Here is a 66,194-nt window from a genome sequence, read left to right on the forward strand (position 1 = left end):
AGAATATAACCGCCAGACGCCAATCTATAAGTTGAAATCTTAACCATACTTTATTTTATTTTGTGAGAAATAAATAAAATTGTTAAATTATATTTCTCTAACCTTGAATTTTTATATTATTATATTCAAAGTCTTATCCTAGAGAGAGAGAAAAAGAGTAGGAAATTGTAGGACGAACTGAGCATATGGACAAAGATTGGATTTGTGTGCAAATTAAGTTGAAATTCTTAACCATACTTTATTTTATTTGGTGAGAAATAAATAAAATCGTTAAATTATATTTCTTTAACTTTGAATTTTTATATTATTATATTCAAAGTCTTATCCTAGAGTAGAGAGAGAGAAAAAGAGTCGGAAATTGTAGGACGAACTGAGGATATGGACAAAGATTGGATTTGTGTGCAAATTAAGCATGAACAATGAAAGAGAATGAAAGATACATTGACAGGGACATAAAGAAAATCATAACGTTGTGTTTTGTTGGAAACGGGATAAGAGTTTAAAATTTAAAAACCCATTTCCCACTTTAACAATTTCTTCATCTATATTGTTAATTTAACTAATAAAATTTTTTATAATTAAATAAGATATTTAAAGTTTAATTTTTATTTACATAAAAAATCAATTAATATCTTTGATTTGATGGAAAAGAATATAACCACCAGACGCCAATCTATAAGTTGAAATTCTTAACCATATTTTATTTTATTTTGTGAGAAATAAATAAAATTGTTAAATTATATTTCTCTAACCTTGAATTTTTATATTATTATATTCAAAGTCTTATCCTAGAGAGAGAGAAAAAGAGTAGGAAATTGTAGGACGAACTGAGCATATGGACAAAGATTGGATTTGTGTGCAAATTAAGTTGAAATTCTTATCCATACTTTATTTTATTTGGTGAGAAATAAATAAAATCGTTAAATTATATTTCTTTAACTTTGAATTTTTATATTATTATATTCAAAGTCTTATCCTAGAGTAGAGAGAGAGAAAAAGAGTCGGAAATTGTAGGACGAACTGAGGATATGGACAAAGATTGGATTTGTGTGCAAATTAAGCATGAACAATGAAAGAGAATGAAAGATACATTGACAGGGACATAAAGAAAATCATAACGTTGTGTTTTGTTGGAAACGGGATAAGAGTTTAAAATTTAAAAACCCATTTCCCACTTTAACAATTTCTTCATCTATTTTTTTTTTTAAAAGGAATTTCTTCATATATTTCTTACTTATTTCGAGTGAGCATTAAATTGATCCACTAACTATTTTTGATAGAACCAACCCATAAAGTAACCTTCACGTGATTTTAAGTTACAACTTGTTCCCATAATCCATTTTTGTCTTTATTAATATACGTAGGATTCTCTGTCAAAAATCTAAAAAAAAAAAAAAAACTTATATATAGAATATTACTAATATTAATAATGTGTGCCATTAGGCAAATCAATTTTGAAAAAAGTTTGTCGAAATTGAAAAAATTTTGATAAATTTTTTAATTCTCAATAATTTTTTTTTTAAAAATAAATTTGTTAATGTGTGCCATAAGAGCACATATTAACTGGACCCATATGTGTATACTTGCAAGACTAGTTGAATTCTTATCTTTGAATTCTTATCTTTACATGACTTGAGCAATAAGCCAGTAAGTTAGTCTTTGATAAGTGATAACTAAATTAATTGTAAAAAATGAGACATTAAGATTTTTTTTTTTTTTTTTTTTTATCTACTATGATGTTCGTTTTTAAAAATTGTGCTTTTTATCATCAAATTAACATATCAATCGATTTTTGTGTAAGGAGTAATTAAAATCCTCAAGATCTCTTATTCAACCATCAGTTTATCTACTATGATGTTCGTTTTTAAAAATTGTGCTTTTTATCATCAGATTAAGATATCAATCGATTTTTGTATAAGGAGTAATTAAAATCCTCAAGATCTCTTATTCAACCATCAGAGGATGTTTGGTAGAAGTGTTTAACAGTTTTCAGTGTTTAAACATTGAAACACGTATTTTCACAATACTTTTTAACTCACATGTATTTTCACAACATTTAAACAACGATACTATAAATCTCTAACCAAACAGCCCTAGATATTTTAGCTAACTAAAACCCAATTGAGACATAGATTAATCCTTCTTTAATTTCATCTAGAAGGGTATAAATAGAACACAAATACTTTGAAATTATATGAACCACACACTTACGCACCAAGTATTTTTCGAAGAAGAAGCCAAAAAATTTGTTGGTTCTTGCTGATGGGTGAAAGCAATTGTGTTGGGAAACTTCAATGAAGTTTCTCTTTTATTTAAGGTCGATTTCTATACTAAGGTCGACCCATCATCACAGATTCACATGCATTACATAACATAGAGAAAGAAAATTCGAGCATTCGAGGCAGAAGCACCCATATATGTAGATAAGTTCTAGGACAGAAAGGAACAAATAGTATGTGACCCCATCAAATATTTTATGCAAATCATTAGGTATAAGTAAGTAAAAAACTTAGATTATGATTTTTTAAATCGGGTTTGTTAGATTTAATTTTACAAAATCACCAAGGTAAAGTAGAATATCAACCACATATTATATATTTAATTGAATATTATGAAAATTTCGTATTTCAACTAAATTCTATGTTTATTATAATGCACTAGTTACTTTCAGTCATTATCTCTAACTACTTTTTTCCACATTTAACTCAATAAAAGTGACATGCATGACAGTCTAGTAATAAAATTTGACTTTAATTCAATTAATAATTTGATGATTAATTTGTGAAAGAAACTAAGGAATAAGAAACGCAATCTAAAAAGCTTTATTTAAATTACGTTTCTTAATATTTTCGGCGCCGTTGCCTTATCTAAAATATTTGGTTGTGCTTGATTGAGTTTACTTCGTTTAAAAAAAAAAATTTTGAGAAACCGTTTAAAAAAATTAAGGTAGATATTGATTACAAAGAGTATGGATGTGGTTAAAAGAATAGGGACCCAAAATTTCAGAATATTATTTTGCAATTATTGATACGGTACGTTATGATTGAAATAAGTCAAATAACGTTTACCTTTAATATAATCTTACCATCAATATTATTTATATTAGCACTGATTACAAATATAACACCTCAACAATTTTAAAAAGATTGCAAAATTTTTGAGCAACATGACATATTTTATTATACTAGTCTTTCAAATTTACAGTTATCAATTACAAAAAAAAAAAAAAATATTTATTATTTTATTTATTATGTTGTTGATGTAACATTAATCTCATTTATTTTTATATTAATTATAAGATTTTTTTAATAATAAAATTATGAAAGTAGCACATTCTCATCTCATATGAATAATAAACCTTACCGTATCTTTTTTTTTTTTTTTTTTTTTGTCTTTTGAGAATGAACCTTACCGTATCTATATAAAGGGAAATTCTTAGTTTATATTGTGCTAATATTGTAAAATTTACATTATAAACTAAACAAATATGTACTATATTGTTTGCAAAAAATATGTACAATATTATACACTTTTTACAAATATATAAAGTATTGTACACGCTTTTATTTAGTGGGCATAACTTCTGTCCAGTGTTTCTAGTGCACTGGACTTGTTGCGATCATGACGCGTGTTTGAAAATGAACACGTATCATGATCGCAATGAATAATTATATATGGACAATTATATATAAGTTTAGTTAATTTTATATATGGGTAATTATTGGTTTAGATAGTAGACTAAATAAGGGTATGGCTTTTGTAACACTGAACCTATTACGTTCTTGACGTGCGTCCGTTTTCATGATCGCAACAGGTACAGTATCACAAAAGCCATACCCTTATTTAGTCTACTATCTAAACCAATAATTACCCATATATAAAATTAACTAAACTTATTACTTGAGAGGATAGAATTGGTGGAAACTTAAACATTAAAAAAAAAAAAAATTATTGTATCCTCAATCTTACTATTTTTAAAAAATAATAATAAAAAAAAGAAAAAAAAAGAAAAGGAAATTGAATGGTCAATTACAAAAGAGTGAGGCTATCTTGGATTATGGACTCAGTTTGGCATGTGTGTTGGATTCTCACGTCACTAGTACCTGACAAGCTGACACTTGCTCTGCTGCTTTCAGTGCTTGGTGACTTGTATAAGTGCATCACACTGTGCATTTTGAGGACACCTGTAGAACTTTTTTCCTTTTCTTTTTTTTTTTTTGTTAAAAAGAAAAAAATGGGTAGAGTGAGCCGCATGACTTCTCTGCCAGAAATTATAAAATTCACGATGTAAATAAATGATGTGATTCACTGTTATATTAAAAGAAATTTATTTGTTTGAAATTATTAGTTAGAATTTTTTTTAAACATAAATTAATTATTGATTCAGTAATTTTAAACAAATAAAAGTTTTTAGTAGAATAATATAAGTGACGTAATCCACTAGAAGGCTTTATAATTTTTCCTAAACATGATCATAGCAACATTTTATTCGCTCCTGGACGTGATTCCGTATTTTCGATATGTGAAAAACTCACTTTTTAAATTTTTTTTTTTTTTATTATTTGCAATAGAAATGAGATATAAGAAAGACTAACACATAATTAATTGTTAAAACTCAAACTCAAGTCTTGAGACTTGTTGGTTCGGTATCGACCAACTAGGCCACCTGACGTTAGTCTCTCTGTAGTAACTACAGGATATTCAATTGAATTGAATTGGGAAACTATTGAATCCTTTTTATAACCCTTATTTAATCTAGAAGAACATAGGAGAGGGAGCGCTAATTCTTGCAAGTCACACCAGAATATATTTATTTGTTGTTCCAACTGCCCTTTTGATACACAGTCTTTGAAAGACCCGGTCGGCTCTTAAATGAGATTACACGAAAGTAACTTCTGGATTATTGGCCCACCCCACACCAAATAAAGAGATTAGTGTCTCCCAAGTCCCACCGCATTTACTGATAACAAGCGTGTCAATTTAAAATGGGTACATCACAAGCTAATGCAGAGAAAAGTATATCTTGCTTCTTTTTGATGATATGCAGAATAGTCTTTCATATTTCATTTCTTTGTGTTTGGATAAGTGAGTTCTGTTTCAAGCCAGGGTGAAGAAAAATTCAAATCAATAACCTCCCCCATTGGATAAGGATTGCAACAAGGGAGAGCAGGTCCACGATCATGGGTGCCTCATCGGCACTCCATAATTTAGTGTCCTTGTCCCGAGTCCCGACCTCGTCGACACTTGTTATGATAATTTAATTCGTATTTGAAGTTGTGATTAAATTGATCACATTAACTCAAACTAGTTTTTTCAAGAACTCAATAATATAATCTACAGTATTTAACAAAACAATATCACAATAAAAACAAGAGATGTTAATATGCAATCATTTAAATATTTAGTAATACAATAACCTCTAAGGTATTTTATGAATTTTAAATAATTCAAGGCAATTTTTGTAAATATATGCAAGACGAGGCAGGACAGCCTAAATTCTCCTTACCTTGTCACATTCCCACTCCACTATCTTTGCGAGGCGATAAACATCTACATGAGACAGGTCAAGGTGGGTTGGAGTAAGGCACCATCCTTGCCCATTGGTGATTTTAATAAATCAAGTGTGAGGAAGTTACTAAACTAAATGAACACTCTATACATCATATCACAATAAAAACAAGAGATGTTAATATGCAATCATTTAAATATTTAGTAATACAATAACCTCTAAGGTATTTTATGAATTTTAAATAATTCAAGGCAATTTTTGTAAATATATGCAAGACGAGGCAGGACAGCCTAAATTCTCCTTACCTTGTCACATTCCCACTCCACTATCTTTGCGAGGCGATAAACATCTACATGAGACAGGTCAAGGTGGGTTGGAGTAAGGCACCATCCTTGCCCATTGGTGATTTTAATAAATCAAGTGTGAGGAAGTTACTAAACTAAATGAACACTCTATACATCATTCATGTATATTTAGGGGTTTTTCAAGCCTAATATAATTAACGAAGTTTTGTGTATAAGTCTTTTGGTCAATACTTTAAAATCAATTTCAAAGGATTGTTTTTGGAAATTATCTAATGTGTGTAAAACGAGAAAACTATACTCATTCTTCATGAATTAATCAAGCCTTTTAAGAGCTTTAGGACCTGTTTGGTACATATATTTAAAAATTAAAAATTATTGTTTAAAAATATTTGTGAAAATATGTGTGGATAAAAAAGTGAGTTGAAATGCATAAAAATATGTAAAATATTGTTTAAAAACTAAAAATAGTTATTTAAAAACACAAATCAAACACCCACTTAAAATCCATATTATAGAAAGAAAAAAAAAATCACTATAAGATAAAGCTTTTTTATTTTATTTTTAATAATCAAGATAAGATTTTTCGTATAGGAAATGTTAATAATTTCATATACACGTCATGTCAGTGTGCATGTTACCCGTTCCTACTCCCAAGCCACCTGTTAACAATAGATAGAAGCATTTCTTATCTACGGAAGCACTATCACACCTGTGATACAAAAAAGGTGTACGGAGAGTCGTCATAATAGAAGCAGAATTAGATTTCCCTTGCCATTTTATTCTTTAACTTTTTCTTCTCTTTACTTTTCTCCTAATAAGTTCTTATTATATAGAAGAAGCTTCATTCAATTTTGTATAACATAATCTTTTTTTTTTTTGAAAGGTTGTATAAAATAATCTTGAATATAAACAATCCATAAATTAAATCAGGTATTTAAAGAAAATAAGACATTTATCATTAATTTCATGAGTGTTACAATCTTCTTTGGTAATAGTACTTTATCATATTGGATGATGTCAAAGGTTGTAAGTTAAACTTTTCATCCAAGTTTGATAGAAAATTAAATGTGATTTGAAAAGAATAGAAAGCATACAAACTACTGTTATTGGGGTGGTACTAGTCAAAAACCCTTCGATAGTTAATATGAATTAAAAGTAATACAGATTGTATACACTTCTATGTTCATGGAATTCGTCAAATATAGTGTGGGTTTGGATAGAAGGTTTAGTTGCGGTGCGTTTTCCTCTTGTGCGTTTTCCTCTTGTGCGTTTTCTCTTTTTTTTTTTTTTTTTGCCGCACTTGTTGACTTTGGGGGATAAAATTCACTGTGCGTGTATTGTGCGTACACTGTTTACGCACTGTTCATGCAATATTTAATATTAAAAATGGGTCTCACAATACTATTCACACATTTAAAAATTATTTTCCTACAGTGTTTTCAACAACAATCAGTTTTTATCAACTTTCAGCAACAATAAGTGTTATCCAAACGGATCCATAGCCTTTTTGTTTGTAGTCGTTGGGCCCTCATTAAAAGAAATTATAACGCTCTTGTTGACTTGGTGATCATTTATGGTTTTATCAACTATCATTTTGCATGTTGTTTCCATCGGTTACAATAAAAGTAATTAATGACTACTTAATTCCATAACGACCGCTTGATATTACAGACAACTATTTTTCTTGTATTCATCAGTACACATATATGTTTTGGTTTCATAACTGTTACAATCTTCTTACCCAGTTCATTAGCTGATTGGCATACTAGCTGATTTGCTTCTCCAAGAGTTCAAGTAAGTGATGGATGTCAATCCACCAAAGATTATCCAGATATAACTTTTGTTTAGAGAGTTTCAATGTATGGTGTCCACTCTCGATAATAGCTCTTTATCATTAGGTCAAGACACTAATTAGTTTTTGGTGTATGCGGAGATTGAATCTCAGATCTCTTATTTAACTATCATAGACTTTACTAGTTGAGCTAATTGGAACCCACTATCCAGATATAACTTTGATAAGAATGAATTAGGAACTCACATTTTGTAATCAATACATAAAAAATCCAGTAATTAATTAATCATGCAAATAATTCATGGGGCTAATGGCTGATTTAGACAAGAAGCTATGCCTCATAAATGAAAATAAATTTTTTTTTTTTTTTTTAGTAATTAATTAGTCATGCAAATAATTCAGGGGGCTAATGGCTGATTTAGACAAGAAACTATTCCTCATAAATGAAAATAATATATATATATATATATATATTGGTGAAGATTCAACCTTTGCTTGTGATCATGGTTAATCCCAAATTTATTGGCTCGAAAATAATAAATAATACCAGAATGTTTGTCCCTTGTAGACCATGGATAGTGACAATGTTTCCTTTGCTCGCATCTGATAATAATTTTAATATTATCACATACTGATTTTATATGATATAAATGTATGCCAGCAATGTTGTAGTGGCAAGTTGAGGTCAAAAGGTTTGATTAATTTGTGGGTGTTTCTTTCGGCGGCAGATGGAAAGGAAATTGATAGCACTAAGTAACACGCAAACAATTACCTAAAAAAAGATTATTCAACATGCAACTAATAATATAATGGCCATTGTTTACACATTATTTATGGAGGAAATGATTATATGAATGACCAGATTTGTGTTTCTTTGGGCGACTCTTGAAGCAGATTGAAGAATACATATAGTTTATATATAATTTATACTATATTTTTCTGATGCTTTTATGTTTATATTATATAAATGAACTTATTGTATTTGTGAATTATATGTAAATGAAATTTTCAGAAAGGTGGTGCATATATTGTTTTTTTCTTTGGGGAATAAACATAATTTTATTGAAGGGGAAACTAAAAAAATGAGAGGATTTTTCTCATCTTTTACGTCCTAATAAAACGTATAAATTTGCCCAAAGTGGTGAGCTAATGAATTGAAAATTTTGAGTACATGGGATATAGACCAAAAAAGTGGAAGCAAAAATAATGTTTATCGATCATTGATGTCATCGAGACTCGAGAGTGGATGAATTTAGAAGTTTATTGTATATGACCCCCAAATGATGCGAGAGATGAATGTACATGATAGCATGCAGTCAAATCATGTTGCATTTAAAAAATATATATATGAATATGGGCTAATCTTTTGATGTAAACTGCAATTTTAGTCAAATTCGTTGTAGATATCATATAAGTATAATAATTGAGCTTTTGTGGCTTTGAATTATGACTCATAGCGCACCCAGTGATATGATCATGCATGTGTTACAGGCCCTTCACATTAAAATTTACAAACACAAACTATACAAATTACAAAGTGTTTAAAATGAATTGTCAAAGCAAGAACAGTGTCATGATTTTTGTAGAATCGAGTTCTCACACATGTATGCAGGTAAGGCAAAAGACTTGTCCATTAGTGAGCAAAATATGTTTTAGGTATTGATTATTTTTCTGATTGGATTGAAGAGAATTTTTTTTAAAGAAAAAGCTCTTCATTCTCTATATTATAATCTCTTTTTCTCCATTCGAATAAAATTCTTAGTTACTCTTCCTATTAAAAAAACAAAAAGCATGAGTAGATGGTATGAGGAGTAACATGTTGCATCTCGTATTTTTACTAGTTTTTTATTTTTTATTTTTTTTTCATTTAACTTTTTATCTCACCTTTAAAAATAAATAAATAAACTAATATCTGTTTTTTTCTTGAAAAAGTAATTTAACTTATATACTTAAAGTTAATTTTTATCTCACTTTTTAACTAATAAGCTAAGAGAATTCCTATTCATTTATGTCAAATTCATTTATTTTGTATTACCAAAAATTTACTTTTTCTATATTACATGACAACTTAAATAATACACCTTACATCTCATTTTTCATTTTACAATACATCATATTATAATAATAATAATAAATAAGAAAGAAGAGAGAACGTGAGAGAGAATAGAGAATTACACGAGAGAAAAAGAGAGGAGGAATCAAATTATAAATACACAAAAGTAGGTTACACAATGCTATAGTGTTTATGAATAAATATTTACAATAAGCACTATAGCAATTGTAAAACTTTTTACAAAATATTTTTTGTGAATAGTATCATCTATTTTGCATATTTGGATAAAGATGTTTAACAGAGAAACCTGATCATGAGCAAAAGAATTAATCCAAACACAAAACACAAAACAAAATCCAATTCTTAAAATAAAATTGAATCAGAACAAACAAATATTAAAAAAAAAAAAAAAAAAAGCAGATCTGACCCAAGCCAATCGGGGGGGAGGACGACGTGCGGTGGCTAGAGCGGCGATGGAGATGCTGTCGTGACGGCTGGAGCGGCGGTGAAGTGCTGGAGCGGCAATGCATGCAGTGGAGGCCTAAGCTCTCTCTCTCTCTCTCTCTCTCTCTCTCTCTCTCTCTCTCTCTCTCTCTNAAGCACTATAGCAATTGTAAAACTTTTTACAAAATATTTTTTGTGAATAGTATCATCTATTTTGCATATTTGGATAAAGATGTTTTAACAAAAATTGTGGGGTGCAAAATCCATGACATTCAGTTTGAACCAATTGCTTTTTAGTGGCTATTTCTTTTTCAAAGATCTTATGCTTTGTTCAATTTTTGAAACTGCCAAGAAAAAAGGAAATGAAATTAGATTGTTTTATATAGTATGTACTATGTAGTAATAATTTTCAAAAAGAAAAAAGAAAAAAGGTTCGATTTTTTTTTTTTTTTTTTTGGTTCTTTCTAATGAGAATAACTTGGATTTAAATTCCACTTTCCGTGATTTATAAGCCATTGAACTCGACTTGATTTTCATGTCCCTATTCAGAAGTCATAACCATTGAACTCAACTTGATTATCAGAAAATCAGTATCACACAAGTCACAGAATTCATCTGGACAAGTCTGATCGATCAACAGCTTGCAGCATGCGTAGAGATACACGGAAGTGTTTATGATAGAAAGAGATTGAGCTATGTGACACATCGGTCTATATTATTTAAGGTTACCTAGGTACACATGTCGTGTAGCATTTTTGTTTTGTGGTTTTCCTTAGAATAAGATAACATTGTTATGATTCTCAAAAAAAAAAGATAACGTTGTTATTATTTTAGGGGACATTTAGATATCGACTTTCAACAAATACTATCATTATAGGAATTTAACTGATATATAAATATAATTGATATGATCTTGACACTTAATAATACATGATTGAAGCTAGAGAATGATTTCAAGGGAAAACCCAAAAAAGCTTGTGTAGAAGTTTAATTTGGGACCAATCTAAATTGAACAGAATGTAAGCCTAAGGATGGTGACTATTAACTATTTTCATGATTTTTTTTTTTTTTTGAAGATAAGCAGAAAAATTTATTCAAAGAAAGAAACTATATGACATGAGCTTAGCAAAAGATTGTTACAAAGGCGGCTTCTCCGACAAAAATCAACTAAAACAATGTCTCATCATAAGAATTGTCTACAAAAGTCATCAAGAGAGGCTCCCATAACTAACTTCTAAATACTCTAAAGCACGGGCAACAGCAAATCGAGCTAGCTAGGGAAAGAGGATTAGGACGTAGAGTATCGTGGTAGGCTAGCTTCCATTATGCTTGGAATTCAAATCATCCAGCTGGTTGTGAAGAATCTTTTAATTATTGTTCTATGTATAGTCGTTTTTAAATAAAATATTTAACTAATCATTTATAATTTTTTCTATATTATTGTCAAGCAATAAATACAATTTTAATTTAATGTAGCCCATGTCGAGTTGGAGAGGGTACCTTCACCTTGGATTGTTAGTACTAACATATATCATTATGTTTGTGGGATTAACAAAGATAGCCTAATTTGAAACAAATTCTTCTCTCTCTCTCTCTCTCTCTCTCTCTCTCTCTCTCTCTCTCTCTCTCTCTTTCTCTCTCTCTCTGATGTGATGAAGCTCTGATGTGATGAAGGGCTGGAATGTTCTTGTGAGGTGAAAAAGAAAATAAAAAGAAGGGGTCTGTGTGTCTTGTGTGGAGGAGAAAAACAAGAAAAAGAAAAAAAGAAAAAAAAAACGTGGATGAAAATGAAAGGAAAGGTAGAAAAATAATATAAAAAATAAAAAAATCCTAATTAAGAAATTCTACTACAATATTTTTACAATATTTTCACAGTAAATTTTAAGTAACAAATTTTTATTAGTTAATATTTGTGAGAAAAAAAATAATTTCAATAGTGAGTTCAAATTAGAACTAGTAACAAATTTTCACATAAATTTTGTTGTGAAAGTGTTGTGAAAAATGTTGTAAATATAACACTTTTCATTAAAAAATATAATTGTTGGGAATAAATATAGGAAGAATAAATGATGATAAAGAATGAATGAAGAAATAATTAAATGAGATAGAGAATGCGATAGAGAATCTGTTGGAAGTGTATTAGAAAAAATGGGTAAGTAAAAGCTAAATGTCATTGTTCATTAGCCAAACAGTGCAAAAATTTGGCTATTCTACTGGAGATGCTCTAAGGCACTACTAAGTACTAACCAACAACTAATAAATAAGTTGACTAAGACCTCCTATTAAAGTCATTGAGATGAAGTTTATATTTCTCATTCAACTTCATTAAATTTATTCGTTTTTTTTAAAGAGTTTCAATTTATGGTGTTCGCTTTTGATGATAACTCTTTATCATCAGACCAAGATATTAATTGGTTTCAGGTGTAGGCGAGGATTAAACTCCAAATCTCTTATTCAACCATCAGAGATTTTACTAGTTTAACTAACTAGAACCTATTATTAAATTTATACATTATATCATCCGTTTACCATTCACCAAACAACTAATAACTAAGGTCATTAATTAAAATATCCCTTTTAGAGTAGGTTTGGATTGGCCTTTATAATTCTCTTTCACTCGTCCTAATTATTCATTATCAATTGCTAAAAATAAAAATAAAAAAATTCTTTAAAAAAGTTGCTAAAAAAATAATGATAAAGTACTTTTATTCTAGTATATCATCAACCAAAAAAAAAAAAAATCTAATTTGTAGTCTTCTTTGTCCATGCCAGTTTGCCAAGAAAAAAAAATGTAATATATTTGTAGATTTTTTAAATAATTTTTTTAATTCAAAAATTGGGATAGGGAATATTTGAACTATATATATTTAATTTATAAAAGCTACTAACTTTTTGACGACTTTGTTATGTTTTGTTCGCAACCCTTTTTCTTTTAAAACCAAATAATAGGGAAAAAAGGATTTGAACCTTAAACATTTAGGTTGGAAACATCATAAGGTGTCAGTTTAACTACATATAACACCAAGTCCTTTATGACTTTGTTTTTACTATTGGAAAATGCTAACGAATGCTCTTAAGGTATTGGTTAATAATTTATTTAAAAAAAGTTTTAATGGGAAAAGAAAAGAAAAATTAATGTTTTAACAGTTTTTTTCATTTCCCATAAAAGTGTTGTCAAAATTTTCCTAAAATGAATTATTAATTGATACTCTAAGGGCACTTATTAGCATGGCCCTTCACTATTTAGTGAGATGATAAATTGTGATTAGTAGACTTTTTATTATTATTATTATTATATTAACTCATAATTCATCAATGGTACTACTTTTACTTTTCATCACTAACAACCAGACTGGGAATGACAAAAATGATCCACCCTTGCCCCCTTTCGTCATGCACAGATTTTTCTCATCACATAGACGTGACGAGATCAGAATAAGTTTTACTTGCCCCCTGAATGTATATATAGTTATATACATATATTATGTAATATTTGTAACTTATTTATACATTTAATATAATACTTTCTATACGTACCGTGATTATATATGTGTGTGTGTGTGTGTTAGGCCCAGCAATATATATATATATATATCTCTCTCTCTCTTTATGTTCATATTGGGCCAGAGGCCTAATCCGAGGATATGAAGTAGTCTAAGGAGAGGCAAACATAATCAGAAGAGTCCGTGTTAGTAAGTGAAGAAATTAGTTTTGATCATAAGGGTCTATGAGGGTGGCTCGAGGATGAATCCATCCTCGGCTGAGCAAAGTCAAGGTCCGAGGGGGTGATCTACCATCCAGGGCAACATTCTAGGAGATTCTATTGATATGGATAAGCATCATGAAAGCATAGGATAGGAGGAAGTCCTAAAATATCTAAAGAGAAAACTGTTACCACTGCATTAAATGCTTTGCACCTAACCAACTGGTTGCATTAATGTGGAGGTAATACCTGAACAGTAATTTTCAGCCTTACACCCACTACTAGAGATTTTAGGAAGGTGCTGATGGGACAAGAATCAATACCAGCAATCTACCCTACATGTGGAGGGTAAAGAGGAAAGAAGGAAGATAGTATAAAATAGAAAGATGACCCTAATGACAAGGAATAGAGAAATTGAGAGAAAAACACTATAACAATTAAGTGTTGAACTTGTAATCAAACTTGAGCAGAAATATATAAGAACTGATTTTCTCGGATTGTGCCGAGGATGATTTTCTTTATATTAAATCAGTTTATCTTCATTTTCTTACCATCTAGATCCACTTTACTTGTTGCTTGATTCATTAAAGCCCTGTTTTCTAACCCACTCTCTACAAATTCATTGTATTGAGTTCTTTGAGCCTAAATTCATCCATCATTTAGGCTTGGGAATCAAATTGTGAACTTACAATTGGTGCCGTCTGTGGGGAACTTCTAGTGTTGTGGTAAGTTTAACGTTTAAATATGGTGGGTTTGGGTCCACACCAGGAAGAATTTATGGGGTCTCGATGTCAAGATCATTTCCTTCGTCTTGAACGAAGAAGGGACCGGGAGGGAAGTGTGCATACCACCCATACTAGTGGAAGTCAATCTCGATCTGGAAGTCACACCTCTCATGAGGAAAACGCTAGGAACATGTAGCTGTAGATTGATTATTTGAAAAGGAAGTTGCGCCACGAACAGCGATGGGGAACTCCCTCCATTTCTGACTTCTCTTACTCCCTCCATTTCTGACTTCTCTTCTGACGATGAAGAGGATGGTAGTTATAGACCCACATCATAGACTCCTCCTAGTGAGTCTTTCTCATATGATAAGGCCTACCACCGTGAGCGCAGAAGTAGGAACTCATCTTCCAAAGGCTTGGGAAATGATGTGATGAGTAGAGCGCTCAACCAAATTTTCAGATCACCTTTCACACACAGAATTGAGGGAGAGAGACTTCCTCGGTAGTTCACTTAGCCTACATTCACCATGTATAATGGTTGAACAGACCTTGTGGAGCATGTAAGCCACTTCAACTAGAGAATGATTGTGCACTCCAAGAATGAGGCCTTGATGCGTAAGGCATTCTCATCTAGTTTGGGACCTATGGCGATGAGGTGATCTGATGGCCTAGGTGCAGGTTCCATTGAACTCAACTTGATTTTTAGAAAATCAGTACCACACAAGTCACAGAGTTCATCTTGACAAGTCTGATCGATCAACTAATTGCAGCATGCATAGAGATACACGGAAGTGTTTATGATAGAAAGAGATTGAGCTATGTGACACATCGATCTATATTATTTACGGTTACCTAGGTACACATGTGTAGCATTTTTGTTTTGTGGTTTTCCTTAGAATAATATTAACGTTATTATTTTAGGGGACATCATGATATCGACTTTCAACAAACACTATCATTATAGGAATCTAACTGATATAAATATAGTTGATATGATCTTGACACTTATTAATAATACATAATTGAAGCTAGAAAATGATTTCAAGGGAAAACCCAAAAAAGCTTGTGTGGTAAGTTTAATTTGGGACCAATCAAAATTGAACAATATGTAAGCCTAAGGATGGTGACTATTAACTATTTTCATGATTTTTTTTTTTTTGAAGATAAGCAGAAAATTTTATTCAAAGAAAGAAACTATACAACATGAGCTTAGCAAAAGATTGTTACAAAGGTGGCTTCTCCGACAAAAATCAACTAAAACGACGTCTCATCATAAGAATTGCCTACAGAAGTCATCAAGAAAGGCTCCCATAACTAACTTCTAAATTCTCTAAAGCATGGGCAACATCAAACTGAGCTAGCTAGGGAAGGAGGATTAGGACGTAGAGTACCGTGGTAGGCTAGCTTCCATTATGCTTGGAATTCAAATCATCCAGCTGGTTGTGAAGAATCTTTAATTATTGTTCTATGTATAGTTAGTTTTTAAATAAAAAATTTGAGTAATCATTGATAATTTTTCTATATTATTTTCAAGCAATAAATACCATTTTAATTTCACTCAAATGTAGCCCATGTCGAGTTGGAGAGGGTACCTTCACCTTGGATTGTTAGTACGAACACATATCATTATGTTTGTGGGATTAACAAAGATAGCCTAATTTGAAAGAAACTCTAGGGGTGTGATTTTTATATCTTCAAATTGACTAGTTCAACGTTATCCCATTGTCGGGGACGTTTTTGCGACAAGGGCTGAAAATGCGCGAACGGCCCAAATCTCCCATTGGGTTCTTTAGAAGTGTTTATTGTGGAGAATCAAGTCCAAAATTTCAAATGTATAATGAACAAAAGGCTAATGGTGCTTTGACAAAAAAGAATCAAAATGCTAATAACAAAAGTGCAAAAAAGTATAAAAACATAATAGGTCTGAAACTTCGATCCACAGTCACCGAAAAGAGGAAATTGAGAGAGGTTGTGAGGAAGAGAGGGAAGGTTCCCCTGTACCCATATTTCCACCCTTAAGTTTTAGAATTGTGAGAATGTTTCCCGGCTTAGTGGGTTTTTGCTCTAAAGTTTCAGCTCGATGGGAAAAACGTGGTTCAACAGGTCTGAAACTTTGACCCACAATCACCGAGAAGAGGAAATTGAGAGAGGTTGTGAGGAAGAAAGGGAAGGTTCCCTTGTACTCATATTTCCACTCCCAAACTTCGAAATTGTGAGATTGTTGACTGGCTAAATGAGCTTTTACTCTGAAGTTTCAGGTATGTGGGTAGAACGTGGTTAGTCCCTTTTTTGTGCTGAAGAGAGAGTTTTATATAGAGTTTGGGGTATTGCTAATGACTAGTTTTTGAGTAGTAGAAGAGGCTTTTATCCCCCATGACACTAATTTGGTGTTTTGGCTTGGGTTACTTTTGTTTAGGGAAGAGTCTAGCATGCTTTTGGCATGATTTTGGAAATAAAGTAGCTGACTCTATTAGCTATTGTTTCCTTGTCATTGTAGGCTTTTGTTCGCTGCATTTGGTGGCTATAATAGGCTAGTTAATTAGTTTGGGGTTAGCTGTGTTTTGATGTAAAATGGAGCTGGGCTGAAAATTAGGGGCACATTCACCTAGAGCATAAAAGCACTTTTGAGGTAGAAATTTTGGATACAAGACCTCCTCCATGAGTCTGAGGTGCTACCAGTGTCCCTTGCTCACTTGGTAGCACGCATGGGTTGGGCTCATGCAAAAGGTTCGAAAAGAAGCAACTCATACCCTCCAAGCCACACTTCCTTAATTTCCTCCATATATTGCATGAGCTTGGGCCATGCTTAAAAGAATAAAAAATAATATAATACATGAATTGGGCCCATAATGAGGTCGGCCTTGATTGAGTTGGGCTTATAGAGAATGTGTTGCGAAAATGGGTATAAACATTAGTCCCCTAAGCATGAATGACACTTGCGGCATGTGTGTGAGTAGTTGATATTTCCCATTACTTGTAGATCTTGTGGGTTTGGGAATTAGTTGATCCAATTGCTTCATTTTTTGTTGAGAAGATACAGGTTGATGAAGCCTAGATATATTGTGGCTCGTGAAGACCACTTGTAGAAAAAATCTCGAGCCAAACAAACCCGCTTGTAAAAATTTTGTGGTCACAAACATAGGCACTTGACAGTATTAGTTCCACTAAAGAACATCAATTGGCCAATGCATGTAGCACCATATGCATAATATGATCCAAAGCACCTTTTATGCTCATGCAAGTAACCTTAGCTTTCCTCCATTTAAATTGTACATGGCTCTAAATCCACCATTTCACTTTAGTCTTGCAATATATAATGCCTTTCTCCCTTGTACATATAAGGTCTTTGACTTTTCAATTTTTTTCACTCCCTTCATGCTTTAGCTGGGGCTTTTGTTTTTGGACATGGATTTCCTCCAAACATGTTTGCAGCAACTGCTGCAAACTGAGACAAATGTCAAGCACATAAAGAAACACATAAGCATGGATCATGTGCAACCCATATGACCTATTTTAAGTTGAGTGCTGTTAACCCTAACATTAACAGCGTTAGCAAGAAGGAAGTCTTCTCCTCAAACACGTCTCTCACTACTCTCTCTCATCTCCTCCACAAAGCTTCCTCTCTCTCAACCTCCGGCCACCTCTATTTTTCTTCAGCAACCTCAGACCGACAAAGGCATCTACTCTCGCAATCTAACCCAGATGGCACACAGCCAAGCCAAGCCCCTCTCATCCTCCTCCACCTCTGTTTTTCTCAGAACCCCAGACCAGCCAGAAAGGAGCGGCCACATGCAGCGGCCACCGATCTCATAACATAACCATCATAAGAAAAAACTGTAAAACATCCTTATTCTAGCCTGACTGAGCATGACCAAAAATCAACGAAGTCCAACAACATAACACAACCTTATCAAGCATTTCATCAAATAGCTTACGCGCAGACACCAAATCTTTAAGACTCTTACAATAAGCTACAAAAAAACCATTACACACAAACGAATAACCAAGAAAACCCATTTTCACAACATAGGTATGAATTTGTTTGACATGATAGGCGTTATTGGACCTAAAACATGTGATGTACGACACAATTTACTATTTAATTATTGTAATTTATTATTTTTGGTATTTTTATGTAAAAAATGTTATTTTAGGTTTAGGTGATTTATTTCTTTATTTTTAGGTGCATTTAATGCTTTTTAGGTGAAATTTGATTCCTGATATGGTTAGGTATCAATTAGGAGTTATTTTAGAATATATTTTCTTGTTTTGTCAAGTTTTATGGAGCCCTTAATTTGGCCCATAATTTTGTAAACGTTTTTCAGAGATTATTGAATAAAAATCATAAAAGGTGAGTCTTTGCTCTTCTTTTGGTTCTTTAAGAACTATGAACTTATCAGGGATTCTTTCTTGTGGCGTTCAAACTTTATACCTTTGGTTCGTGATTCAATCATAATCATTGGGTCAAGGTCTGTTACTTATACCTTTGGTTTGTGTTTCGATTATAAATGTTGGGTCAATGTTCTATCAAAAATCTAAATTTAAGCTTTCTTGGGCAAGTATTCCAATATTTTTGTTGGGTCTCAAAGTGTGTTGATTGAGATTCGCATCAACACGCCTTTAAGAGAAAACAAAAGGAAAAGTTATTAGGTGAAAGTGACATCTTTTTCAAGGTTTTGAAGATGAAAAAGGGATGGGAAAAGAGACCTTTTTCAACTAAGACTCTGATAAAGGCATTGAAAGGGAAGGTGTTTGGGTTTTGAAATTAATGAAAGGTGGTGAAATACAAATCATTCTCTTATTATGTGGTCAGGCGAGTTCGATGGCCATTATATGTGGCCACCCCTTTCTGGCCGATTTGGGGTTCTGAGAAAAACAGAGGTGGAGGAGGATGAGAGGGGCTTGGCTTGGCTGTATGCCGTCTGGGTTAGATTGAAAGAGTAGATGCCTTTGCTGGTTTGAGGGTGCTGAAGAAAAATAGAGGTGGTCGAAGGTGGAAAGAGAGGAAGCTCTATGGAGGAGATGGGAGAGAGAGCAATGAGAGGCGTGTTTGAGGAGAAGACCTCCTTCTTGCTAACGCTGTTAACGTTAGGGTTAACAACACTCAACATAAAATGGGTCATGTGTGTTACACATGATCCTTGCTTATGTGTTTCTTTATGTACTTGACATCTATCCCTGTTTACAACAATTGCTGCAAACATGTTTGGAGGAAATTTGTGTCCTTTGTTTTTTTTCATCCATGAGCAGACACACCACTTTTTTTTTTTCTTCAGTGGCCTTCTCGCCACTTTCTTTAGGCTTTTATTTTCCTCCTCTCTTCTTGTAGGATACTAGGAGTGTAGGAGGAAATCCTCCTAATATCAACTGTGGAAAGTCTTTAGAGAAAAAAAAAAGGTTTTTTTTTTCTCCTTAAATGGCATTCAACCACTTTGTCTTCTTAGCAATACATCTTTCATATTTTCTTCTATTCTTTGCTATTCGCTTCAAGAGCTGTGAATATTTGCTTTGATCCACATTTGCTTTGATCCACATTTGCTAATACCTAAGGACGGTGAAATGATGACAACGAAATGGAGGGCTAGAGGTGATCTTTGTTGGTGGAGAGCATAAATTTGAAGAGCTCAGCACCATCCACTATTTCAAAATGTGGATTTAGGTGGGACGAAGTGCCTTCGCTAAAGGAAAAGGAAACCCATCGACAAAGAGTAGAGTTGTTCCATTGATGATGTTAGTGGGGGTTTGCGATAGATTGTTGCCCATGGCTGCTAAACCATCTATACCAATTTTGGCTAAGCAAAGTGTTGGCAAAGAGGAAGGAAACTTCGTCACTAAGGAGCGAGGATTTTGTTGTAAGAGATTGATGCCAAATGCGGTGACAAGATGTTGAATTCTTTCTTTGAGCAAACTTAATAAATGCAAATGCATGATGCCCACCTTGGTGAGCTGATTTTTTTTTTTTTTTGGTTGTTCGCTATCTCTTGGTTGTGCTTGTTGATATGTTGAACGTGATGTTCAATTCAATTTGTAGGGTAGCTTGTCCTTTGAAAAATGATAGTCTCGTTGCGTCGATTCATGAGGTTGAGCCATTATTCTCATTGAAGTCGAAGCTCATGTCGACGCTGATTCCCATTGATTTTGATAGTCATGGAAATTAGTTTGCAATGCGGCGATGCTTGACTTCGTGTTGGAATTAAATTGTCCCCATTGTTTGTTGTAAATTTGAATGAGCGAATTAGGTCCATATAAGGAGATGACGATGAAACGACACATTGAGGATGATTCAATTTTTTAGTAGCTTTATTGTTGGCCAATTTGGTTAGATTATGTTTGCCAAGATTAATTTCGATGAAGTCGTAGCAATGAGCGATATTTCTGGCTGTCTTGGGACAGCTTTTTTGAGATAGAATGGAGCGGAGATATCACTTTGTGATGTAGTATAGGGGTGTGACATAACTACTACATTGGTTGGCAACCCCCTGTATCGTATTCTTGCAATCAACGTAAGTAAGAGTGATAGTCATCGAGTGGTAGTCACTTCTCGATTTAGTAAGCTTGAAATGAAAGTGTAGGAATGAAATTTGAATTTCTAGTGCAGGGGCGCATAATGGTTGAGTAAGCCTTTAGCCCCCAGCGATGCCATTGAGAGTAAGCCATATGTTACATAGCTTGATTATTAGCATGAATTGGTGGAGTCGAAGTTAGTGATTCCATGTTGCATCCACTATTCCTTCAATGTAATTGTCAACAGCCTCGACACTTTGCACAGACAGCAGATCTGTTTTGAAAATAAAGCTGAAATTTCTCTGGCAAGTTAAAATTTGTTGTGGCAAGTCAATACTTGTTGTCAACCTTGTTTCATTCCAATAGGGATTGTTGAGTGTGCCGCATTTCCATCTTGCATAGAATAAGTGTACTTTGGGAAATATGTCATTATTGAGCGGGAACTTTGGCTTAGAAAATTGTGATGTCGTTGTTGGGACTTTCATTCCCAAGGACCCTCCCATTTCCAATGCATCATTTTCTAAGGTTTAAGCCGCTGCAAATGGCAACATGGAGCCGCAATAGATGGTACCATGGTTGCCGCTAGTAACTTTGAATCCTTTTAGTCCGTCTCTCTCTTGCGGCTTTATAGTAAAGAATAGAGTGATTGCAAGCCAAGGCCCCGAAGATGGTGATGTTGGAAGGGGACTATGACATCACTACAAATTTTCCTTTACCTCTTTTCTTGCTTTTTTTTTTTTTTTTTTTTTTAGTTTTTTTTTTATCTGATGGTCTGTGTGTGTGTGTGTGTGTGTGTGTTAGGCCAGCAATATATATATATATTATATCTCTCTCTCTCTTTATGTTCATATTGGGCTAGAGGCCTAATCCGAGGATATGAAGTAGTCTAAGGAGAGGCAAACATAATCAGAAGAGTCCGTGTTAGTAAGTGAAGAAATTAGTTTTGATCATAAGGGTCTATGAGGGTGGCTCGAGGATGAATCCATCCTCGGCTGAGCAAAGTCAAGGTCCGAGGGGGTGATCTACCATCCAGGGCAACATTCTAGGAGATTCTATTGATATGGATAAGCATCATGAAAGCATAGGATAGGAGGAAGTCCTAAAATATCTAAAGAGAAAACTGTTACCACTGCATTAAATGCTTTGCACCTAACCAACTGGTTGCATTAATGTGGAGGTAATACCTGAACAGTAATTTTCAGCCTTACACCCACTACTAGAGATTTTAGGAAGGTGCTGATGGGACAAGAATCAATACCAGCAATCTACCCTACATGTGGAGGGTAAAGAGGAAAGAAGGAAGATAGTATAAAATAGAAAGATGACCCTAATGACAAGGAATAGAGAAATTGAGAGAAAAACACTATAACAATTAAGTGTTGAACTTGTAATCAAACTTGAGCAGAAATATATAAGAACTGATTTTCTCGGATTGTGCCGAGGATGATTTTCTTTATATTAAATCAGTTTATCTTCATTTTCTTACCATCTAGATCCACTTTACTTGTTGCTTGATTCATTAAAGCCCTGTTTTCTAACCCACTCTCTACAAATTCATTGTATTGAGTTCTTTGAGCCTAAATTCATCCATCATTTAGGCTTGGGAATCAAATTGTGAACTTACAATTGGTGCCGTCTGTGGGGAACTTCTAGTGTTGTGGTAAGTTTAACGTTTAAATATGGTGGGTTTGGGTCCACACCAGGAAGAATTTATGGGGTCTCGATGTCAAGATCATTTCCTTCGTCTTGAACGAAGAAGGGACCGGGAGGGAAGTGTGCATACCACCCATACTAGTGGAAGTCAATCTCGATCTGGAAGTCACACCTCTCATGAGGAAAACGCTAGGAACATGTAGCTGTAGATTGATTATTTGAAAAGGAAGTTGCGCCACGAACAGCGATGGGGAACTCCCTCCATTTCTGACTTCTCTTACTCCCTCCATTTCTGACTTCTCTTCTGACGATGAAGAGGATGGTAGTTATAGACCCACATCATAGACTCCTCCTAGTGAGTCTTTCTCATATGATAAGGCCTACCACCGTGAGCGCAGAAGTAGGAACTCATCTTCCAAAGGCTTGGGAAATGATGTGATGAGTAGAGCGCTCAACCAAATTTTCAGATCACCTTTCACACACAGAATTGAGGGAGAGAGACTTCCTCGGTAGTTCACTTAGCCTACATTCACCATGTATAATGGTTGAACAGACCTTGTGGAGCATGTAAGCCACTTCAACTAGAGAATGATTGTGCACTCCAAGAATGAGGCCTTGATGCGTAAGGCATTCTCATCTAGTTTGGGACCTATGGCGATGAGGTGATCTGATGGCCTAGGTGCAGGTTCCATTGAACTCAACTTGATTTTTAGAAAATCAGTACCACACAAGTCACAGAGTTCATCTTGACAAGTCTGATCGATCAACTAATTGCAGCATGCATAGAGATACACGGAAGTGTTTATGATAGAAAGAGATTGAGCTATGTGACACATCGATCTATATTATTTACGGTTACCTAGGTACACATGTGTAGCATTTTTGTTTTGTGGTTTTCCTTAGAATAATATTAACGTTATTATTTTAGGGGACATCATGATATCGACTTTCAACAAACACTATCATTATAGGAATCTAACTGATATAAATATAGTTGATATGATCTTGACACTTATTAATAATACATAATTGAAGCTAGAAAATGATTTCAAGGGAAAACCCAAAAAAGCTTGTGTGGTAAGTTTAATTTGGGACCAATCAAAATTGAACAATATGTAAGCCTAAGGATGGTGACTATTAACTATTTTCATGATTTTTTTTTTTTTGAAGATAAGCAGAAAATTTTATTCAAAGAAAGAAACTATACAACATGAGCTTAGCAAAAGATTGTTACAAAGGTGGCTTCTCCGACAAAAATCAACTAAAACGACGTCTCATCATAAGAATTGCCTACAGAAGTCATCAAGAAAGGCTCCATAACTAACTTCTAAATTCTCTAAAGCATGGGCAACATCAAACTGAGCTAGCTAGGGAAGGAGGATTAGGACGTAGAGTACCGTGGTAGGCTAGCTTCCATTATGCTTGGAATTCAAATCATCCAGCTGGTTGTGAAGAATCTTTAATTATTGTTCTATGTATAGTTAGTTTTTAAATAAAAAATTTGAGTAATCATTGATAATTTTTCTATATTATTTTCAAGCAATAAATACCATTTTAATTTCACTCAAATGTAGCCCATGTCGAGTTGGAGAGGGTACCTTCACCTTGGATTGTTAGTACGAACACATATCATTATGTTTGTGGGATTAACAAAGATAGCCTAATTTGAAAGAAACTCTAGGGGTGTGATTTTTATATCTTCAAATTGACTAGTTCAACGTTATCCCATTGTCGGGACGTTTTTGCGACAAGGGCTGAAAATGCGCGAACGGCCCAAATCTCCCATTGGGTTCTTTAGAAGTGTTTATTGTGGAGAATCAAGTCCAAAATTTCAAATGTATAATGAACAAAAGGCTAATGGTGCTTTGACAAAAAAGAATCAAAATGCTAATAACAAAAGTGCAAAAAAGTATAAAAACATAATAGGTCTGAAACTTCGATCCACAGTCACCGAAAAGAGGAAATTGAGAGAGGTTGTGAGGAAGAGAGGGAAGGTTCCCCTGTACCCATATTTCCACCCTTAAGTTTTAGAATTGTGAGAATGTTTCCCGGCTTAGTGGGTTTTTGCTCTAAAGTTTCAGCTCGATGGGAAAAACGTGGTTCAACAGGTCTGAAACTTTGACCCACAGTCACCGAGAAGAGGAAATTGAGAGAGGTTGTGAGGAAGAAAGGGAAGGTTCCCTTGTACTCATATTTCCACTCCCAAACTTCGAAATTGTGAGATTGTTGACTGGCTAAATGAGCTTTTACTCTGAAGTTTCAGGTATGTGGGTAGAACGTGGTTAGTCCCTTTTTTGTGCTGAAGAGAGAGTTTTATATAGAGTTTGGGGTATTGCTAATGACTAGTTTTTGAGTAGTAGAAGAGGCTTTTATCCCCCATGACACTAATTTGGTGTTTTGGCTTGGGTTACTTTTGTTTAGGGAAGAGTCTAGCATGCTTTTGGCATGATTTTGGAAATAAAGTAGCTGACTCTATTAGCTATTGTTTCCTTGTCATTGTAGGCTTTTGTTCGCTGCATTTGGTGGCTATAATAGGCTAGTTAATTAGTTTGGGGTTAGCTGTGTTTTGATGTAAAATGGAGCTGGGCTGAAAATTAGGGGCACATTCACCTAGAGCATAAAAGCACTTTTGAGGTAGAAATTTTGGATACAAGACCTCCTCCATGAGTCTGAGGTGCTACCAGTGTCCCTTGCTCACTTGGTAGCACGCATGGGTTGGGCTCATGCAAAAGGTTCGAAAAGAAGCAACTCATACCCTCCAAGCCACACTTCCTTAATTTCCTCCATATATTGCATGAGCTTGGGCCATGCTTAAAAGAATAAAAAATAATATAATACATGAATTGGGCCCATAATGAGGTCGGCCTTGATTGAGTTGGGCTTATAGAGAATGTGTTGCGAAAATGGGTATAAACATTAGTCCCCTAAGCATGAATGACACTTGCGGCATGTGTGTGAGTAGTTGATATTTCCCATTACTTGTAGATCTTGTGGGTTTGGGAATTAGTTGATCCAATTGCTTCATTTTTTGTTGAGAAGATACAGGTTGATGAAGCCTAGATATATTGTGGCTCGTGAAGACCACTTGTAGAAAAAATCTCGAGCCAAACAAACCCGCTTGTAAAAATTTTGTGGTCACAAACATAGGCACTTGACAGTATTAGTTCCACTAAAGAACATCAATTGGCCAATGCATGTAGCACCATATGCATAATATGATCCAAAGCACCTTTTATGCTCATGCAAGTAACCTTAGCTTTCCTCCATTTAAATTGTACATGGCTCTAAATCCACCATTTCACTTTAGTCTTGCAATATATAATGCCTTTCTCCCTTGTACATATAAGGTCTTTGACTTTTCAATTTTTTTCACTCCCTTCATGCTTTAGCTGGGGCTTTTGTTTTTGGACATGGATTTCCTCCAAACATGTTTGCAGCAACTGCTGCAAACTGAGACAAATGTCAAGCACATAAAGAAACACATAAGCATGGATCATGTGCAACCCATATGACCTATTTTAAGTTGAGTGCTGTTAACCCTAACATTAACAGCGTTAGCAAGAAGGAAGTCTTCTCCTCAAACACGTCTCTCACTACTCTCTCTCATCTCCTCCACAAAGCTTCCTCTCTCTCAACCTCCGGCCACCTCTATTTTTCTTCAGCAACCTCAGACCGACAAAGGCATCTACTCTCGCAATCTAACCCAGATGGCACACAGCCAAGCCAAGCCCCTCTCATCCTCCTCCACCTCTGTTTTTCTCAGAACCCCAGACCAGCCAGAAAGGAGCGGCCACATGCAGCGGCCACCGATCTCATAACATAACCATCATAAGAAAAAACTGTAAAACATCCTTATTCTAGCCTGACTGAGCATGACCAAAAATCAACGAAGTCCAACAACATAACACAACCTTATCAAGCATTTCATCAAATAGCTTACGCGCAGACACCAAATCTTTAAGACTCTTACAATAAGCTACAAAAAAACCATTACACACAAACGAATAACCAAGAAAACCCATTTTCACAACATAGGTATGAATTTGTTTGACATGATAGGCGTTATTGGACCTAAAACATGTGATGTACGACACAATTTACTATTTAATTATTGTAATTTATTATTTTTGGTATTTTTATGTAAAAAATGTTATTTTAGGTTTAGGTGATTTATTTCTTTATTTTTAGGTGCATTTAATGCTTTTTAGGTGAAATTTGATTCCTGATATGGTTAGGTATCAATTAGGAGTTATTTTAGAATATATTTTCTTGTTTTGTCAAGTTTTATGGAGCCCTTAATTTGGCCCATAATTTTGTAAACGTTTTTCAGAGATTATTGAATAAAAATCATAAAAGGTGAGTCTTTGCTCTTCTTTTGGTTCTTTAAGAACTATGAACTTATCAGGGATTCTTTCTTGTGGCGTTCAAACTTTATACCTTTGGTTCGTGATTCAATCATAATCATTGGGTCAAGGTCTGTTATTTATACCTTTGGTTTGTGTTTCGATTATAAATGTTGGGTCAATGTTCTATCAAAAATCTAAATTTAAGCTTTCTTGGGCAAGTATTCCAATATTTTTGTTGGGTCTCAAAGTGTGTTGATTGAGATTCGCATCAACACGCCTTTAAGAGAAAACAAAAGGAAAAGTTATTAGGTGAAAGTGACATCTTTTTCAAGGTTTTGAAGATGAAAAAGGGATGGGAAAAGAGACCTTTTTCAACTAAGACTCTGATAAAGGCATTGAAAGGGAAGGTGTTTGGGTTTTGAAATTAATGAAAGGTGAAAAAAAAAAAAATCTAATTTGTAGTCTTCTTTATTTATGCCAGTTTGTCAAGAAAAAAAAAATAATGTAATATATTTGTAGATTTTTTTAATAATTTTTTTTAATTCAATAATTGGGATAGGGAATATTTGAACTATATATATTTAATTTATAAAAGCTACTAACTTTTTGACGACTCTATTATGTTTTTTTCACAACCTTTTTTCTTTTAAAACCAAATAATAGGGAAAAAAGATTTGAACCTTAAACATTTAGGTTGGAAACATCATAAAGTGTCAGTTGAACTACATGTAACACAAGGTCCTTTATAAATTTGTTTTTACTATTGGAAAATGCTAACGAATGCCTTTAGGGCATTGGTTAACAATTTATTTAAAGAAAGTTTTAATGAGAAAAGAAAAAAAAAATAATGTTTTAACAGCTTTTTTCATTTCCCATAAAAGTGTTGTCAAAACTCTCCTAAAATAGATTATTAACCAATACCCTAAGGGTACTAATTAGCATGACCCTTTACTATTTAGTGAGATGAGAAATTGTGATTAGTAGACAAAATTTTCTTTTATTTATATATTAACTCATAATTCATCATTGGTACTACTTTTACTTTTCATCACTAGCAACCAGACTAGGAATGACAAAAATGACCCACCCTTGCCCCACTTTGTCATGCACAGACTTTTCTCATCACAAAGAGGTGACGGAATCAGAATAAGTTTTACTCGCCCCCTGAATGTATATATAGTTATATACATATATTACGTAATATATTTTTAACTTATTTATACATTTAATATAATATTTTCTATACATACATTGATTTTATATATACATATATATATATATATTCACTATCTTCAAAAATATCTGTGTCTACTGCTTTCTTAAATCTTAATACTCTCACGATCACCCTTTCCTATCATATTTCATTTTTATTTCATCAATGTCAAAGCAATCTTATTCATATTAGTAAGATATTTTCAATTCGTCTTGAATCCAACCTGCCTCACTATTGCCTAGCAAAGGTTTTCCCCATCCTGAAGAGGAGACAAGGTGGAGATGGGCACTCATGATCCCACGTTGCCCCTGTCTCATGACAATCCCTAAATAAGTGGTGTGATTAGATTTAGTGTGAGTTTCGCACTCAATTTTCAATCTAACTTTTAGCTTAATTTATGCATTGTTTATGGGTCCCACATAAGTCTCGATTTCAACTGCTTTATTATTATTATTTTTATAAGGTCAGTTAGCTTATTCCTCAAATATATGTAGGTTCCACCTAAAATTTTTTAAATAAAAAAGTCAACTATATTGTACAATTTATGGGTCCCATTGGAGTGGTTTTTCTCAAAATGTCATTGTAAAGTTAACTTTTTGCCAATCCTATCAATCTTTTTTACCTACTTTCAGCAAAAAATAAATAAATAAATAATCAACTTATTTTATTTAATTTTGAGAAAAATGCTCATACACCCCTTGAACTTTCAACTATTGGCTAAAACACCCCTTGAATTTTTTTTATTAGACAATTTACTCCCTAAACTATGCACAGTTGCCAAATCAATACCTTGGTGTTGAAAAACTAATTAATTCACATGAGAGACACATGAGATTTAAAAATTAGCAAACTCATACAAGAAGTCCTTTTTGTAAACCCTAACCTTGTTCTTCTCATTCTACATTCTACTTGTACCTATACATGTTCTCAAACAAACAGTCTTGAAGGTTATCAAACAAAAAAACAAATAGTCTTCAAACTTAGCTACAAACCCCTTATAGTCCTCGTTGTCATTGATAAAGAACTTCATTGCCCAAACACCATTAGCCACAAAATCAACACAACACTAGTCACAAAAGGTGTTCAATTGACCTTGACTCTAATCTTGGACCCAACTTTCAAAACCCACCAAGAATCTCTTGAGACCTTGAGAGGAAAGTCTTTCTTTGTGAGAGAGAGTGAGATTGAGAATCAGAGATGAGTCTTGAGAGTGAGAGTGAGAGCTTGTGTTCTTAAATAGTGGAAGGTTAGGTGGGAGCCTAAGATTGAGAATTTTTTAGGGTAAAACAATTGTTTGTTTGGCGGGATTAGGGTATGGAAAAGAAATTATGTGGCTGAGTGCAAAAGAGAAGAGAAAAATGGTTGGTGGGAGCCTGCAAATTTGAGATTGAGAGGGAAACACTACTAATTGTTTGGTGGGATTAGGGTTTGGAAGAAACATTATGTGGCTGAGAGCAAAAGAGAAGAGAAAAATGGTTAGGTGAGAGCATGAGATTCTAAGATTGAGAGGGAAACACAAATGTTTGTTCTGCAGGATTAGGGTTTGGAAGAAAAATGAAGGTGGCTGATGACTAATGAGTGACTAAGTTCTGAGTCTAAGAGGTGAGAGGAGCAGAAATCTAAAGAGGAAAAATGAGAGTAGCTGAGTAGGAGACAACTTAAGAGAAAAGATGTGTGTGGCTGAGATCAAAAGAGAAAAAAAAAATATATATATATATATATCTTGCACAGTGACAGCAGTGACTCCATCAATAAGCTTCTCAAACAGTGACTCCAACAGTGACAACAATAAGCTTCTCAAACAGTGATAACTGACAATACGGCATGAAAAAAAAAAAAAAAACTCAAAAAATACAAGTGGCAAGACAATAGAGTTACTAGACAAGACCACTCAATGATGAGACTATTCCTCCTAACACACATTTTTTGACTGAGAAAGGTAGTCTCACATGAGTTATTTTTTTTAATTCAAATTTTATTTTTTGATAAGAACGTTATAGGCTTGTTCATGCTTCATGGATAAGAACATTAGGCATGTTCTTACTTCTTAGAATGTTATGATATATATATATACACACACACACACATATATAAAACATGCTTGGGTCGGTTCAGTCTTCGTTGGAGTACACATCTCAGTGCTGATGGCCACACTGGTCTGACGTCGGTACTGAAGATCTATTGTCGACCACCATGCCGGAAGCCTTCAGTAGAAACCTGAGTGGGGCTGGGTGGTGTGGTTAGACCGGTTCTGTCAATGCCAGTATATCCATGAGTAGGCCTACTCAAATATATGAAGGTTCCACCTAAAATTTTTTAAATAAAAAAGTCAACTATATTGTACAATTTACAGGTCCCATTGGAGTGTTTTTTCTCAAAATGTCTTTGTGAAGTTAACTTTTTGCAGATCCTATCAATTTTTTTTACCTACTTTTGAGAAAAAAAAAATCAACTTATTTTATTTAACTTTGGGAAAAATGCTCATACATCCTTTAAACTTTCAATTATCGAGCAAAACACCCCCTGAATTTTTTTTTATTAGCCAATTTACTCCCTAAACTATGCATAGCTACCAAATCAATACCTTGATGTTAAAAAACTAACGGTTAACTCACGTGAGTGACGCATGAGATTTAAAAATTAGCAAACTCGTACAAGAAGTCCTTTTCCGTAAACCCTAACATTGTTCTTCTCATTCTACATTCTACTCGTCCCTATACGTGTTCTCAAACAAACAGTCTTGAAGGTTATCAAACAATAAAACAAACAGTCTTGAAACTTAGCTACAAACCCCTTATAGTCCTCGTTGTTGTTGATAAAGAACTTCATTGCCCAAACACCATTAGCCACAAAATCAACACAACGCTGGTCACAAAAAGTGTTCAATTGACCTTGACTCTAATGTTGGACCCAACTTTCAAAACCCACCAAGAATCTTCACCTTCTTGTTCTTCTTCATCATTATCATTTTTGCCCTGTTCTTTAATCTGATAGGACTTTGATGAAAGAGTAAGAAGTGAGTTTATTGGAGAGGACCAATTTGGCTATTGGGGTGTTTCTAGCAATATGGAGGTAGAGCTTGACTGGGTTTTTGAGATTTGGTGTTTAGGTTGAAGATGAGTATTTGAGCTTTGAGTTAATTTTTAAATCTCACGTGTAACTATTAGTTTTTTAACACCAAACTAACAGAGGTATTGATTTGTCAGAAGTGTGTAGTTTATGGAGTAAATTAGCCGATAAAAAAGTTTAGGAGGTGTTTTGGCCAGTAATTGAAAGTTTAAGAGATGTATGAGCATTTTTCTCTTTTCCCTTTAACTTTTAACTTGTACTAATTTGTATATAAATTTTTTTTAGCATAAAATTAGGGATTCAGATCCTTTAGATTTTTTAGAGTACTCCATCAATAAATTTCTTTAAATCATAATCACTCTTTTATAATTTAAATATCTAAATTTTGACATGTTAGCATTCTATTAACAGTAATCTAAAAATAATAAAATAATATTGCAAACAAAACAATAAAGATTATTGTTAGTAAAATGCTAAAATATCAAAATTTAGATCATTAAATTATCAAAAAATAATTAAAATTTAAGAAAATTTATTTAGTAGATTGCTTTAAAAAATTTAGAGCGCCTGAATCCTATAAATTAGGTAAAGTTATCTTTGAATCAAAATCATAAACGGATATAAAGTGAGCCTTTTTGTATGTCCAAATCAAAACTCTGCCTCACACAAAATGCAACCACGTGTCACCTCTTATCTTTTTGCAAGATAAGAGGCCTATGGTTGCTCCAATAAAATTAAAAGATAAACCCATCCTCTCTCTCCACCGTCAATCATGTAAAACTCTTCACAAATCCCATCCACCCATTGCCACCGAAAAAGGCCACACCACCAATTCTCTCCCATCACCCTGCCAAAAAAACAACAATGGCCTCTCTCCAACACACCCCAATCTTCCTCCAATCCACCAAATCCTCACCGTCCATTCCATCTCGATCGAACCTCATCCACAACCTCTCCTTCTCCGCCACCTTCCCATCTCTCAAACTCAAAGCCGCCGTCTTCGCTTCCTCCGCCGGTGTCGCCACCGGCGGAGCATCATCAGCAAAAATGGCCGCGTCGGTAGCCGCCAGCTACGCCTCGGCTTTAGCCGACGTGGCGAAGTCGAACAACACCCTCGACGCGACGAGCGCCGACGTGGAGAAGATCGAGAAAATCTTCACCAACCAACAGGTCTTCGACTTCTTCGCCAACCCAGTGATCGACGTCGAGAAGAAGCGCGAGATGCTCGACCAGATCGCGAGCTCGTCGGGGCTCTCGCCGCACACGGCGAACTTCCTCAACATCTTGGTCGACTCGGGCCGAATCGACTTGATCAAGGACATAGTGTCGGAGTTCGAGGTCGTGTACAACGACCTCACCGACACGCAGCTCGCCGTGGTGAGCTCGGTGGTGCAGTTGGAGTCGCAGCACTTGGCCCAGATAGCTAAGCAGGTTCAGAAGCTGACTGGGGCTAAGAATGTGAGGGTTAAGACTGTGATCGACCCGAGTTTGGTGGCTGGGTTCACCATTAGATATGGGAGTTCTGGGTCGAAGTTGATTGACATGAGTGTGAAGAAGCAGCTCGAGGAAATTGCTGCTCAGCTCGATCTTGGTGATATCAAACTTGGTGTATGAGTTTTCAAGCTCGAATTTTTTTTTCTTTGTATTTATTATTTTTTTTTTTGGGTAGTTATTATTGTATGAAGCGTGTAAAGGCTTCGGAATATTTTGTGCTACTCTTTTAAATTTTGGGGAAAAAAAATTGTTACTTGGTTGATTGTCGAACTTATTGTTAACTTTTAGATTATACTTGGAAAATGCTAGTCTCACTCTATGGTTTTTAACACATTAAGAAAGAAAGCAACAAGTATAATAACACATCTTTCTTCACAATATTATTGTGGTGTTGTAATTGATATACGATAAAAATTATAATGATGTTAGTGGTGTAGTAAGGTGAAACTGATGTTGATTCGAGCACAACTTGATACTAGAGGAGGCAATTTGTCTTAGCGAATCATGTTCTTATTGCGTGTTAAGGTAAGGATGCTCACATACATCTCTATCTTAAAATAACCAATATCAAAACCGTGTCAAAACCATTCACCTTTAATGCAACTTGTCTATTGAATGAGTTGACACAACACAATTAATTTCAACTCGTTTTTGAACATCCTTACCTTAACACGCAATAAGAACATGATTCGCTAAGACAAATTGCCTCCTCTAGTATCAAGTTGTGCTCGAATCAACATCAATATTGAATGAGTTGGCACAATACAATTAATTTCAACTCGTTTAACACACAATCTAAGAAAAATAAAATGAAAAAAGCTTTTTTTTTTTTTTTTTTCCTATGTTTTGTGTAAAAGTGTTACGGACTTTAGAGTTTTAAAGATAAATTTATCAATATAACAATTGAAAATTCTTTTAATTACTCAAATTTATGTTTTTTTTAAAAATATTTACATAAATGAATCTGATCATTTTTAATTAATTGCTGGTTAAACAAATCAATATTGAATCGGTCCATTTATTGGCGTGAACCTATTTATACTGAGCACTAATCCACAAAAAAAAAAAAAAAAAAAAAAAATGGTGTTATGTTCGTTGTTCATATTAAACATTGCACCATATTGTTGGGAAAAAAAAAGTTGCATTACTTTAAGGGAAAAGGGAAAGGTGTATGGACTGCCTTACTGGGTTGCATCTCTCAAGAGTTAGTGATGTTGTCCAGATCTTTTCAAAGATAGAATATGGTTTAACACTCCATTTGGAAGAGGGAAATCATAATACGAAAGATCTTGAAAGCATATTCTATCTATGCTCTTATTTGAGAGTTTTAGGGTCCGTTTGTTTTGGTGGTAAATGATTTTCGGAAATCATTTACCACCTGACCCCAGTGTTTGGCAGGAAAGAAAAATTTTATTTTCCGGAAAATTAGCTTCAGTTTGACCGTATTTACTCATTTGACCCGGAAATCATTTTACGCCCTTATTTTCCTTTCAAATGATTTCTGGAAAAGAGAGAGCGAGAGCCTTAACGAACCAAACCGAGCGAGAGAGAGAACGAACCAACGCCACAGCCCATCGCCGGCGTTCATGAGCCTTCGACTTCGCCGGCGCCACGAACCACGAACCGTGCCATCGCACCGATCGCAGCACCTCGCCATCGCACCTCACCATCGCACCGGTCTCGCACCTCGCCATTGCACCGGTCTCGCACCTCGCCATCGCACCGCACCGATCAATCAAGGGAAATCGCAGCACCGCACCGATCGCTCCAACGCCGCTCGACCCAAACCCATCGCCTCCTCGATCGCGTCATCGCACCTCGTCGTCGACCCAGACCCATCGCCTCCTCGAGCTCGCCGATCCACGAACCAGACCCATCGCCTTTGACCGCCGACCCATCGCCTCCACGCTCTCTCCTCCTCGATCTCTCAGTTTTTTTTTTTTTTTTTAATTTGATTGTTGTTGTTTTTTTTTTTTTTTTTTTGATGAACTGATTGTTGTTGTTGTTGTTGTTGTTGTTGTTGTGTTGTTGCCGGAATTTGCTGCCGGAAAATAGCATTTTCCTAATAGAACCAAACACATGAAAATATTTTCCACAACAATTTTCATAATTCAACCAAACACTTAAAAATATTTTCCTTTTCCGGAAAATAGCATTTCCGGAAAATATGTATTTTCTGGAAAACGTTTTACATGAAACAAACATAGCCTTAGTAGTTAGGAATAGAATAACTGATTAAAAAAAAAAAAAGTTAGGAATAGAATAACTATAAGAGAGTGTCCATTTCATTTCATTATCTTCTAAGCTTTTCCTTCAAAACTCAAAAAGAACATATACATTTTTTTGTTTGTTCGTGAAAAGACTGAAAATTTATTAAGAAGAATAAGATAAGTTCAATACATCTTGAGCCAAAATAGACCTAAAAAATTCAGATTTCTCTTTATCTAAGTTACATAATTATCAATAGACTTAGTATACTAAACAAGATGTGAACTGGTCGATTATCTTCCCTTTTAACATATGAAATATGCACAACCAAAAAAAAAAAAACTGTAGCTTGTAACTTATACTAGGGATGATGTTACAGATGGTACCTATTTCATTAATCAAATAATGCTGAAAATATATATTTCTTTTCTTTCGTACACAACAAATAAGGTATCTTATTTTTCATTTTATTCAGTCTCCTTATGATTACTCCTTTTATTATGTCTCATTCTTTTCTTTTCTTTTTTTAATATTTCTTTGAAAAAAAAAAAAAATCAAACATAACATAAATGTCCCTTCCCACCTTACAAGTTGAGGGAAAAAGTGCTTTCGAAATTGACATGATGTGCTTTCGAAATTGACAAGATGTTAGATTCATTTTCTTTTTAAATAAAACGTCACAGTGCATAAAGAGTAAATCAAATGAATGGACCATTGATTTTCACTTTTGCTAAGAGAATCAAATAAATGGATGCTTTCTAGTTTCTACATCTATTTCTTTTAGCTCGTAGTGCACACCACTAGACCTACCAATAAAAGAGGTGGAGGACTCTTCTCCGAAAGCTACCCAAGATAATGAAATCGTGAAAGGATGCACTATGCGCACATTGCGCAGAAAGAGGACAAGAGGCACTATTGCACATTTGCACTAATGATCCACTTGTTATGTGCATAAGATAATTACCAATTGGCAGCTTGTGGGTTCGAGTTTCTCCTTAGGCACTAGCAACTCGTTGGTATTTTTATATTTATGTATTGTATATAGAGCGATGGTTTAGTCGGGTACGTAGTAGTTATGGTGCTACTATAGTAACATTCAGGTAGGAAAAGCATATTGATCGCTCCCTTTCCACTAAGTCCCTAACCATTTTTTTCTTCGAAACCTAACCATTTTTTTTCTTCGAAACCTAAAAAAAAAAAACAGATAATATAGTAGGATAGTTAGAGGCACCAAAGATGTACTTGCAGGCTAAGAAAATTGTCTTTGCTTAAAAGAGGGAAACTAATGCATTATGTGCACGCAAGTGAAAATGGTCCAAGTAGAGGACCCAAAGTTGTACATATAAGTTAATATGGTAGTTACTAGTCACGGATTTTTGAGTAGACTTTCGAATCTAGGATTTGCTTCACGATTCCAACTAATGCAACTTTTAAAAAAGAGTTATCACATGCTCATTAATAGTTCTTGGCGACCAAAATTTTCCAATCACGGATTAGTTTTTACTTGTTGGATGGGAATTCTATGAATAATGTGGGTACATAGATAAACTAAGAAAACTCACGTTGGATTTGAGAGAGGAAAGTTGATGAGAGAAAAGGACAGACAGCAAGAAGATAATGATAAATGCATGTGTTGTTATGTGGAATTAGAAAAGAAAAAAGTGTGAGGCAAACAAAAGTTAGATCAACTTGCTCTTTAGCCATTTCTTTGATTCCTTCTTGTACCAATTGTTGAATGAACCGTGAATGTGAAAGCACTAAAAACCCATTTGGTTGGGCCCACTCTTAAGCCGGGGAAATTAAAGTTCCTATTCTCCTCATATAGAGGTATTTGATTATAAGAGAAAAAAAAAATGGAGATATTTGCAATGTTTACTCCAAAAGGTGGATGGATTTTGTTAGAGATATATATTAAAGTTGAATGGAGAATATTATCAAACGCAATGTGTTATACCATGTTATGTATGCTAGAGTGGATGCGGAAGAGGAAGCATAGAATAGGAACATCAAGAACACGAGGGTTACGTGGTTCAGCCTTGACGGCCTACATCCACGGAGGAATCCCTTAAGGGCTACATCTTTATTGTGTAGGAGTGTAGTACAATAAACTCTGTGTTATAATGAACCCTAACATGAGTATATATAGGCGACTAAACCCTAGACTACTAGTACAAGCAGGAATGGACTTGGGCCTATTACATTGGGCTAATATATGTTTAATATATATCTCTAACACCCTCCCTCAAACTCAAGGCGGAAGCTCGATGAAGGCTTGAGGTTGGATAAGCATGAGAAGATCACTTGGAGATGCCTGAAGAATGCCTTTGAAGAAACCACAATGAAGAATGTGCCAATTGACCAATTTTGGAGCTTCAAATGAAGAAACGGAGTCCAAAATCGGAATCTACGCGAAAAACTGAGCAAGATAGGCCCTTTCGAAAATTTTGACTTTTGGTCAAAGGTCAACGCAAAAGTCAAAGTCAAAGTCAACTGGTCCAGGGTCAAAGTCAATGGATACTGGTCCGGGTCGGTTCCGGGTTTCCGGGTCGGGTCACGGATTGGCAGCAGAGCCGCTGACGTCATCCTATGACATGTCGCTGACGTGGACTAGGGCTGATGTGGCAACGATTGCGTGGCGCTGACGTGGCAAGATGACGTCATCAGATGACGTCAGCAGCAGACTTCAGGCGCGTGTGGCGCGTGAGGGTATTCCACCGGCGCGTGAGAACTCCGGAAGGCGCATGTGAGCGCGTGCGACGGAGATTGATGCTCGGATTTCTGGGTTTGGCAGATCGGCGAGCTACGAGGCCGTCATGGTGGCGCGTGTCGCCGGAGAAGGATCTGCTCCTGAGGAATCCGAGGCGGCGCGTGAGCTTTACGGGAGTGCGTGGTGGCGCGTGAGGCTGCCGTTGGTGGCCGTGTTTCTGGGTTTTTGTCGCGGGAGGTCGTGGAGCACGCCTGTGGTATTGGTTTGATCAGGCGAGGCATGGATTTGCACAGATCTGAATTTTGTCACGGCTTTACTTGAGTTTATAGATCTTGAACACAGCACTGAGCCACCGTGGCTGCAAGATGCCATGGAGTCTAGATTCAGCAGAGAAGCATGTGTGACTTCTGATGGTGATGTGCACATTAAAATCTTCTTTGCTTGTTAGAGATTTTGTTTGATGCCAAGAACGGAGTTTGGCTCTGATACCATGTTGAATATTAGCTCTGATACCATGTTGAATGGAGAATATTATCAAACGCAATGTGTTATACCATGTTATGTATGCTAGAGTGGATGCGGAAGAGGAAGCATAGAATAGGAACATCAAGAACACGAGGGTTACGTGGTTCAGCCTTGACGGCCTACATCCACGGAGGAATCCCTTAAGGGCTACATCTTTATTGTGTAGGAGTGTAGTACAATAAACTCTGTGTTATAATGAACCCTAACATGAGTATATATAGGCGACTAAACCCTAGACTACTAGTACAAGCAGGAATGGACTTGGGCCTATTACATTGGGCTAATATATGTTTAAAATATCTCAAAGATTTTAGTAAAATGAACTACATCAATGACTATGATTAATTGAGTGAGCGAGGTGGTTGAATGTCTAGAGATCAACAGTCGAAATCTTAAAGGAGAGAACAATTTTCGAGATTTATTATTCGCCAACCAACAAAGTTGATTGGGGAAACTGTGAAACTCAAGTTAGAAAGGGAATGGTAGCTTTCAATAGGAAAAAAAGTGTACTCTTTTGCCTATTTCAAGGTTTAAGCACGTAAGCAAAAACCAATCCAAACAAACATTGAAATATTGGAAATAAGCACTTTCACCCTACACAAAAAATTTAATAGAAAATTCAAATTGCTATGACACATTTTTTTTGAAAAAAGAAAAGAAAAGAAGAGTTTTTCCATAAAATTTACAGAAATTTTGTTGGTAGGAGGTGGAGTGCTATGCTCATTGCTAACAATTAAGGGGTACATTGTTTTAACAAAAAAAAAAAAAAAAAAAAGAAAGGATACATTGTTAGTTTTAAAGTTTCGTTGCATTATAATTGCATTTGCACCATAGTTATGGGGAGAAATGTACGTCAACCTTTAATTTTTGAATTTGTATTTTTGTTTTTTAAAGAAAGTATGAGTTGCTTATGTATTAAAAAATACGGCACTTTTAATTCACATAGATCATTCAAAATTAATCAAGTGAACTTCTAAAGAAAAAATTGACGTGCTTCAAAAAATTAGACAAAGAGTGTGTTTAGATACTATTTATTTGCTGAAAATTAAAATTTATTGTGAAAACATTGTAGAAAATAATTTTTAAAGTGTGAATAGTGTCGTGAGACCCAAAAATGCATTAATATGCGCATTTTGTGTATTTGTTGGGTCTGAACAGTGTCGTAGGACCTAGCCAAAAACGTAAACGCTGGAAACGCACACTGGCCGCTATCCAAACTCACGCAAAGTTGACATAATTAACAATTGATTGAGTGATCTTGATTCTAAAAGTTAAGGGATGAACTTGATTAAATTAAAAGTATATGAACGAAGTTGAAACTGTAACAAATGTTAAGGAAACAAAATTATAGTATTTGCCTCTCAAAATAACACTCAAGACATCGAATTATTAAAAATAAATAAATAAAGAAGTGGTATATAGATATTGGGCTCAATAATGGGCTCTACCTGATCTCATCACCATATGAAAACGATCCAAGAATGCAACAAAGTCTAAAAAGCCCAAATCCATTTTGTACGTCAACAGAAACACCAAAAGCGACATCGTTTTTCAGCACCAAAACCCAACCCCAACAACCGCAACGGAAAAATCAAAAAAATTTCAGTCAATACGCGCCGCTAGGGTTTCTGCAAAACCATAAACCTGTAATAAAAGCTTACGAATTTTTCGATTTTTTTTTCAAACATTCGAGAAAAAAATTAATCAATTTTCATTTTCCCTAGAAACAAACAGGAAAAAGAAAAAGAAAATTTGAAAATGTCTGTTGTGGAAGAGAAACAGTGGTTCTGAATGAAGAAAAAGAAGAGGAAGAAGAAGAAGAGAAGAGGAGAGGAGAAGAAGAGCTGACGTGGTCATCGGACTCGGAGGTTGAAGAAGCACTGGATTGGTTGGACTCAAAGACGATGGAGAACGCATAGAAGGAACGATACAATGCTCAATCCTCGGGCGACCCAATGCGCATGGTGGCCTTCACTCTCGCCTCAATACGTCGACGCTTCAGCCTCTCTCGAATCGAAACCAGAAGTTCGCCCATCACATTCGTGCTTCGCCTTTGGAGGTATCAAATTTTGAGCTATTGTGAATGAATTTCAGGAAAGATGGTGAATTTTTATGATTTATGTATTGAATTTTAGAATGTGTGAGTTTCTTAGGTAAATTTTACATTTTTAGGGTTTTAGATATAAATTAGTAATTTGAGAGATATGCGTAGTGTTAGTTTTGAAAGTTTTGGTGAATTCAGTTAAAATTGAATGATTCTTTAAATTTAATGGGGATTCTAATAGTTGATGGGAGAGTGCTTATTGCTAATAGTTAAAGGTGACGTGCCTCGGTTTTTGAAGTTTAGGGAACATTGTAACTGCGCTGTTGGTAAGACTTAAGGGGAGGAACTTGTAATCAACCTTAAATTTTATGATTTCTTTAAAGAATGTGTGGGTTGCTTATATGTCAAAGAAATTTGCTCATTTGGGTCATAGAGATTGTGATTATATTTCAAGTTTTTCTGTATTAGACTCATTATTTTGAGAAGGTATGCATAGTGTTACTATTTATTATTATTATTACTATTCTATTTTTTGGTTGTCGAATTGGTTATTTTTTTGGTTAATTTCCACATTGTGTTTGTATTTACACATTTTTGGGGCTATTTGTTTAATGTCATGGGATTTGGTTCAGCATGCATAAACTCAACCCCGTTGGTCTTTTGTTGACTTGTTGAAGAGAATGATGAGAATCTCTATGCTAGTGCAGCACTGTACCCTGTGTGCCATGAGCGGCATTTTTCCACATGAGATTTCTGACTATCCTTTTTTACCTATTGTTTGGACTTATCGAAAATTTTAAGGGATTATATGTACGTTTTTTGTTGGTTTTGAAAAAAAAAAGTTTCTAAGACAGACTATGGAGGTGTTGTTTGAAGCTGTTTGTTGTCAAAATTTCTTCTGCATATTGCATGGTTGTTTTCTTATTTGCATAGTTGATGCAAGTCACCAGGTAAACAATGTTGTTGCTTTAACGTGAAGGTGGGTTTAATATCCTTTTGGTGTGAACCAATTTTCTGCATATTGCATAGTTGTTGCTTTACTGTTGTAGTTAATATGAGTAATCACGATAAGAAATGTTGGTACTTTTGTATAATTTCTCTGCTTTTGCATGTATATGTGGGCTGGGTTTGATTGGTTATATTTATGAGTATTTTGATTTTTAACCAAGTCAATTGATGGTGCAGGAGTGGGAGGGGAGATGTGTTGGCATGTCAAACTCTGTGACAACTGCAATCCGCGGAAGTGTTCGAGAGATGGCTATTGGTAAAACTAGAACTACTGAGAAATCAGATCGTGCGACTGTTGAGCAGGTGAACTTTACAAAAATTTTATTGACAACTTTGAATTATCAAAAAGTGTCTTTATTTTAGTTTCTTTGTGTTCTTTGTTCCTTGTGTTTTTGAAGCTAAAATCATTTCTACTAGGTGTTTTATTTTTATCATCTGGTGTCTCCTTTCTTTGGATTTCTATTGATGGTAATTGTGAAGGAGTTCTATACAACTTTTGAGGGAATATTTGCTTATTTGACTTTCGTTAACAGAAAATCACTCTTGTTTGTACTTCAGCATTGAAGTGACATGTTTAACCTTTTTTTCCACTTTTGAAGGAATTAGTTGTTATCTCAACTTAGCTGTGTTGTGGACCTATCTGCATTTTTGTTTTGAGGATAATTGTTTTGTTGGGCAGTCCTAGTTTTACTTATTACTCATTATAAGTTTATTTTTCAATATTTTGCTTTGAGCTGCATCAAAGACTTCTTCACATGGAGTATGTGACTAACATACTTTTCCTCCAGGCCATTGATCCTAGAACTCGCATGGTCTTGTTCAAGATGCTGAATAGAGGTGTATTTCATGATATTAATGGCTGCATTTCAACTGGAAAAGAAGTATGTAGGAACTTTAATTTCTGTACTGATGATACCTACTGCATGTTCCAGTTTTTAATTCTTAAAAAGCTGAATCATTCAATTTTCTTTCTCTTTTCCAACAGGCAAATGTTTATCATGCAATCAAAGCTGATAGTCAGGAGTGGCAATCAAAGTATACAAAACTTCTATTCTGGTATTTAAGTATGTTGAGATGAACCTTTTAGCTTGTTAATGAGTTTATCTTGTGGCTGAACTCCATCGTTCAGAGATGTATTCTCATTTTTTTTTCTTGACATGAATTTAACTTCTTGTTCTAAACAATTATAGGGACAGAGATCGTTATGTACAAGGTGACTACCGTTTCAGACATGGATACTGCAGGCGTAATCCCAGGAAAATGGTAAAAACATGGGCTGAGAAAGAGATGAGGAACCTTATGAGGTAAGTCCAACACATTGTTCTTGATACTTAACTGTTGTTAGGATATTAATGTTTATGGGAAGGAAATGACCATCATTTAGGCCAATGAACTCTAGCTCAATTGACACCTCCTTTTTTAAGTCCTTCAAGGAGGGCGAGGTTGTGGTTCGAGACCCACTGAGTTCATGTGTAATTTACCAATACAAAAAAAATGTCATGACCATATTTAGAAGTTGTTTGAGAAATAGTGCTATTATATCATATTTAATATGGTCATTCTGAACTGCAGGCTAAAGGCAGCAGGAATTAGATGCCCAACTCCAATTCTTTTGAGACTTCATGTTCTGGTCATGGAATTCATAGGTATTGTGTGTATGTGTGAGTTATAAGAAACATTTAGTCAGATGGATGTGACTTTTTAGTCAGAGTTTTGTGCAAAGACTGATTTAATTGGGTTTATATCCCCCTGTAAGTTGACCTTACATGTTAGTAGTCAGTGGAGTCCCTATGGTTATCCTTGATACTGCTTAATTCATTTTTAGTCCCTTTTGAATGATTTAAGTTTCAGCTTCTAAAAATTCAGTTATATTTCTGGTTGATGTTTCTTGGTGGTTGTGCTTGTACAGGAAAAGCAGGTTGGGCTGCACCTCGTCTTAAGGATGCTGCTTTATCTCTTGACAAGTTACGTGAAGGTTATGTGGAGGTGTGTCCATATCTTTAAGTCATTCTTTAAGAGTTCTTAATTATGTGAAGTGAAACCTGCTTTCTAGAATGTTGGGGGTAACACTTAGGGTTAGTGGTTTCTTCTGTGGACCTATTGGTAATTGGTTATCTCAAGTGGAAGTGTGGAACATGTCATCTAGAACGATAGTAGGATGCTTAATTGTGTAGTTGAGGTTTATCACTTGGATTGATCAGGTTGGAGTAGCCTAGATGAAGAGTTCCTTTAGAGATGTTTTAGTTATTTAAACTCATCTATCTTTAGACATGCTTAGCTTTATGGAGTCATAATTTTATTTTTGAACAAATTTGTTATTTATTTACACTAACTGCAAATGCTACTTTTATAACTTTCTTTTGGCAAGTTAAAAAGGGTTGTGTAATACTGTCTTGTTTAACTGATATAAATATCTTTTTCCCATTTATATTTTCAGGTGATTATTGCAATGCGCACATTATATCAGAAGTGCAAACTGGTTCATGGGGACCTCAGCGAATATAACATACTTTATTTTGAGGTGAGCATCAGTTGTTTGTATGTGTTTTACTTGTAAAAGAAAAGTTTGTGTATGTGGTTTTTCCCCTTTTCTTATCCAATATTGAATCGATTCAATTTGTCATTGATTTGATTTATTTTTCCTCCTGATTTGCAGGGTCACTTGTATATCATTGATGTTTCTCAATCAGTTGATCTTGACCACCCCCGTGCCATTGAATTCCTAATTGAAGATTGTGATCATGTTTCTGTAAGTTTTTTCCAAACATAAATTATCATATGACAAGTGTTTATAATCTGTGGAATGAATTAATTAAGCAAAAGTGGCTTTGCAGGATTTCTTTGAAAAACATGGCGTAGCTGTTATGACGATTCGAGAACTCTTTGATTTTATAGTTGATCCTACTATTGCTGATGAAGCTGTGGACAGTTATCTGGAAGAGGTTAGCTTCCTTATCCTGTCAAAATTTCTAAAGAACTTGAGAATGCTTTTATTTTGACTGCTTTCAACTTATTTCAGTTGGAACAAAAAATTTTGGCTAGAGGAGGCAGATCTGTGGAGGATAAAAGGGCAGACTCTGAGTTTAAGCAGGTAACCTGTGTGCCAGTGAATCATGTTATTGGATTTTCTTTTGATTACCTATCTCCTGTACAGTGTAAATTTCAAGCAGGTCTCCTAAAATATTAAGCATGCTAGTTACCATTTTTTTGGGGGGGTTAGAAAGGAACAAAATGCACTGATTAACTGCATGATTACACATGGTCTCAGATACATCAAACTTTAAATAAAGCCTCCAGTACTGACTTGGAGGGGTAACATAAGACACAAAGTCAAGTTGCTGGATTCAGCCAGCTTTAGCAAGAATATCTGTGCAACCTTTGGCTTCTCTATAATATCATGCAGGTTCTGCTGGTCAAGTCCCTCTATTAGGCCACGTGCACTCATCCACAACAGGTCTTAAAAAGGCAGTAGTGGTCTTGTTTGATTTAATTAGATCAATAACTGTCAGAGTCAAGTTCAATCTCTAACCATGTAATTCCCATATTTATTGCTGTACTCAACCCATCTTTAAGAGCCCTCTAGCTTGGCTTGGAGCTTGTTGTGACACATTTCCCCCAATCTTTGCCCATTGAAGTTTGATACATTTGATCAATCTCGTAAGAAATTTTCCCTCCTATGATTTATCAANAAAAAAAAAAAAAAAAAACAGATAATATAGTAGGATAGTTAGAGGCACCAAAGATGTACTTGCAGGCTAAGAAAATTGTCTTTGCTTAAAAGAGGGAAACTAATGCATTATGTGCACGCAAGTGAAAATGGTCCAAGTAGAGGACCCAAAGTTGTACATATAAGTTAATATGGTAGTTACTAGTCACGGATTTTTGAGTAGACTTTCGAATCTAGGATTTGCTTCACGACTCCAACTAATGCAACTTTTAAAAAAGAGTTATCACATGCTCATTAATAGTTCTTGGCGACCAAAATTTTCCAATCACGGATTAGTTTTTACTTGTTGGATGGGAATTCTATGAATAATGTGGGTACATAGATAAACTAAGAAAACTCACGTTGGATTTGAGAGAGGAAAGTTGATGAGAGAAAAGGACAGGCAGCAAGAAGATAATGATAAATGCATGTGTTGTTATGTGGAATTAGAAAAGAAAAAAGTGTGAGGCAAACAAAAGTTAGATCAACTTGCTCTTTAGCCATTTCTTTGATTCTTTCTTGTACCAATTGTTGAATGAACCGTGAATATGAAAGCACTAAAAACCCATTTGGTTGAGCCCACTCTTAAGCCGGGGAAATTAAAGTTCCTATTCTCCTCATATAGAGGTATTTGATTATAAGAGAAAAAAAAAATGGAGATATTTGCAATGTTTACTCCAAAAGGTGGATGGATTTTAGTAAAATGAACTACATCAATGACTATGATTAATTGAGTGAGCGAGGTGGTTGAATGTCTAGAGATACAACAGTCGAAATCTTAAAAGGAGAGAACAATTTTCGAGATTTATTATTCGCCAACCAACAAAGTTGATTGGGGAAACTGTGAAACTCAAGTTAGAAAGGGAATGGTAGCTTTCAATAGGAAAAAAAGTGTACTCTTTTGCCTATTTCAAGGTTTAAGCACGTAAGCAAAAACCAATCCAAACAAACATTGAAATATTGGAAATAAGCACTTTCACCCTACACAAAAAATTTAATAGAAAATTCAAATTGCTATGACACATTTTTTTTGAAAAAAAGAAAAGAAAAGAAGAGTTTTTCCATAAAATTTTACAGAAATTTTGTTGGTAGGAGGTGGAGTGCTATGCTCATTGCTAACAATTAAGGGGTACATTGTTTTAACAAAAAAAAAAAAAAAAAAGAAAAAGAAAAAGAAAAAAAAAAGGGTACATTGTTTAGTTTTAAAGTTTCGTTGGCATTATAATTGCATTTGCACCATAGTTATGGGGAGAAATGTACGTCAACCTTTAATTTTTGAATTTGTATTTTTGTTTTTTAAAGAAAGTATGAGTTGCTTATGTATTAAAAAAATACGGCACTTTTAATTCACATAGATCATTCAAAATTAATCAAGTGAACTTCTAAAGAAAAAATTGACGTGCTTCAAAAAATTAGACAAAGAGTGTGTTTAGATACTATTTATTTGCTGAAAATTAAAAATTTATTGTTGAAAACATTGTAGCAAAATAATTTTTAAAGGTGTGAATAGTGTCGTGAGACCCAAAAATGCATTGATATGCGCATTTTTGTGTATTTGGCTGGGTCATGAACAGTGTCGTAGGACCTAGCCAAAAACGTAAACGCTGGAAACGCACACTGGCCGCTATCCAAACTCACGCAAAGTTGACATAATTAACAATTGATTGAGTGATCTTGATTCTAAAAGTTAAGGGATGAACTTGATTAAATTAAAAGTATATGAACGAAGTTGAAACTGTAACAAATGTTAAGGAAACAAAATTATAGTATTTGGCCTCTCAAAATAACACTCAAGACATCGAATTATTAAAAATAAATAAATAAAGAAGTGGTATATAGATATTGGGCTCAATAATGGGCTCTACCTGATCTCATCACCATATGAAAACGATCCAAGAATGCAACAAAGTCTAAAAAGCCCAAATCCATTTTGTACGTCAACAGAAACACCAAAAGCGACATCGTTTTTCAGCACCAAAACCCCAACCCCAACAACCGCAACGGAAAAATCAAAAAAATTTCAGTCAATACGCGCCGCTAGGGTTTCTGCAAAACCATAAACCTGTAATAAAAGCTTACGAATTTTTCGATTTTTTTTTCAAACATTCGAGAAAAAAATTAATCAATTTTCATTTTCCCTAGAAACAAACAGGAAAAAGAAAAAGAAAATTTGAAAATGTCTGTTGTGGAAGAGAAACCAGTGGTTCTGAATGAAGAAAAAGAAGAGGAAGAAGAAGAAGAGGAAGAGGAAGAAGAAGAGCTGACGTGGTCATCGGACTCGGAGGTTGAAGAAGCACTGGATTGGTTGGACTCAAAGGACGATGGAGAACGCATAGAAGGAACGATTACAATGCTCAATCCTCGGCGACCCAATGCGCATGGTGGCCTTCACTCTCGCCTCAATACGTCGACGCTTCAGCCTCTCTCGAATCGAAACCAGAAGTTCGCCCATCACATTCGTGCTTCGCCTTTGGAGGTATCAAATTTTGAGCTATTGTGAATGAATTTCAGGAAAAGATGGTGAATTTTTATGATTTATGTATTGAATTTTAGAATGTGTGAGTTTCTTACGGTAAATTTTACATTTTTAGGGTTTTAGATATATAATTAGTAATTTGAGAAGATATGCGTAGTGTTAGTTTTGAAAGTTTTGGTGAATTCAGTTAAAATTGAATGATTCTTTAAATTTAATGGGGATTCTAATAGTTGATGGGAGAGTGCTTATTGCTAATAGTTAAAGGTGACGTGCCTCGGTTTTTGAAGTTTAGGGAACATTGTAACTGCGCTGTTGTGTAAGACTTAAGGGGAGGAACTTGTAATCAACCTTAAATTTTATGATTTCTTTAAAGAATGTGTGGGTTGCTTATATGTCAAAGAAATTTGCTCATTTGGGTCATAGAGATTGTGATTATATTTCAAGTTTTTCTGTATTAGACTCATTATTTTGAGAAGGTATGCATAGTGTTACTACTATTATTATTATTATTACTATTTTTTGGGTTTTTGTCAATTCGGTTATTTTTTTGGTTAATTTCCACATTGTGTTTGTATTTACACATTTTTGGGGCTATTTGGTTTAATGTCATGGGATTTGGTTCAGCATGCATAAACTCAACCCCGTTGGTCCTTTGTTGACTTGTTGAAGAGAATGATGAGAATCTCTATGCTAGTGCAGCACTGTACCCTGTGTGCCATGAGCGGCATTTTTCCACATGAGATTTCTGACTATCCTTTTTTACCTATTGTTTGGACTTATCGAAAATTTTAAGGGATTATATGTACGTTTTTTTTGTTGGTTTTGAAAAAAAAAAGTTTCTAAGACAGACTATGGAGGTGTTGTTTGAAGCTGTTTCGTTGTCAAAATTTCTTCTGCATATTGCATGGTTGTTTTCTTATTTGCATAGTTGATGCAAGTCACCAGGGTAAACAATGTTGTTGCTTTAACTGTGAAGGTGGGTTTAATATCCTTTTGGTGTGAACCAATTTTCTGCATATTGCATAGTTGTTGCTTTACTGTTGTAGTTAATATGAGTAATCACGATAAGAAATGTTGGTACTTTTGTTATAATTTCTCTGCTTTTGCATGTATATGTGGGCTGGGTTTGATTGGTTATATTTATGAGTATTTTGATTTTTAACCAAGTCAATTGATGGTGCAGGAGTGGGAGGGGAGATGTGTTGGCATGTCAAACTCTGTGACAACTGCAATCCGCGGAAGTGTTCGGGAGATGGCTATTGGTAAAACTAGAACTACTGAGAAATCAGATCGTGCGACTGTTGAGCAGGTGAACTTTACAAAAATTTTATTGACAACTTTGAATTATCAAAAAGTGTCTTTATTTTAGTTTCTTTGTGTTCTTTGTTCCTTGTGTTTTTGAAGCTAAAATCATTTCTACTAGGTTGTTTTATTTTTATCATCTGGTGTCTCCTTTCTTTGGATTTCTATTGATGGTAATTGTGAAGGAGTTCTATACAACTTTTGAGGGAATATTTGCTTATTTGACTTTCGTTAACAGAAAATCACTCTTGTTTGTACTTCAGCATTGAAGTGACATGTTTAACCTTTTTTTCCACTTTTGAAGGAATTAGTTGTTATCTCAACTTAGCTGTGTTGTGGACCTATCTGCATTTTTGTTTTGAGGATAATTGTTTTGTTGGGCAGTCCTAGTTTTACTTATTACTCATTATAAGTTTATTTTTCAATATTTTGCTTTGAGCTGCATCAAAGACTTCTTCACATGGAGTATGTGACTAACATACTTTTCCTCCAGGCCATTGATCCTAGAACTCGCATGGTCTTGTTCAAGATGCTGAATAGAGGTGTATTTCATGATATTAATGGCTGCATTTCAACTGGAAAAGAAGTATGTAGGAACTTTAATTTCTGTACTGATGATACCTACTGCATGTTCCAGTTTTTAATTCTTAAAAAGCTGAATCATTCAATTTTCTTTCTCCTTTTCCAACAGGCAAATGTTTATCATGCAATCAAAGCTGATAGTCAGGAGCTGGCAATCAAAGTATACAAAACTTCTATTCTGGTATTTAAGTATGTTGAGATGAACCTTTTAGCTTGTTAATGAGTTTATCTTGTGGCTGAACTCCATCGTTCAGAGATGTATTCTCATTTTTTTTTTCTTGACATGAATTTAACTTCTTGTTCTAAACAATTATAGGGACAGAGATCGTTATGTACAAGGTGACTACCGTTTCAGACATGGATACTGCAGGCGTAATCCCAGGAAAATGGTAAAAACATGGGCTGAGAAAGAGATGAGGAACCTTATGAGGTAAGTCCAACACATTGTTCTTGATACTTAACTGTTGTTAGGATATTAATGTTTATGGGAAGGAAATGACCATCATTTAGGCCAATGAACTCTAGCTCAATTGACACCTCCTTTTTTAAGTCCTTCAAGGAGGGCGAGGTTGTGGTTCGAGACCCACTGAGTTCATGTGTAATTTACCAATACAAAAAAAATGTCATGACCATATTTAGAAGTTGTTTGAGAAATAGTGCTATTATATCATATTTAATATGGTCATTCTGAACTGCAGGCTAAAGGCAGCAGGAATTAGATGCCCAACTCCAATTCTTTTGAGACTTCATGTTCTGGTCATGGAATTCATAGGTATTGTGTGTATGTGTGAGTTATAAGAAACATTTAGTCAGATGGATGTGACTTTTTAGTCAGAGTTTTGTGCAAAGACTGATTTAATTGGGTTTATATCCCCCTGTAAGTTGACCTTACATGTTAGTAGTCAGTGGAGTCCCTATGGTTATCCTTGATACTGCTTAATTGCATTTTTAGTCCCTTTTGAATGATTTAAGTTTCAGCTTCTAAAAATTCAGTTATATTTCTGGTTGATGTTTCTTGGTGGTTGTGCTTGTACAGGAAAAGCAGGTTGGGCTGCACCTCGTCTTAAGGATGCTGCTTTATCTCTTGACAAGTTACGTGAAGGTTATGTGGAGGTGTGTCCATATCTTTAAGTCATTCTTTAAGAGTTCTTAATTATGTGAAGTGAAACCTGCTTTCTAGAATGTTGGGGGTAACACTTAGGGTTAGTGGTTTCTTCTGTGGACCTATTGGTAATTGGTTATCTCAAGTGGAAGTGTGGAACATGTCATCTAGAACGATAGTAGGATGCTTAATTGTGTAGTTGAGGTTTATCACTTGGATTGATCAGGTTGGAGTAGCCTAGATGAAGAGTTCCTTTAGAGATGTTTTAGTTATTTAAACTCATCTATCTTTAGACATGCTTAGCTTTATGGAGTCATAATTTTATTTTTGAACAAATTTGTTATTTATTTACACTAACTGCAAATGCTACTTTTATAACTTTCTTTTGGCAAGTTAAAAAGGGTTGTGTAATACTGTCTTGTTTAACTGATATAAATATCTTCTTCCCATTTATATTTTCAGGTGATTATTGCAATGCGCACATTATATCAGAAGTGCAAACTGGTTCATGGGGACCTCAGTGAATATAACATACTTTATTTTGAGGTGAGCATCAGTTGTTTGTATGTGTTTTACTTGTAAAAGAAAAGTTGTGTATGTGGTTTTTCCCCTTTTCTTATCCAATATTGAATTGATTCAATTTGTCATTGATTTGATTTATTTTTCCTCCTGATTTGCAGGGTCACTTGTATATCATTGATGTTTCTCAATCAGTTGATCTTGACCACCCCCGTGCCATTGAATTCCTAATTGAAGATTGTGATCATGTTTCTGTAAGTTTTTTCCAAACATAAATTATCATATGACAAGTGTTTATAATCTGTGGAATGAATTAATTAAGCAAAAGTGGCTTTGCAGGATTTCTTTGAAAAACATGGCGTAGCTGTTATGACGATTCGAGAACTCTTTGATTTTATAGTTGATCCTACTATTGCTGATGAAGCTGTGGACAGTTATCTGGAAGAGGTTAGCTTCCTTATCCTGTCAAAATTTCTAAAGAACTTGAGAATGCTTTTATTTTGACTGCTTTCAACTTATTTCAGTTGGAACAAAAAATTTTGGCTAGAGGAGGCAGATCTGTGGAGGATAAAAGGGCAGACTCTGAGTTTAAGCAGGTAACCTGTGTGCCAGTGAATCATGTTATTGGATTTTCTTTTGATTACCTATCTCCTGTACAGTGTAAATTTCAAGCAGGTCTCCTAAAATATTAAGCATGCTAGTTACCATTTTTTTGGGGGGGTTAGAAAGGAACAAAATGCACTGATTAACTGCATGATTACACATGGTCTCAGATACATCAAACTTTAAATAAAGCCTCCAGTACATGACTTGGAGGGGTAACATAAGACACAAAGTCAAGTTGCTGGATTCAGCCAGCTTTAGCAAGAATATCTGTGCAACCTTTGGCTTCTCTATAATATCATGCAGGTTCTGCTGGTCAAGTCCCTCTATTAGGCCACGTGCACTCATCCACAACAGGTCTTAAAAAGGCAGTAGTGGTCTTGTTTGATTTAATTAGATCAATAACTGTCAGAGTCAAGTTCAATCTCTAACCATGTAATTCCCATATTTATTGCTGTACTCATCCCATCTTTAAGAGCCCTTAGCTTGGCTTGGAGGCTTGTTGTGACACCATTTCCCCCAATCTTTGCCCATTGAAGTTTGATACATTTGATCAATCTCGTATGAAATTTTCCCTCCTATGATTTATCAATTCCCCAAGTTACCAGATCAAGTGACAGGCTTGAACATCTGGGCCTCTTGTTTAGCTTTTAAGATATTTTAAATGCTTGACATATGCCTCACTTTATTTACACTATACACGTAATCCATGAAATGGGAGATATAGTTTCCTTTTGGTTTCCGTGGGGACTGATAGTCCACAATTGGTTCTTGAGGCTGGTCTGTGTGTCTCTGTGTGTGTATGCAAGTGGAGAATTAGACACAATGGAGTTGACCCTGATAAATTTTGATTAGTAATAAATTGTTGAATGTTTTATTTTGTTTTGTTTAATAGTCACACATTCCAAAGAGGCTAGACGATGTAAAGAATGCTGAGGAGGATGCCTTCCGGATAACCAGTGGCCAGGACACTGGAGATATAAATTATAAGACCATAACAGGACTTAAGGCTGTTTTAAAAGCTCAACCTTCTACGGAAGAACAAGAAGCAAACCCTATTGAAGAGTCCTCTGCTAATACCACTGGTCAGATTAATGCTCTTGAGAGTGTAACAGAGTCTCAAACGGTCGAAGATGAAGAGAACTCAAGTGATACAGAAGGGAGTTTTTCATCTGAAACTGATTCAGAGACCCCTGCAGATAAGAAAGCTGCTAGAAAAGAGAACAAAAAGAAAGTTAAAGAGGAGAAGAGGGAGGCTCGGAAAACTAAAGTGCCCAAGGCAGTAAAGAAAAGAAAGAAGAAGTTGGCCAAATCTCACAAGACTAGATAGTTGCTTGTAGTTGCTTTTGTGTCTGGCCTACATATGAAGGCAGACAAGTTAATATATTAGATAATTTTGTAAACTGTTTTTCATTTTGATTTTTGTGAGTGAAGTAGCAATTTTGGTATTGAGCAATAACTTCTTTTTACCTTAACTTGGTCAGGAAGTAAAGTTTTGCAATTTGTATACATATAGTACGTGGTTACTGAGAAGGGAAGCTAAATAAACCTTAATTTACCGAGTTGTAGGGTTAGCATTTGTATTTGGTGCTTGCTGGTTCCCTTTTGTTACTTTCTTCATTCCTGGTTTTACCCACGAACCATTTNGGAGTATCCTCTCTGCTAAACACGAAGATCAAGATGTGCTCTTTTCACCAGGGTGACGTACCAAGAGGTTCTATTGGTAAAGAGTGTATGTACTAGAAGACCCTGAACAGTGCTGCCTTGCTACTCCAACTCAGAGAGACCAAAGAGAGTGTCCGATGGAACAAGACTCAAGTAGTAGCCCGGATGATCAACAAGTGAAGGCCAAGATCATTGAAAGGGGAATATATAATGTAAGAAACTCTTAGGGAGAGAGGGATCGAGAAATGAAGCAAAGAACACTGTAACCATCAAGGATAGACTTTGTATCACACTTAGAGAAATATATGAGAGTTATCTCCACAGACTGTGCCAGGACGATTTTCTTCAGTTTAAATTAGTTTATTTTCCTTTTCTTGTCACATGAATCCATTATTCTCATTGCTCAACTCTTAAAGCCCAATTTTCCAACTCACTCTATACAAATTCATTGTATTGGGCATTTTGGACCTAAGCTCATTCATCAGTTGGCTAGGGACTCAAATTGTGCCCTACAAAAATGTATTTGAAAAAATTGTAATCAATTTTTTAGTCAATTTTCTAATTTTTAAAATCTTTAGATATTTTTTAGTCAATTTTTCTAATTTTTTAAATTTTAATATCTCCATTTATATTTTAATTAATTACTAAATTAATAATGACATAATCATTACTCAACTTCTAATCAAACCATAGCCCAACCTCAATTAAAATCTTAAATGCAAAATTTTGATACAGTACCTTACATACTGTTCCTTAAATACCCCTTTTAAATTGCTACCATCTGTCTAATTAATAATCTCATTAAATGGTGTTTAAAACATCTTTTTTTTTTTCTTTTCTCCTCCACACACACACAATACCTGATGGCTTATTGCCCAGTAGATGAAGGATTTTGTCTTTTTGTTCTTCTCTTTTCTTTTAGTTTGTTCATCTTCCTTGATTTTATTCGAAACAAGAAACTCATAGATATTTTTAGAGCAACATTGATGGTTTGAGTGGCGAGCGGTGAGCAACAGAGTTATCTAAGTTGGGGAACAACGCTCTCTATGTCGAGTTGAGATGGTGGATCTTGGCAGCGATTCCTATCGGTTGGGTTGAGTTCGACAATGGCTAGCCATGGGGCCTCTCAGCAGTGACTGGCATTAATACTAAGGGTGGGTCTCTCTCATGGGAGGCTTCCTTTTTGGTTGGGTGGCTTGTTAAAAGCCTCACAAACCAAAGCTTCATTGGCTCTAACATCACCCAAAGTATCAAACCACCTATGCCTATGACTTCTAAGTTTCCTTTTGAATTGAAGCTTTTGGCTAGTTGAAAGGAAAAAAACCCAACTAGGGGAAGGGGAAAAAGAGAAAAAAAAAATTAAACCGTTTGTTGAATTTTTTTTCTTTAGACAAATTGTAGCAATTTAAAAGGGATACCTAGGAACAGTATGTAAGTTGCTACTAGGATATACAGTGTAAGGCACGTATCTTAGTCGCTTAAATCTTAAAACCTCCATCTTTTCCAATTCTTTGAACAATTCCATTTTTAAAATTGAACCATAGTCCAACAATTCGGTTTTTAAATCGAACCATAGTCCAATCTCAATCAAAACCTTAAAGCCTCCCCCTCCCCTTTTTCCGATTTTTTGAACAATTCGGTTTTTAAAACCTTGCTTTATAAATGGTTCGTGGGTAAAACCAGGAATGAAGAAAGTAACAAAAGGGAACCAGCAAGCACCAAATACAAATGCTAACCCTACAACTCGGTAAATTAAGGTTTATTTAGCTTCCCTTCTCATAACCACGTACTATATGTATACAAATTGCAAAACTTTACTTCCTGACCAAGTTAAGGTAAAAAGAAGTTATTGCTCAATACCAAAATTGCTACTTCCCACAAAAATCAAAATGAAAAACGTTTACAAAATTATCTAATATATTAACTTGTCTGCCTTCATATGTAGGCCAGACACAAAAGCAACTACAAGCAACTATCTAGTCTTGTGAGATTTGGCCAACTTCTTCTTTCTTTTCTTTACTGCCTTGGGCACTTTAGTTTTCCGAGCCTCCCTCTTCTCCTCTTTAACTTTCTTTTTGTTCTCTTTTCTAGCAGCTTTCTTATCTGCAGGGGTCTCTGAATCAGTTTCAGATGAAAAACTCCCTTCTGATCACTTGAGTTCTCTTCATCTTCGACCGTTTGAGACTCTGTTACACTCTCAAGAGCATTAATCTGACCAGTGGTATTAGCAGAGGACTCTTCAATAGGGTTAGATTTTTTTTTTTAACATAGTCCTTTTTTTTTTTCTAGTTAGTAATTATTTGACAAAGTATAGTTTGCTAAGTTTGTAATTTTATTTTTTTAAATAATAGTTTAATAGTTTACCTTTAACTATTTATTTATTAAAAAAAAACTAAAATTCAAATGTCATAATAACAAGACAAATCATTGACTTACCAACCCGACTTTCCCACTTCCTAGCCACATACATTTACATTAGTTTACTTCTTTGTTTTTTTAACCCCCAAAATCTAGCACCACATGTTATCACTTATTACCATTATATATGTCAGTACTTTTAAGTTTTAAGTCTTATCATATTTAAAGTATCAACCTTTCTACCATTATATCTGTCAGTACTTTTAAGTTTGAAGTCTTATCGTATTCAAAGTTTCAACCTTTCAAAGTTCAAATTCTTTTCATTTTTCAGTTTCACTTCCTCCTTATGGCACAAGACATGGTGACTCTCTCTCTCTCTCTCTCTCAAGACAAGTTTTTCAACATCTAATTTCAGCCAAAGGTTCGAAGCATAGATTTCTCATACATTTCATCCAACATAAGTATCTCTTTCATTTTATTTTCACCAACAAATCTAAGCTTTTCCTTAATATCATTTTAGTGCAGATTTAAGAAGTTTGGTTCTATTTTTTTTCCCCCTTCAATTACAAGAACAGGTTTAACCGCACTGGTTCTCAGCTGAACCTCCCGAAGTGGTCCGGTTCAGTTTTTAAAACCATAAGATACAATTAAAAAAAAAAAAAATTTATTTTGAACGATTGTTACGAGTACATTCTGTAACAACGAGATTTTCAGTTACTAATGCGAAGCTTTCGACGCAATAGGTATCAATAAAAACAAAATTTTACTTTCACACCTTCGACAGCAACAACAACAGTAATTAGTAATTACCAGCTACAAGCTTTTCACAAAAACAAAAAACGATCTTTCTTCTTGTTCTTCTTTTCGCGGCACAACAACAACGCAACGATAATGTCAAACTCCAGCGAACAAACCCTAGAAGAAGATCACGGAGTCGTCGTCGAACCACCGCCCTCCTCCGATCAAAACCCTAGCGAGCAGAGCGAGCAGCAGCAAACTCAGGAATGGGAAACCATGGCTCGCGCTTGGCTCCTCTCGTTCCCCGAGGCCAAAGCTGTGTCCATGGACGAGGTCGAAGCTTGGATCGACTCCAACCACCACTCTCTCCCTGAAGGAATCAGATCAATGCCTCGCTCTGATGTCTGTCAGAGACTCATTTCCATTCAGAAAATGAGACTCCCCACTCAGGTACAAAAAGTACTCCCAATTTTTGAAGAATTTGAATTTGAATTTGGTTAAATTTACTGTCTTGTTTTACAATTCTTGAATCCTTAAGAGTTTGATTGAAGCACAATATTTGCAATAATTTTATGCAATTGGCATCACTAGAAGTACTTGCAATATGTTTGTGTTAACAATTTAAGGCCTATATATGAACTAGGAAGGAAAATGTGGACACTGAACACAGACACGAGACATGGCGAACAAGTTAATTCTTGAAAAATTAGGACATAAAACAGTGGAAATATCACAATTACTTAACAGTATGTATTTTTAGGTATATTTTATGTTTTTTTTTTTTTTGTAATGTTTCAAAATAAATTACAACTATTAAATCTTTAAAAAATTATCTCAAAATTAAAGGAATTTTTTTTTCAATATAGTTTTTTTTTCAACATAATGGGGACATGTATGTATAAGTGTTCTCGGTGTGTCCAGTTCCTTAGGTATTGTACCTTATGCTGTCTAGTTGAATGTAGCTATGTGGTTGCATTGGCCAATCAACCAATAAGGCACATGGTTGAATTTAATTATTGTTTGTGATGTATTTGTTAGTGTAGCTACGTGGTTGAATTTAAGTGGAGAATGTAAAGTATAGTATATAAGGAACTATACCCGAGTTTTGTCCTAAGTTAATAACATTAGTAGGCTTTATGATAAAATAGGTGCAACATAGGAATTGGTAAGAGTAAGAGTGACGTGGGTGGAGGTTGGGAACAATGAGCTCTAGCTCAAATGTCACCTATTCCCACCCTCCCCCCCCAAAAAAAAAGAAAGGGTGAACAGTAATGTTGTGGATTCAAAACCTACTCAAATGTCACTTACCTGAGTTTTGTCCTTAGTTTTTAGCTTTGCAAATTCAGTGATTTGATAAAGATATATATTAGTATGGAAACAAATATAGTTAGTCATTAATAAGTATTGCATGTAGTAGTTGGTGCTGAGGCTTGTATGTGATTTGTTTGAAGGTCCTAGTTCTTCTCCCTTTTATTTTTAGGATTTTGTCTGTGTTATCTTACGTATCTGATACTTTCTTTTTCTTAGTCTCTTACTTTTTGGTAAACAATGTTTTTTTTAAAGGGTTTCTGCTTTCCTTTTTTGCTTTGCCTCGTTGTCATAAAACAAATGTTTTCATATTAGTAACACATACAATTAGAAGGGGAAATTTGTTTTATTATTATTATAACAATGTTGCTTGCCAACCTTCTTATGGCAGGAAAAAGAAGTTAGTCAGTTTGATCTTGAAAATCCACCATATCGATTTCAGCGTACTGATCAATGGAGACCAGTTTATTCTTGGTTAGAATCTTTGGACCAAGAGGAGGTGGTGAAGTCAAAAGAAATTTCTGATTGGCTTAGTGCGAATCCAGACATCCAAGAACAGTTGTGCTCTAGGCATACTCGATATCATTTGATGCACTACATCAAAAAGTGCCATATAAAGATATTGAAGAGGAAGGAAAGGAAAATGGTATAAAACACTTTATCCTATTAACTCCTATTATACTGGGAATTGTTAGTGTCCTATCTGGCACTTGAAGGTTATGGGATGTTCTTATGTTATTTAGAGTTTGACATACCAATGTTTATTAGATAGATGCATCCTACTTCTCATGCATATAAGGCTGATTTTTGCCTTATACTTTTTCTCCTTATTGTGTTTGCGGTCTCAAAGAGTTATTATGCTAATAAATTGGGATATATGGGCTGCTTCTATAAATTCGAACTTAAAAGATTGATGTCTGCTACTATTTACTTATGGTTAATATTTTACTTGACTGTTGTGCATCTATTACTGAATTACAATTAGTTAATGCGACTGGTTTGCTTGAACAGGGTTTGCAGCAGCATCAAAACAAAGAAACTTCTCTAAAGGTTCGCAGAACCGTGATCATGAAACAACCAGAAGAGCTTCAAAGTATGTCTCATTTATGGTGCTTTTCCTATTGTTTTAAAATATTGTTGGATGTCTAATAGAAATGGAATGACTGCTTGCCTTCAAGTCCATCCTCTGCAAAAAGAAAAGGGAGGGGGATAAAGTAGCAGAAAGTTTTGAAATGACATCTAAGAGTTCTTTGAGGTGACACGTATAAAAGGAAAATTTTTAAGCTCAATTCTGGAAGAAGCATGAATCCACTCATTATAAATGTTGTGTATAACAATACAGTAATTATGTTATCATGGGATGTCAAACGTGCCTCCATGAATCCTGTTTATGGCAACAACTTTTGTGTGTGTGTGTGTTTTCACCTCTTTTTGATATACCTTGGCACCTTTCACAGTGCTTTACGTTGCAGTTGGATGTTATACTCAAAAAGAGCATGTTTAAAGGAGTTTTATCTTTTCCTATCATACTTTCATTCAATTTTGCGGTTAGAGTACATGCAGGATAATAATTAGGACCGTCATACACAACCATCACTTAATTGATTGGATTAACCAACCAAAGTTTGCTCCAGTCATTACATACTAATCAGATCATCTACATTTTGCTGTGACAAACATTCCCAAACTTAACGGATGCAGAACCACATGTTTAAATTCTTGTTGCCATTTTTCCTAAGTATGTTTACAAAGTTACTATTGTTCTAGTGTACAATATATGTTACCTGACTTAATAATTTCCAATGCACCCCCGGCTCTTACATTTTCCTTTTCTTTCTCTCTGTTTTGCAGGCAATACTATCATTAATCTACCTAAAGATGGTGATGCATTCTTGACGAAAAGAAAGGAGGCCTATCTCAAATATGAGATGTACGTTGCTTATGAAGTTTTTCTTATTAAATTGCATCTTATGTAGCAGAATTTATTGTTGTGCATATTGCAAGATGCAATGTGCTTACTAATTATGTTAATTGGATTTCAGTTTGGTGGAGTTGGAGAAGCTGCTTTCCCCAATTTTCTCAAAGCAACAAGATGGAAAATAATGAAGAATCTTGAAACTGCAAATCTCTGCCTATGCAAACTCAGAAGTGCCATGCTGATTCCTCTGTACCAAAAGATGTTCTCTCTCTCCAATGCACCTCAAAAGGTTTAGGGAAGTTCTGCCCTGCTTATAGGTATTCCCTTTTCCATTTCATATGCGATTGGGGGGATAATAATTGCTTGTAATTTGTACAAAAATGCCTTAAGAAATTCACTTCAAGTTTGGTGCATTACTTCCATTGATGGATACAAGCAGGACAAGTTGTTGGCAAAATTTTCCATGTAATACTAGGATGAGTATATATTGTTTCTTAGCGAGCATGCTTCCAAGCTCCAAGTTGTATTAATTTTAATGTACTAGTTTTGGTTTCACATTTGCTTTAGGGTCCTAGTATGGACTAATTTGATTCTAATATAAGCCTGTATTTGTCTGCCAAGGTAACTAGGAATATTTATTTACAACCTAGAGATATGTTGTAACATGAGCTGATGAACAATCAAATCACATAGCGATCCGCCCAACTGCCAAATTGATCCCATTCCACAAGTAATATGAAGGCATGCCATCAATTTAATGAGGTGCCCAAGGTTAATATCTGGAGTTGATTCGTTTGAAGAACCAAACGTTATGTACCTATGTTTCAGGTCTCATGCCACAATTATTGTCTTTTTGTTTTTGTTTTTATTTTGGGCTTAGAACAAGTAACGAGGGGATTTGAATAGGTTTTTGACATAAGAGAAATGGACAATATTATAAAGATTAGATGACGGCTCAAGAAATTTAAGACTTCGATTTAGAGTTTTATGATGCTCATTAACATTGTATTTTACCACGAATTATTGTCTTTTGTTTTTTATTTATTTATTTTGGGCTTAGAAAAAGTAATGAGGGGATTTGAATAAGTTTCTTACATAAGAGAAATGGACATTATCATAAAGATGATAGCTCAAGAAATTTAACACTTCGATTTAGAGTTTTATGCATACTCATCAACATTGTATTTTACAAACAAATTTATATATATTTAATTCATTTTACATAAATGTTACTATGTGATTGGATTTTAAAAATTTATGCGAAAAAAAAAAAAAAAAAAAATACAAGTTTGTGTGTTAAGTACCAAGTTCCAACCCACAAAAATCTTGAGCAGTGTGCTACCCACTCGTATAACCTTAGCGCATGAGGTTGCAATATCTCGAGGTTCGAGTCCCACATCGTTTACTTGGAAAGCAGCTGAAGCTTTTATAAAGCAAAACGAGAGAGTGAGGATTTTTCCTTTAGGGACATCCAGAGAAAAGTAGAAAATAGAGAAAATTAGAAAATGCTAAAACCACAATTTTTGTGAAATGATCCAAGAGTTTTTTTTTTTTTTGAAAAAATTTAAAGTCACAATCAAGAAATACTAATATCTGTTTTCTTCTTTCTGTCTTTTGCATGAAGACATTAAAAAAAAAGACACAACAACAGCTGTCTTATCTATAGTTCGAAGCCACCGGGAAATTTCAACATACCAATTCGTTGAATATACCTATTGATTATTTTAAGAGAGAGAGAGACTACATGGCCTATTGCATTAAGGCACTTGATAGAAATGAATATACCAAACTGCTGAATATGATGGCTGAGACTTCGTTGTTAAATTTTGAGGTTTGGGCTGCCTGGTCACACAAACTAAGGACAGCTTTTTGTCCCTGAAAGACACAACATCAGTTGTCTCGTCTCAATGGCGGATTCAGAAAATTTTTTCAGAGTAGTCCTTTAAAAATTCAAATTAAACCATTTAATAAAAAGAGAACTTTATATATTGATAACAAAAAAATATTTGTCTATAATATTTTGGGTATGAGATGAATTTTAGGTACATGATTTTTGTATCAAATATTTGTCCATAATACTAGCAAAAAAAATAAATAATAGCCTATAAGTTCAATTGAAATATTATTTCTTGATATAATAAAAATATTAATTATTATTATGTCCATAGTATCACTCTATTAACAATATAATTCAACATAAATTTTTGTTGTTTAGTTGTTTCATTATTTTTCTTTATTGACCACTAACAATCTAGCACACATCCTATTACCACAATGTAAAGTCTAAACTAGTAAATACAATGCCTCACCCCATTGCCTTACGATTGCTTGGTTTAATTTTTTTTTTCTTTAATAATTATTTGTTTACTTACTTTACTACCACTAGTCAGCTAGTCCATTACCCCAATTGCCCAAAGCAGACTCAAGGCTCCTGTTTCAGTTTGTCCATTAGAACAAAATATTTTGGAACTAGTCTATTTTGGCGTATTATTACGAAGTTACCATTGTTATAAATATGTATATGTATAATATTGATTAAAATTCATATAAATTATTAAGGGTCTTAAAATTATAAGTCATATTTCAATTAGTATGTTAATCTTTAAGCCCAAAAAACAAATTAACAATCAATTTTTTAAAATATAATAAGATTAAAATGTATTTAATAATGAAAGAAAGAAAAAAAGGAAAAAAGAAAAAAGAAAAAAGACTTAAACTAAATTAAAAAGAAAAGAAAAGAAAAGAAGATGGTAACGTGGAGGTAGGAGGCTTAGAGGCTGTTTGGTTCATCAGTTTCCATAACTCAATTCTCAGTTTCCATAACTCATAACTCAAAAATGGTGGGACTCATAGTAAAAAGGTTGTTTGGCTGCACAATAACTCTGTTTCCATCACTCAATTATCTGATTTTTGAGTTATGAGTTATGGAAACTGAAAACACATTTTACCTGTTTTCAGTTTCCATAACTCATAACTCAATGACAATATTGTAATTAAACACACATAAGGGACCTACAAACAGTACCCAGCCGCACCTTTTGACTTTTTTTTTTTTTCCTTTCTTCTCTTGGTTGGCTATTTGGTTCCTTTTTTTTTTCACTGGTTCGGTCTGTTTTTTACACTGGGTTCAGTGAGTTTGGGTACTGAAAAAAAAAAAAAGCTACACTGGGTGATAGGTATGGGGCCCACAAATAGTGTGAAAAAAAAAATATATATATATATATTTTGAGAAAGTGTGAAAAATATTGAGTTATGGGAAGTGAATGATGGTGCCAAACAAATATGGTAGATGAGTGACGGAAATTGAGTGACAAAAAAATTGATCCAAACATGCTCTTAAAGTCAATATAAAAAGCTGAATTTCACCTTCCTTTTCAAATACTACTTGTACTTGTCACGCACTTGTCAGTGAAGGCTGACAAAACTAGGCAATAAAGTTGAAGTGGGCAAACAACTCAAGAATTAGAAAAACTAAACAGAATTGTAGAGGAAACGTAGAACGAAGAAGAAGGAGGAGGAGAATTTCAGGGTGGTCACAACATTTGTTCAAAGGGTGGGCAAATATAAAAATTTTATATTATTATATATATAAAAAAAATTTCCCAGGTCAGGTAGTCCTGTGACCACCTTGGCTTGAACATGGCTCCACCTCTGTCTCATCTATAGTTTAAAGCCACCCATAAATTTCAACAAACCAATTCATTTAATAGAAAAAGATAGAAGACGCCGTAAGGGTTTTAGTAAACATAACTGATTTTTTTGACAGCCTTTTATATTTTTTATAAAAATAGTATTAAAACTTTCTTAAAATAGTCCATTAGCAAATGTCTTTAAGCCACCCGTTAACTAGAACTTTCCTTTAATTTACTTTTTGATTATTTAAGAGAGGGAGAGAGACTACATGGCCTATTACGTTAATAAGGCACTTGATAGAATATACCAAACTGCTGAATATGCTGGCTGATACTTTATTGTTAAATTCTGAGGTTTTTAGTACTGCTTGGTCACATAAACTATGGAGAGCTTTCTGTGCCTGAAAGTTTCCTTCATATTGCTATTACTAGTGCATTGTGTTGTAGTGCTTTGTGATTGTATACATGATGTGCAGCCACTGTCCAAGAGTGCCATCCACAGGGCCCTCTTTGCTCTTCACGTTAATGCTTCCCTCAGAGCTGAACCAGTCCTTGGCACCAAGATAACACAAATTGTATTTTTGTTCACGTTCTTTCTCTTATGTTGTTTTTTGAGTTGGCTTTGATGGTACAGTGGTAAAGAGTTTTGAGTTATTTCGAGTCAGTTGGATTGATTCTTTAAGTTCCAATTGTTTGTTTGTTTTTAAACAAACAAACAATTGGAACTTAAAGAATCAATCCAACTGACTCGAAATAACTCAAAACTCTTTACCACTGTACATAAGAGAACTAAAGAGAACTTATTCCCATAAAAAAAAAAAAGAAAAAAAAAAGAGAACTTATTAAGCGTATCATCTCTCAGTCTCGATTCAAGAATCAACTTCAAGGGTAAAAGAATATTCCTTTAAACTTTAAAACTCTTGGTCACTGAAGTTTAAGAGATTGCTTTTTAGTCCTTAATAACTTAAAGTAAACTTTTTTTACCCCTTAGGAATTGTAAGTATCACTTTTAGTCCCTAACGTGTCTAACAAAGTGGTAACCCTCAAGGCTCAAGTCTAGGGGCGGAGTTAAGGGGGTCGAGGGGTAGTGGCCCCCTAGCCCACCCAAAAAATACCTTTAGTTATTAAATACCTTGCATACTTTTTGTATTTGGGTTTTTAAATGCCGCTTTGTTTCTTTATCTTGAAAGAGAGCATAACTTCTAAATGAACTATTGAGAAATCTTAGGTCCTCCACTGGCATGCCTTGCACTAAATTTTTTTTCCTCCACTGGCATGCCTTGCACTAAATTTTTTTTAGTTTGTCCCTACTATATTATAATTTGAACATTTTATGGGAACACATTAACTAAAATAATAGAAATTCACATGTATTGCACTCAGTATCTATCTAACTACTAATAGTTTCATTCATAACTTGAGTTTTGGCTCTAACTTTTTTTTAATAAAAAAAAAATAGATCACTCATGTTAGAAATATCTCAATAGATAAATACAATATTATGAATAAGCTTTTTTTTGTTTGTAGAGTTTTTTTTTTTTTTTGGGGTATAATTGCATTAAATATCACTTAGTATTTAAATGAATAGCTTTTAATTTTTCAAACTGGTTTCAAATATTATATATTCACATAAATTTGTGTAAGTGTTTATATCATATATAAATTTTGCCCTCCCTCGATCAACTCAAATACAAGCTCTGCCAATGCTCAAGTCCCAAATCGTTTACTTGGAAAGCAGCTAAAGCACTTATAAAGTATAATGAGAGAGAGAGTTGTAGAGTGTGAATAATTTTTGCCATTTAACATTATTTTACTGACTGTTTAGTGAACTTGAGTTTAGTGAAAAAACTGAGAGTCTGTTTGGATATCACTTATTTTGCTGAAATTGAAAACCTATTACTGAGAATACTGTAGATAAAGGTAAAAGTTAGCTGAAATAATACAGTGGAGCTATGAATAGTACCAAAAAGTACAGTGAGACTCATGAATAGTAGCAAAAATAAGCTGAAGAGTAAAATAATTTTCATTTTTCATTGGTATCCAAATGGAGGCTGAGTCTGATAAACTCTCGGAATCTATTATGGTGGCAATGCTTTCGTGGGTTAGTGAACTTGAGTTTAGTGAAAAAACTTGAGCGTGGTAAACTCGAGTTCTATTGTGGTTAAGGGCATAGCCAGGAATTTTTACATAGGGGGGCTGATTCGAACCATGAAGGTTGAAATCGACGACGATGAGTATCATCGTTGTATGGATAGTCTATATTTTTAGGTTGATATGGACATTTTTTGAGATAAGCTCGTCGAATTTCATCTTGTTTGTTAATAGGGAATTCACATATTTGTTTACGTGATCCTGGATCACGATCTATCTCTTCAGTTTGAATTCTTTTACATTTGGAGGGGTCAGGGTGTTCATCAGGTATTGAAGTATCAACATTTGTTTCTAAAACCACAGGTGTCATAATTTCTAAATTGCTAACATCTTTTTTCTTAAAGAATACATCAATTGTTTTTCGTTTGCTCATAATTCTTTTAGCTTTAAGAATATGACTCAAAAATTAACTTGAAAAGAAGTTTAAAAAATAAAATTTTAATTAGAAATTTTTACTTAGTTATATGGATGTTATTCATACTCAAGAAAAAACAAAATTTCCACTATAATTTAAACATACACCCATTTTTAATACGACTTTATATTAATAATAACCCCTCAAACAAAACAAAAATTAAACACACAAGTATTGGTAAACAATATAAACAAACAATTTAACAACACCCACAACCATATCCACAACCACATGATATCTAACTAATCAAAATAGGTAATAAATCAAAACAATTTTACCTTAGAAACTTTGTCTTTACAAAGTGCAAAGATGGGTCACCCGTATGGCAATGCCTATTGCCTCTGCCTAACTGCTTCAACTTTAGATCTTCTCTTTAAGACTCATCACAAACAATCTCCCATGCCTTTAATTATGTAT

General features: G+C 34.4%; 3 protein-coding genes and 1 pseudogene across 4 annotated transcripts; all 4 read left to right on the forward strand.

Annotated features, from left to right (window-relative positions):
- The first annotated feature begins 31,927 nt into the window (after positions 1 to 31,927).
- Positions 31,928 to 33,080, forward strand: LOC112006438 (ATP synthase delta chain, chloroplastic). Its single transcript, XM_024038704.2, has one exon. It carries the CDS (start codon positions 32,181 to 32,183, stop codon positions 32,928 to 32,930), a length of 750 nt encoding a protein of 249 aa, XP_023894472.2. The 5' UTR covers positions 31,928 to 32,180; the 3' UTR covers positions 32,931 to 33,080.
- A 4,751-nt stretch (positions 33,081 to 37,831) lies between these two features.
- LOC136064145 (uncharacterized) lies at positions 37,832 to 44,581 on the forward strand (annotated as a pseudogene).
- A 2,410-nt stretch (positions 44,582 to 46,991) lies between these two features.
- Positions 46,992 to 53,175, forward strand: LOC112006431 (uncharacterized). 2 transcript variants are annotated; one of them, XM_065765500.1, is made up of 13 exons: positions 46,992 to 47,072; positions 47,151 to 47,484; positions 48,668 to 48,793; positions 49,280 to 49,372; positions 49,478 to 49,557; positions 49,685 to 49,798; positions 50,067 to 50,140; positions 50,405 to 50,481; positions 50,933 to 51,016; positions 51,151 to 51,243; positions 51,329 to 51,436; positions 51,514 to 51,585; positions 52,488 to 53,175. In XM_065765500.1, the coding sequence occupies exons 2-13, from the start codon at positions 47,185 to 47,187 to the stop codon at positions 52,920 to 52,922; spliced, it is 1,656 nt and encodes a 551-aa protein (XP_065621572.1). In that variant the 5' UTR covers positions 46,992 to 47,072; positions 47,151 to 47,184; the 3' UTR covers positions 52,923 to 53,175. The 2 variants fall into 2 exon arrangements, with proteins under 2 accessions (XP_065621572.1, XP_023894463.1); XM_024038695.2 differs by having other exon boundaries at positions 46,997 to 47,484.
- Positions 53,176 to 56,416: 3,241 nt separating this feature from the next.
- Positions 56,417 to 60,199, forward strand: LOC111997933 (uncharacterized). Its single transcript, XM_024030066.2, has 5 exons — positions 56,417 to 56,803; positions 58,053 to 58,307; positions 58,673 to 58,754; positions 59,513 to 59,591; positions 59,704 to 60,199. The coding sequence occupies exons 1-5, from the start codon at positions 56,507 to 56,509 to the stop codon at positions 59,762 to 59,764; spliced, it is 774 nt and encodes a 257-aa protein (XP_023885834.1). The 5' UTR covers positions 56,417 to 56,506; the 3' UTR covers positions 59,765 to 60,199.
- The last annotated feature ends 5,995 nt before the right edge of the window (positions 60,200 to 66,194 follow it).

The sequence above is a fragment of the Quercus suber genome, unplaced genomic scaffold (genome assembly GCF_002906115.3).
Source record: "Quercus suber isolate HL8 unplaced genomic scaffold, Cork oak 2.0 scaffold_634, whole genome shotgun sequence".
Taxonomy (NCBI): domain Eukaryota; kingdom Viridiplantae; phylum Streptophyta; class Magnoliopsida; order Fagales; family Fagaceae; genus Quercus; species Quercus suber.

Bases quoted from the DNA above. Each gene is read 5' to 3' on its own strand.
- LOC112006438 (XM_024038704.2), top strand. From the start codon at position 32,181: ATGGCCTCTCTCCAACACACCCCAATCTTCCTCCAATCCACCAAATCC.
- LOC112006431 (XM_065765500.1), top strand. From the start codon at position 47,185: ATGTCTGTTGTGGAAGAGAAACCAGTGGTTCTGAATGAAGAAAAAGAA. The intron at 48,794-49,279 runs GTGAACTTTACA...CTTTTCCTCCAG, and splicing joins ATCGTGCGACTGTTGAGCAG to GCCATTGATCCTAGAACTCG. The intron at 51,586-52,487 runs GTAACCTGTGTG...TTTGTTTAATAG, and splicing joins CAGACTCTGAGTTTAAGCAG to TCACACATTCCAAAGAGGCT.
- LOC111997933 (XM_024030066.2), top strand. From the start codon at position 56,507: ATGTCAAACTCCAGCGAACAAACCCTAGAAGAAGATCACGGAGTCGTC. The intron at 56,804-58,052 runs GTACAAAAAGTA...TTCTTATGGCAG, and splicing joins AAATGAGACTCCCCACTCAG to GAAAAAGAAGTTAGTCAGTT. The intron at 58,755-59,512 runs GTATGTCTCATT...TCTGTTTTGCAG, and splicing joins ACAACCAGAAGAGCTTCAAA to GCAATACTATCATTAATCTA.